General features: G+C 42.7%; 1 protein-coding gene across 3 annotated transcripts; it reads left to right on the top strand.

The window, feature by feature from the left end:
* Positions 1-29035: 29035 nt before the first annotated feature.
* Positions 29036-56475, top strand: MMD (monocyte to macrophage differentiation associated). 3 transcript variants are annotated; one of them, XM_029212424.1, is made up of 7 exons: positions 29036-29308; positions 36745-36826; positions 40906-41066; positions 44744-44818; positions 46453-46554; positions 48742-48811; positions 54556-56475. In XM_029212424.1, the coding sequence occupies exons 1-7, from the start codon at positions 29283-29285 to the stop codon at positions 54754-54756; spliced, it is 717 nt and encodes a 238-aa protein (XP_029068257.1). In that variant the 5' UTR covers positions 29036-29282; the 3' UTR covers positions 54757-56475. The 3 variants fall into 3 exon arrangements, with proteins under 3 accessions (XP_029068257.1, XP_029068259.1, XP_029068258.1); XM_029212425.1 differs by lacking the exon at positions 29036-29308 and adding an exon at positions 29487-29584 and having other exon boundaries at positions 54556-54756; XM_029212426.1 differs by lacking the exon at positions 44744-44818 and having other exon boundaries at positions 29048-29308; positions 54556-54870.
* The last annotated feature ends 15614 nt before the right edge of the window (positions 56476-72089 follow it).

The raw sequence follows: 72089 nt of genomic DNA, 5'->3' as shown, positions 1-72089 counted from the left end.
AATATGCCCTCACACTGTTTTCGGGTATTCATTCTTCCTTTCCAGGATTCCCATTCCACCGTGACTTTCATCTCTTTCACTTCTTCGTAGTGCCCAGTAAAAGACTCTGCATACAGTAGGTAGTTATTCAATGAGCACTGCTCTCAAACAGAAACCTCAGGAAACCTTTAAGTAAGAGTATCCCAGGTACTTCCCTTACAACTCAAAGATTGGAAAATCGGCTAGACATCAGCTGATTTGTAAAGCAGCAAAAGAATGCACTCAGCTAGGCATAAGAGATTTAGGTTTTAGTCCCTACTCTGCACCAGTCTGTTTTGTGACCCAGCAGGAAAGTCTCTCCGGCTGTCTAGGCATTGGTGTCTAAAAGAGAAGCCTACTGTGATTGGCTTCTAGAAGCTCTTACACCACTTATATTGCACAAGAAGAATTTGTAAGGGAGAAAAAAAAATATTTTACTCTACCCATCTTAGGTTCATGGGCCCTGCAAATTGGACTGGCAAAAGACAGATTAACAAGAGTGAAACAGAAGTTCGTTAACATGTGTATCATGCATACACATGAGAGAATTCAGTGATAAATATCTCAAAGGGGGGTTAGAATTTAGGTTTATATAGCATCTTAGCAAAAGAACAATACATTTGTAGAGATGTGACAAGACAAAGGAAGAGGACTTTAAGTTTTTAGGGGCAGCAAATTGTGAGAAGGTAAATACATGGGGAAAACCAGTGGAAAATAAGGGCTAGTTAGCAAAGTTTGTTACCTAGGTTCCTCTGGTGCCATTTTGGGGTTGATAAGAGTCCGGAGTTGTCTCCAATGATTAAGAATCATCCTGCCTTTCCAAGTAGAGAGGGGGAGGGCAGGGAGTTTTTCTCGTGTCTGCTTTTTCTCAATTGCCTTTGGCTGAAAATAATCCTATGTCAGAGTGGCATATCTTAAGGGGTGGCATGCTCTGAACCCCTTCGAACTCAAAATTAAATATGTTCTTTCTGAGGATCCTTTGAAACACTTATTTCCTCTAAGTTACAGAAGGAAAACATAGCCTTTTGCCCTCTTCTACTGCAATCTTGGGGGAAGCTCCTGCCCTAGAAAGAAGAAAAGCATTGAAACGAGATAAAAATCTTCATTTTCCAGTTCTGCTGGCCCAGATCTGAACACTTGAGGCTTTTGCAATAAGGAGGGTCAAGTTTCAAAGATCTCTATCTCTACCATGAGCTCTATTGCTGTTTTGGAAAAAGCCAGCAAATCCTTCAGCTAACAAGTATTCTTCAGCCCAGCAACATATAGCCCACTGGATGCCTGCTTCTGTCTTCCAGCCTCATCCTGCCCTCTCCATTCCCCCTCCCACACCCAGCATATCCCCACAAAAACTTCCTCCCATAAATAATTTAAAAAGCCAAGCTATTAATTGGAGGACTTATAACAGAGGGTGAGAAAGGCACAGGAAAAGGAAAATAATTATCCTGCCCTTCTCATCACACTCCCTTACTTAAGTGCTAGAAGAAATACATGAACTTTTGTACCAGAGAGAAAGGAAGAAAATAACATTAACTGAACACCTACTATGTACCAGGCCTTTTCCTGGTTATCTTAGCCTCACAACAATCCTGTGAAATAGTTATCATCATTCCCTTTAAAAGATATGGGAACAGCCCAAATATCCATGACTGGATGAAAGGATAAACAAAATGTGGTATGTATATACACTGGAATATTATCCAGCCTTAAAAAGGAAGGAAATTCTAGTAAATGCTGCAACTCGGATGAGACATTAAAACATTATGCTTAAGACTCACAGATATAGGGAACAAACGAGTGGATACCAGTGGGGAGAGGGAAGGGGGGAGGGGCATTACAGGTGTAGGGGATTAAGAGGTACAAACAATTATATATAAAATAAGCCACAAAGATATACTGTACCACATGGGGAAGGTAGTCAATATTTTATAATAACTATAAATGGAGTATAACCTTTAAAATTGTGAATCACTGTACTGTATACCTATAATTTATATAATATTGTACATCAACCATCCTGCAATAAAACATTTTTTTAAGACGTGTGCTAAGTGAAATGAGTCAGACACATATTACATGATTCCACTTATGTACCTACAATAGACAAATCCATAGAGACAGAAAGTAGTATAGATGTTACCAAAGGGTGAGGGGAGGGGAGAGAACAGGAGTTACTGTTTGATGGGTACCGACCTTCTGTTCGAGATGATGAAAAACTCTGTAAACAGAGGGTGGTGATGGGTTGTTCAACATTGTGAATGTACTTAACGCTGCCGGGCTGTATGCTTTAAAATCGTTAAAACTGTAAAAATTTGTGTTGTGTGTATTTTAAGACAACTAAGAAAATAGGATATGGAACCTATGAGGTTAATTGTCCCAAATCACACTGCCATTAAAGGGAAACCCAGGGTCTGAACCCACTTAACTGACACGTGATAATTATTATGTGGAGAAAAAAATCCGTAGATAAGAATAATACTAATCTCCAGACAAAGCAGAAACTGCAATTGAGTAAACTTTAGCTTCTCATGTCTACCCCAAGCTAACTTCCTGACCTGAGGTTGGTTGTCAGATGACGGCTGGGTGAGTGGAAAGAATGTTAACTCATCACTCATTGAATATTATCTAACCACATCTTCCTAAGTCTCTTCTGTAGATAGCCTCATCTGCTGTGTTATCCCCTGGTTCAGCTCTGTTTGAACTTTGAGAATAATTGAAGAACTAAAGATAAATATATTAACCTGGCTACTAAAACCTACAAATAGTGGCCTTAATGAGAGTAAAATTAGTAATCCCCTTTAGCCACTGTTGAGAGAATTTTGGGCAGTCACTAGACTGTAATGCTCAGGCCCAGCTTTGTCTCTCATCCCAGGTATTCGGCAAAATATCTGGCCAAAAGCAATATTTGGAAATGTTTAATTAATTGAATTAAATTTTGAAAATTTAACCCCAAAACTCACAGGAGATACTCTATATGACCAGCCTAGATACTGAATAATCCAAAGATTCTAGTGGCAATCAGTGATTCTGTTGTTGCTGGTGGTGGTGGTTGTGGTCTCTCACCCCTTTACTACCACCATGTGACACACAGAGGTTAACTCTGCTTTTTGGTACCATGTCCTGGGTGTGTTAATCACAGGACCACTGAGGAAGGTTTAAGTACTGTATCACTTCTTGGTAAGAATAGCTAAGGACATGCCTGACACGATGTGCCTACAGAAGTGACAAAACATGAAGGGCCAACAGAACCTGTGAAGCACTGTATTCTTCCCCAAATATTTATCCTGAACATAAGGAGGCCTTTAGACCTCGCTTCCAACTTATAGGAAATATACAAGGCAGAGACATAAGTCAAATCACACCACAATTAGATAATGACAGAATGTAAGACATTCCTCAAGACAATTGACCTTCCTACTGCAAAACGTCAATTCCATGGGAGCAGGAGGAGGCCACTGGTCTAGATTAGAGGAAATTAAAGAAATATAAGGCCAAAATACATTATATGAACCTTAACTAGATTCTGACTCAAAAAAAGCTATAAAATGGGCAATTAAGAACATCTGATTATGGGCTAAAAATTAGTTATTAGGGAATTATTTTTCATGTTTTTATTATTATAATGATATGGTATGAAGGAAATTGTCCTTCTTTTTAGGGCATGCATGCTGAGGTATGTGAGGCTGAAGTGTCACAATGTCTAATACTTACTTTCAAAAGGTTTAGCAAAAAAAAGTACACATGCTCACACACATGTGCCTAGGAGTAGGGAAAGCAAATATGGCAAAACCTTAACTGTTGTTAAATTTGGATGTTGGGCATTTGGGTGATCATTGTACTATTTTCTCGACTTTTCTATATATTAGAACATTTTCCAAATTAAAAATTATTTTAAAAAATAAAAATCAAAATTACAACAGCAAAAAATAGCTAATGTTTACTGACTGTGTGCTATGTGCCAGCCAATGGTCTAAGACTTTATATTAGCAGCTTATTTAATTTCCATAACAACTCCATGAGACAGATTCTAATATTCTTCTCACTTTAGTGATGAGGAACATATTCAGTTATATAGTAGAGATCTCTCAAGGAAAGAATATGGGGACGTTTCAAGGCCAGTTCCTGATGGTGAATGATTCCACTCAGAGTAAATGACAAAAATAGACATGATGCAAGTTTGGAATGAAAGCTACCTGAATTCCAGATTATTCAGTGCTCTCCTGACCCAGGAAACTCATGTCTTCCATTTATACCCCCTAAATATTCATTAATGCAGCTACTGATATCACTAAAGCTCCATCTATCAGGAAGCTGTAAAATAAAATGACCTCTATGCTACCAGAATATTGTTCAGTTTTTAACTTAAGGGTCAACTCGTTCCATCTTGATAGCAAGAAGGGGAAGCACTGCATTTATTGCACCTCTGCAACTAACAGTTGTGGGGCTTGGACGTGGAGGACATAATTTTACCTTCCTGGGCCGCTGTCTTGTGAAATGAAGAGTTTGGCCAAAAAAGTATAAGATTCTTTCCAACTTGGCCTTGTTGTAACCAGAACTTAGAATAGTCAGTTTCACAACCAATCTGTTCTATTTTGTTCAATTATGGAATTTTTTAAACAAAGTTTCTCAGAGCTGAGGAAATCCTTCCCTTCTATGGGAAATTTTATGGTTCTATTTTAAAAGTGTCCTCCACAGCTGCTCCCTGGCCCCTTTTATGGTCCATGAGTCTGTTTATCTGGTAACCAAGTGTAGAGACCCCTTGTGACCTGAGGCAAGAGATTCAAGGTTCAAACATGCGGGCATGGTAGGGGGACTTTAAATTGCAAGCCTGGGCTTCCCTGGTGGCGCAGTGGTTGACAGTCCGCCTGCCGATGCAGGGGACACGGGTTCGTGCCCCGGTCCGGGAGGATCCCACATGCCGCGGAGCGGCTGGGCCGGTGAGCCATGGCAGCTGAGCCTGCGCGTCCGGAGCCTGTGCTCCGCAACGGGAGAGGCCACAACAGTGAGAGGCCCGCGTACCGCAAAAAAAAAAAAAAAAAAATTGCAAGCCTGCATCTCGGAACAGGAATCATCTGAAATGCTAAGCTCAGTCCCAAACTTCCTCACCTCAATTTCATGTCCCTAATAGTAGGAAATGCACTACGTACACCTTAAACTACCCACAGGTCAGGAACCATCAGATGAAGAAATAGCACAAGAATTCTGCTCAAATCTGTATAGTCTCCAAAATTGTCCAGCCAAAGAGCCGTTCCATCTTAAGGTCAGTGAGTGTGGCCAAGGCCAACTTCTCTAAGTGGTTAGAGGTGCTATGGATTCTAATCTTCTTACTGAATCATCAAACGGGTTTGATTTCTGCAAGTTGCAGGCAGGTCTGCAGTTACCCCCATATTTCAGCTGGAACTCTTGAAGCAAACTGCCATGCAGATGACTGCTCCCAAACTCCACCCACCTGCCAACCTTCCATCCATCTTTTTTTTTTTTTTTTTTTTTTTCGGTAAGCGGGCCTCTCACTGTTGTGGACTCTCCCGTTGCGGAGCACAGACTCCGGATGCGCAGGCTCAGCGGCCATGGCTCACGGGCCCAGCCACTCCACGGCATGTGGGATCTTCCCAGACCGGGGCATGAACCTGTGTCCCCAGCATCAGCAGGCGGACTCTCAACCACTGCGCCACCAGGGAAGCCCCTTCCATCCATCTTGCTGCCACCAGCCCCGCCCCAGCTCCAGCTCCCTCCTGGAGTGCTTCCTCAGCATTTTCTTACTTAGGGAAAGGTTTTTACCAAAAGTAACTTTGCATTGTGATTGATTTTTCACCTTTATTTCACACAAACACTAAAATATATATATATATCTATGAAATGGAGGCATTTCAAACTTCTTTTGGAAGGGATTTAAGGTTGCCTCTACTGTTTGTTGCCATTGTTAGTTTTAAAGATATGTATATTGTCAACTTCAAGATGTAGCCCTAAACCCAGAGCCCGCAGAGTCAGGGGGAGTCCCTTTACCACTCCCCCAGCAGCTGTGGGAACTAGAGATTTCTGGTTGCCAGACTTGGGTGGGAACGTGGAAAGGCCTTGCCCCACTTTGACTCTGCCATCCTTGCTCAGAGGCTGACCTCCCTCCTTCTGCCCCGGACACAGCACCAGTATTTCTAAATCAGGACCTAACACAGCAAAGTGTAAACTCTACATTCCATTCCTTCTGTAAGAGAGTCCTGTTAAAGTTCTCTTCTTGAAAAGGGGGTGGGGATGGGGGGAGCTACCACTGGCTGCCTGCTTTCAGGGCAAATCCTTCCATCTCCCCATAGAAGGAGACTTTGAAAGGAGGAGACTGGTTAGGGTGATGCATCATGCCCCAAAGGTGGTCCATGTACATTCTGCTACCAAACAATTTCATTTTAAAATAAGGCTGGGGAATAATGCATGTTACTGACTCTCAGAGATTCACACTGACGTGTTAAAGGTTCTGAGAAAAAAAAAAAAGCTGTTTGTTTGCTTTTATAATTTATTTTTTAAATTATTTATTTATTTATTTATGGCTGCATTGGGCCTTTGTTACTGCACGCGGGCTCTCTCTAGTTGCAGCGAGCAGGGGCTACTCTTCATTGTGGTGCATGGGCTTCTCATTACAGGGGCTTCTCTTGTTGCAGAGCACGGGCGCTAGGCATGCGGGTTCAGTAGTTGTGGTGCGTGGGCTCAGTAACTGTGGCTCGCGGGTTCTAGAGGCAGTCTCAGTAGTTGTGGCACACGGGCTTAGTTGCTCTGCAGCATGTGGGATCTTCCCGGATCAGGGCTCGAACCCATGTCCCCTGCATTGGCAGGCAGATTCTTAACAATTGTGCCACCAGGGATGTCCAGAAAGCTGTTTAAGTTTAGTGCAAGATTTCCAAAAGCTATTTGACCATACTGTCTTTTTTTTCTCTTTTATTCAACACTTGTAAACATCTCTTCTGAAGAACACAAACTGGGAAATGCAGGTTTAATGGAAAATCGTGACCTTTGGTGTTAATAAATCTAGACTGGAATCACCATTGTATCGTTTACTTGCTGTGGGGCCCTGGGAAATTTACTTAATCTCTCTGAGTCTCCATCCTGCCATCTTTAAAAGTAAGCTAATAATTCCAACCTCATGAGGGTACTGTGAGAATGAAATAAGTGAAGGTATTGCTTGACACCTGATGGGAGTCCAATGAATGGTAATTGCCATTTATAAAAATGACACCTTGTGGAATGGCGGTTGTGAGGCCCTTTCCAGATTCCCCCTTCCAGAATAAAGGAAGGAATTATTTCCCCAGATGCTGAGAATGCTGCCCGGGAGGGCTCAACTCTCAGCCCTCTTCAGGAATTGTCTTGGCTGGAGACAGCATGTCAATGACATACCCCATCCTTCCAGCAGCTGTGGAGGGGCCGGGGTTACAAAGGTCTGACCCTCTCACCCAATATGGGGACCTGTCTGAAGGGTCATCTCAGCTTCAGAGCTTCCTGTGGGGTCGGCTAAGGCTGTCCTCCTCCCCCAATCCCACTTCCCTCTGCTCCCCTCCCCACTTCTTTCCCCCCTTCCCTCCCTTCTACAGGTGTCAATCCAAGAGCACTCCCTAAAAACCTCCAGCACATCAATTTCCACTTCAGAGTCAGCTTCCTGAGGACCCAGCCAGCACCACTGTGATTCTAATAGTCCACCTTCCATCAGGACTTTGATGGCAGGAAGGAAAGGCATAGGGCTCAAACAGCCTCAGCAAGACCCAGATTTATGCATCTAATGAAGTACGAGTTCCTTAAAGAAATGCATCTTATGCCAGGCAAATGTCCTCCCCAACCATGTCTCTGACAGGTTCTCTCAGTAGTAGGCTATGGTATCACCTGAGCAGCTTGAAAACCATGGGGCCTGTCAGGCCCATCCCAGACTGTCTTAGGAGGCACTTTGGGATGACACTGAGAGTCAATATTTGTAACAAACCCTCCAAATGATGCTGGTGTGGGCTACTCTTGGACCACGGTTAGAGAATCAGTGCTGCAAACTTTTTCGTTTTTTGGTGTGGCAGGTCAGATAGCCTGTGCCATAACTGCTCAACTCTGCATTCGTTGTAGCATGAGCGCAGCCACAGACAAAATGTGAGATGAAACAGATGGCTGGAGTCCAATAAAACTTCATTTACAGAGACAGACCGCAGGCCACATGAGTCCGTAGGCCATGCTTTGGCAACCCCCACCCTAGACTCTTATTTTTCAAGGCATGATCCTAGGATCATCAACTTCACCTTGGACCCTGCTATAAAAGGCTGGTTCTCAGGCCCAGGCCCGGAAGTACTGAATCAGAATCTGTAATTTAACAAGCTGATCAGGTGATTTCTACTATGTTTGAGTTTGAGAAGCAATGCTATATAGTGTCCATTGGAGCAAGGTCATAGATTTATATCGCCATGACCTAGTTAAGCTTCTCTCTGTTCCATGATTACGGAGGAAAGATTGGAACCTTCCCAACCTGTGCTAGGTATCTCGCAAAAGTGTGCCACGTAGAGCAGGTCGGCTCAAGTGCCCCTTTCCTGGGCAAACCAAGTAAATTCTGACTTTCTAACTGGAGGCCAGTGGTTAACTAATGCGAAAGACACACATTTGTAAAAAGATATAATCAAGCTGATATGGGAGCCAGGTGGGAGTCAAAGAAACCTTTTAATCCTTGTGGGGAAGTAGAGTGGAAGAGACCATCTGGACTGCCAGGCACAAGAGCTCATCTTCCTGACTCATTCAATCCTGTTTTTCTGGCAGAGAATGTTCGCAATATTGCATTAGTCAAGTGATTCTGCAACATCATTTAAATGACATAAAATGTCTGCTTGTGCCTGAGCATGATTCTGAGGGAAGACTTGTGCCAGCCCATCTGTTTCTCTGGAGAATAGATCCAGAATTAATTATATTAGAAAAAAACAGGCTCATTTTGACAGGATGACCCTGGTAAGTGTGTATTAAAGGCCTATATGCTAGAACTGTCCTCACAAGGGGCATCACCTGCATAAGGGCAGACACATCTTGTCCCGCCCTCCACCCATGCCCTGACAAAAGCCCAGAGATGCTTTCTTGGTTGGACTTAAGCACTCCATCTTCTAAAGCAGTGATTGGCAAACTTTTTCTGTAAAGGGCCAGAGAGTAAATATTTTAGGCTTTGTCAGCTATAAGGTCTCTGTTATAACCACTCAGCTCTGCACTGTAGTACAAAAGCAGCCATAGACAGTGTGTAAAGGAATGAGGGGGACTTGTTTAATAAAACTTCATTTACAAAAGCAGGCAGTGAGCTGGATTTGACCTATGGATTTTAGTCTGCTGGCTCCTGCTCTAGTGTGGTTTAAACCACTGCTTCTCAAATTGTAATGTGCATAGAAATCAGCAGAGTGTCTTGTTAAAATGCAGATTCTTATTCAGTAGGTGAGGCCTGAGATTCTACATTTTTTTTATCCATTTATTTAATTTTTGGCTGTATTGGGTCTTCGCTGCTGCATGTGGGTTTTCTCTAGGTGCTGAGAGTGGGGGCTACTCTTTTGTTGTGGCGCGCAGGCTTCTCATTGCGGTGGCTGCTCTTGTTGTGGAGCACAGGCTCTAGGCACGTGGGCTTCAGTAGTTGTGGCTCGCGGGCTCTAGAGCGCAGGCTCAGTAGTTGTGGCGCATAGGCTTAGTTGCTCCGCGGCATGTGGGATCTTCCCGAACCAGGGCTCGAACCCGTGTCCCCTGCATTGGCAGGCGGATTCTTAACCACTGCGCCACCAGGGAAGCCCGAGATTCTACATTTTTAACCAGCTCCCATATGGTGATGATGGTGGTGGTCTAGAATCATGTTTTGAGCAGCAAGGATTGAGTTTAGACCAGAAGCTCTCAACCTTGGATGCACCCTGGAATCACCTGGAGAGCTTTAAAAATACCATTACCCAAGAGGAATGACAACAATGCCTGGTTCCTACCCTTACCCTCTGAAGTTCTTATTTCACTGGTCTGGTTGTGACCTGAATATCAGCTTTGGGGTTTTTTTGTTTTTTTTTTTAGCTTTGTTTAAAGCTCTGCAGGTAATTCTGATATGCAGCTGAAATTAAAAATCATTGTCAGGATAGAATCTGGAAGTTGGGGCGTTCATGTCAACTGTTTGGTAGAGGAAGGGATATTTCCCCAACAAACACTTCCTGAGCAATTAGCATGTCCGAGGGAAGGTCATCTATTGAGAGTGGGAAATGCAGGTGGAGTGAAGGACTTGAAGAAAATGGTGAAAATTCAGAACAGGTACTCAGAACACTAGGAGAAGATGCAGAGCAGCGGACAAAGGGATTTCCCAGTGCTGTAAAGGGCCCGTTACAATTAGAGACATTTTTAACTGAACAAAAGGAAGAATTTGCTGACAGTAAAACTGTCCAAAGTTGTCATGGGCTCCCATCGGAAATGGTGAACCTCTGTCACTGGATGATTTCAACCACTGGTGAAATCAGCACTTTTCATGCACAAAACCTAGGTATCAAGAACAGCCTAGCAGGGTGTTACTAGTAATTTTGGCTATTAGGAGTTAAACTGCCAACCTTTGCAAATGAATGACTTTAAAAATATACTTTAGAACACAGTCAAGCCTGTTTCTGTAACAGCATCCCTCTTAACTATTTGCATTATTGATTCACTTTGAGTGGAAAAAAAAAAGCGTGGCACAAAGTTAATGCCAGGAATTGCACACAACCCACTAACTCTCTTAATCTCATCAGCAGAGGTGTTGTATCTCACAGGTAGCATCATCCATCAAGTGTGGAGTAGTGGAAAAAAAGGACTTTGAACTGCTGAGACAGATGGTACCGTGGTAGAGGGGGATCCAAGAATTGAATTTGGAGTGGAGATGTCGAACCAGCAGCAGTTAAAACTCCTTCCAACTCTGATACTTGGTGATTCTAAGAAAACACCTGTGCTTCTGTTTGTTCTTTTGCTTTGAAAGTAAAAGCTTCCTATTAAGAGGGAGAATGAATCACTACATAAATTATTCAGGGCTTAAAGTCCTTTAGAGAATTGCTCTCTGGTCTTTGAGTCAGGGATCTTCTCTTACAGCCCACGTCTGGGTCAGGCCTGCATTTATTTTTCAGATGCAGAGAAAGGCCACACATAGATAGTTAGGCCATAGGTAACTAGGCCTCCTCGATCTCGTATCTTTATGATTATCAAAAGCATCACCTTGTGCATAACTTGCAAGAAATTATTTTCCTTAAAGCCCAGAATTGTTGTTTGGCCTAGATTAGGTGTTGCTGCAAAGGGATTTCACTGCTAGCAAGATGCAGTGTGACACAGCAGTGTGCCTGCATTCACGTATCAGCTTTGCCACTTTCCGGGCAGTTACCTTAGATAGGTTGCTTTCTGCTCAGTGGCAGCCTCATCATCAGGAAAATGAGGGTAATGGTACCTATGTCAGAGGGTTAGTATGAGGACATAATACAGGTCGAGCGCTTAGATTAGCAACTGGCAGGTACAAAGGTAAGTATTCAGGCTACATTAGTTATTATATAATTCCTGCCTTGTAGGAGCTGAGAGAAAGATACACTTAAAGGACACACTTCCACAGCACACGCAGCCAACAAAATAAGAGCATAAAACAAAAACAAAATTAGACAGTGGGCATTTTATTACTTTTCTTTTATAGATTCTACTTGTTTTTAAAATTAAGCACCAAATCTTTAGCTTGGCATCAAAGTCCATTATGATCTGATGCCAACATTTCTACACACATGACACATTCTTCCCCATTAAGTAAATAACCTATACTAGAACCTAACTGGGCCATTAACTGTGATCTAATGGGCTCTATACCTTCTTATCTCTAAAAACTTAAACCTGTGTGTAATATACATTTTACTCACCTTTACTGGTCAGTATCTCCCCACCCTTCACTATCTAGGCCAAATGACTTTCTCCATGAAGACTTTCTTTATAACCCCAGCAGACAGAACGTATTTATCCTGCTCTGTGACGTCAACACTTTATGCCACCGTTACCATATTTATCATATACTCCCTTGGTTTAGAGTTATTTTGTGAAGCCCACTAGGTTTTAAATACCTTGAAAGACAGAAATTGCCCCTTATTCATCTTTACGTCCCATCCTCTGACCTGACCCCACCATCACCACCTTCACAATGCAGGCCATGGTGCCTTATACACTGTAGGCATTTGACAAATATAGGCTGCGTCTGTGAATCTCTGGGATATAGGAGAACGTAAGTGTGGAGATGGGGGAGAATTTCGTATGTAGCCCAAGTAAGAAAAGAGAAAGCATATGACTATAACCCAGGGGCTTAACCACTTATTAAAATTTGATACTCAACATCTGAGAACAAATTCTTGCACACATGTAGTATTAGGCATCTTTTAGGTGCTAGCCACACTCACACCCCCTTCTAAAAGGACTGTCCCCCCTACTCAGAGATCCTGCTGAAGTGGTGGATGAGTCAACTTTGTTGTTCTACCATAGTTCTCCCTCCAGCCTGAGATGATTGGATCAGGGCAGCCAATTCACAGAAAGCCTGGTTACCCATAGCCTCGCAAGACAAGATGAGCTTAGCCAATGGCTCTCCCACTGAGAATGTCAAATTGGGACTTGGAGTATTCAACCAAGAGCTATAAACACCAGAGCTTCTGTAATAATAACAACAACACAGCTGTATTTATTGAGCATGTACTATGTGTCATGACTGTGTTGAGTATTTAAGGACATTATCTTAATTACTCCTCACAATATTCTGTGAGATTGAGGCTGTTATTAGCTCCATTTTATAGATGAGGAAACTGGAACACAGAGAAGTTAAGTGATGAATCAGGAGTCAAACTCAAGCAATCTGTCTCTAGAGTCTACGCCCTTAACCTCTGGGCGGAAATGTTTGTTTCCCCAGGACAGGGCAGGGCAGGGTGAAATGTCTGAAGACTGAGAGATGAGACGACCTTTTGAAGGTCACGGACAAGCCAAGGAGTAAGTGGAGGAAGCCAGTCTTTGTAGGAAAACAAAACAACAACAAAAGGAGGGTTGAAGAGAGAAAAGTAAATGAAAGATTACACAGTGGCAGAAAGACCTCATTTCCCGTCAGCTGTAAAATTCCCAGGGGCTTGGCAGTATTGTGTTTCCTGCCATAGAATTTTGTAACCCAACTGCTTATGATAAACTGACTTTTGTATGAGTTAAATTGAGTGGGGCTTCTTTGCAATGAAAAGAACCCGTGTGCACTTGTTCAAAGCCTGTGTTTCCATATTGCATGTTCAGCCTGTGGACTCAGAGGCCCCACTCATTGCATGGTCCCCAACTCAGACCTGCTCCAACTCTGCAGACCCTCTGGCTCAGGGAAAAATTCCTTACTCAGAGTCACAGGACCTTGCATTTCTAGCTCAGCCATCTTATTAACTGTGTGACCTTGAACTGGTCCTCAATGTGTCTAAACCTTAACCGCTTCATTTATAAAGTGGGTGTCGGGGAGGGGATGGCCAATAACAAAACATTTGTCCCGCCTCCTGCCTCCAGCCAAAAGTTGTGGTTGCAGTTTAACTAAGTTAACAGAGTAGGTGAAGAGGCTGTGCAAAATATGGAGCACTCTTTTAAGCATAGCATTCCTTAGGGATTGTTTGTAAACTGCGGCTTTTATCAGTGGTGCTGGGACAGTCAGTAAAGAAAAAGGTAATGTTATCACCATCGCATTCCCTTACTCCTGTCTCTGTTTACAAGGTCACAGGTGTTGCCAGAAAATACTCACATTCCTTTCTTCTCACTCGTGAGTCAACTCTGGAAGCACCAGTCTCTATCAGTAAGACATCTATTTTTCCTCTGCTCTGTGTACTCATGGGTGGAAACGCACTCCTGGGCTGGTTCTCCCTAGTCTTGGTTCTGAGTGTTCCCATTTCTCTGCTTCAGCAGACCTTACCTACTCTGCCAAATTGGGCCTATATGGCCCCCTCCTCACCCCCAAAAAGAGTTGTGATTGCTGTCCAGGGAACCCTTAACTGACTGGGAAGAAAGTTACTTGACAACAAAGAGATGGCAGAGACAGATATTAGCTTGAGAGTCAGGCCAATTGTGTGATTCTCTGATATAATTAAGATCAATTGTATCTTGTGATACAAGACAGAGGGGTTTTAAATCTAGTTTAATTTCTTTGGTGGGTTTGTTAGTAAATGAATCTTCCTTATAAATATTATTTTGTGGGTTTTTCCCAACTTCAGAAATGTTTATCATCTCAGCAAAACTACAAAAGTCACTAAATCATAGTCTTCCTATTTTGTAACTCATGCAGACATAACCCAAATTTCCTATAAATAAATGATGAGATCGTTTATGCTTGCTTTATTAAGTTAGGGAGTAGGGAGGATCCTGAGACATAAGAGCCCTGAGGTAGGCTGGCAGATAAAACACAGGACCCTCAAGTTAAATTTGAATTTCAGATAAATAATGAATAAACAACTGCGGATGGAAAATGTCTCCTGCCATATCAGTAGACAAAGGATGTGGCAGCCATTAAGCCATCAGTCATTGCAGCCACCCACCTGAGAGGTACACTGTGCATCCTGAGAGGATTCAGGACAGAGGAAGACAGGATACTGGCCCTAGATCGTTAAGGTGAATACCAAAGAAATGATTTCTTGCATCTTCCCATACATAGAAAAGCGCTAAATTCATTAATCTGAGGTATCTGTTTTTTCTTTAATTAGCAGTAATCTTTTGTTTTAACTATTTTTTCTTTGTTTGTGTTTTTTTTTGGTTTTCTGGGGGTTCTTTTTGCGGTACGCGGGCCTCTCACCGTTGTGGCCTCTCCCGTTGCGGAGCACAGGCTCCGGACGCGCAGGCTCAGCGGCCATGGCTCACGGGCCCAGCCGCTCCGCGGCATGTGGGATCCTCCCGGTCCGGGGCACGAACCCGTGTGCCCTGCATCGGCAGGCGGACTCTCAACCACTGCGCCACCAGGGAAACCCCCCTTTGTTTGTGTTTTTGGTTTTGGTTTTGTTTGCTTGTTTGTTTTGCAAAAACTCCTATATATCCTGGCTCCTCCCTTACCTTTTTTCTTTTTTTTTTCCCCTTACCTTTTCAGAAAAGTCCCTAAGAAATACCTGAGAGGCTGTCTCCCGGGCTTAAGGCCTCAATATGTGCACCAAATAAAATATAATTCTCGGGCTTCCCTGGTGGCCAATGCAGGGGACACGGGTTCGAGCCCTGGTCCGGGAAGATCCCACATGCCACAGAGCAACTAAGCCCGTGAGCCACAACTACTGAGCCTGTGCTCTAGAGCCCGTGCTCTAGAGCCCGCGGGACACAGCTACTGAGCCCGCGAGACACAGCTACTGAGCCCGCGAGCCACAACTACTGAAGCCCGTGCGCCTAGAGCCCGTGCTCTGCAACAAGAAAAGCCCCCGCAATGAGAAGCCTGCACACCTCAACGAAGAGTAGCCCCTTCTCATCACAACTAGAAAAGCCCGCACGCGGCAACAAAGACCCAATGCAGCCAAAAATAAAATAAATTAAATAAATTAATTTTTTAAAAAACATAATTCTCAACTTTTAGGCTGTGCATTTTTTTTTCAGCCGACACAACCAATTCTCCATGGGATGAACTTATACTAAGAAATTATTTGTTGTTAACTGAAACTCTAATTTAACTGGGCGTCCTATATTTTTACTTGCTAAATGTGGCAACACTATCCCATTCTGACTCTTATTAACAGATAACATTTAAATTCTGCATTCCTCAGAATCCTCTATAAAATGAGAAGTCTGAACAAGATGAACCCTAAAGTTTCCTACAGCTCCATAATTACATAATTCTGTGACTCAAATACTAGTGAACAACAAATGTGATATTGGGTGAGTGATTTAATCTATGAAAGGATCAGTGTTCCCATCTTCAAAGTAAGGATGATAAAGCCAACATCACAGAATTGTTAGATGAGTGGACCTTTGTCAAAGAGAGACAAAGCCAGACATTAACGTGGTGAAAACATTTTATTCAATAAGTACTGACAGTAAGGGAAAGAGCTGAACTCCACTCTGATCTGTGCAGAGCTGACCGGGCATTTAAAGGGAGGATGAGTTAGGAGGTTGAGGGGGCAATTGGGGGCTCAAATAGAGGAAGTGAAAAATTACAAACGGTTAGTGTAAATTGACTAGCCAGCTGTGTCAGCTAGTTGGCAATTACTGAAACAAGGAATCTATCCTCCCACCAAGACTGGGAGACTGAGGCTCTGGATTCCATTTCAAAGGAATAACTTTTAGGGGAATTCCCTGGTGTTCCAGTGGTTAGGACTCTGTGCTCTCACTGAGGAGGGCCCAGGTTCCCTGGTTCCTGACCAGTTTCCCTGGTCAGGAAACTCAGATCCTACAAGCCTCTTGGCACAGCCAAAAAAAGTAATAGCTTTTAGGTCCTTGAGAAAAACACTCCTGAGTTGTAGGAGATACATATACATCTCAAAGTGACAGAGGAAGAATTTACAGTTGTAAGGGTATTTTTTAGTAAATGCTCTAAGAAAGGGAGATCAGGGGCCTATTGTCAAGGATTGGCTAGAACTGGGAGTAAGTTATTTTGACAGCCCTGAGCTTTTCTAGCAGGAGCTCAAAAGGGGGCTGGGTCATCCCAGGAACATGGCCTTAGGCGCTGGAAGCCACAGACCATTGGTCTCTAATACAGGGGTTTGAATGGAGTCCTCTCGTGCCCAGATCTCTTTGCACTTCTCAGCTTCAAAAGTGCCTGGCACAGGAACTTGTGCTTAACAAATAACACTCCTGTTATCACATTAGATGTGAGGCCTCCCTCCTGGGGCCCTGTCTGAACCGAAGTCCCCTGCCTTGGTCAGGGAATACCTTCCTGCTCACATTCACGCTGTCAATAAGAAAACTGAGTTTGGTACAAGCAAGACAGGCTTTTATTCAATGGCCAGAGAATGTAGAAGAGGGGCTCATGTTCCCGAAGGGAGGAAAGTGGGGAACTTTCAAGGGGTAAGAGGCAGGTGCATCATCAGAAACTGGGGAGAAGGACAGAGACTTCCAGAAACAGATGGCACATGTAGTCCCTCAGGCTCCCTTGCACCTGGCACAAATTGTGCCTAGCAGAGTACAGATTTCCCCTTTGGGTGGAGATCTTAGTATGGTAATGAAGCTAAGGTAACTTTCAAACACCTCCAGGTTTCACCTGCACAGGTACATTCCTGTGGTCAAATCAGAGCCAGTTTGAGGTAGTTGACCACTGTAAATCTCTCAAAGCATATATCTCTCAAAGTACAGCTGCGAAGCATCTCTGCCAAACACCAGGAACGTTTGAAACAAACACAGAGATAAATCGAGGCAATGAAAGTGGTGACTTTTAGCCTATTTTGCCCACTATCTTGGATCTAGCTGGTTAAGTCTGGTTTTGTGGGGGGGTCTTTGTGGCATCCTGTTGATAAAACACAACTAGGGCTTCCCTGGTGGCGCAGTGGTTGAGAGTCCGCCTGCCGATGCAGGGGACGCGGGTTCGTGCCCTGGTCCAGGAGGATCCCACATGCCGCGGAGCGGCTGGGCTCGTGAGCCATGGCCACTGAGTCTGCGCGTCCGGAGCTTGGGCTCCACAACGGGAGAGGCCACAACAGTGAGAGGTCCATGTACTGCAAAAAAAAAAAAAAAAAAAAAAACCACAACTAGCCTGTATGGTTAAAAACAGTTTTGGGGCCTGGGGCTTGGCCTGCATAGCAAGGGTGACAATTCCTTTATTCATTCAAAATACTGTAAGATCTTTCATAATCAAACTGTATCCAACCAGAATTTTTTACAGTGTGAAGAAAGAGCTTGGTGCAAAGTTTTAGTGTAAAAAGGGGAATAGAAAATTTGCTTAACTTGCTTAAAATATCATTGTCTTAAGAAATTGTTGGCAAGCAATGGACATGCTGCAGTTTAAAATGAATCTTATTTTCCATTAAGACATCTCTTAACACTTGCCATCAATGTTTTTGTTGACATGGAACTGGTGATTTACAGGCACAAAATACAGATACTTAAATTATTCTAGAATTTGTACTGTACGTTAGTTCTCAGCTTGCCCTCCCTTAGTCCAAATACAAAGATTTCTCAGTTTCTGAATAGGTCAGGGTACTACATTGATTTAATCATATCTATATTGCTGGCAATCTGAGCTGGGTCTGGGGAAGAGCATATGTCCTATTTTTGTTTCCCTTTACTCATTAGATTTCTATTTTTAAATGGTACTGAATTGTGAGTTTCACTTAATGCTCACAGAAGCAGTCATGGATGGAATTGTGTTCCTCCCTGAGTTTTCACAGATTCAGGCTTTGTATAAATAGCCCTTTTATCCTTCTCAGATGAGCTCCTTTCTCTCCACTCCAATGGCATTACCCTAGTTCTGACCTTCATCACTTCTTGGCTGGATTATTCTAATCATGTTTCACCTGGTCACTCTACTTCCAGTTTCAGTCACAGTATCTGTTAGAATAACTTGCATGTGAGAGAAGCACTGACTAAGAGTGGTATAAATGAGATAGAACTTCTCTGGTGCTCAAAAGTCTGGCTGGCGTGGCAGCTCTGGACCATGGGGGCCTGACTCCTATCTTGCTGCTCTGCTCTGCTCTACCACATACTTCCCATGTTGCAGTTCAGTCTGTGGAGGAAAGGACATGGATGAGGGGGCATTACCTTTAAAGGCATAACCCAGGAATTGCACTTCAGTTCACATATCCCATTGCCCAGAACTTAGTCATATGGCCCACACTTAGCTATAAGGCAAGCTAGAAAATGCAGTCTTTATTTTGGACAGCCATGTGCCCAGCTAAAATACTGGGCCTCTATTAGGACAGATAAAAAGGAGAAGGATATATAATACTGATGTCCAATATGGTAGCCACTAGCCACAGGTGGCTATTTACATTTAAATTTATTAAAATTAAGTAACAGCATAAATTCAGTTTTTCAGATGCACTAGCCATGTTTCAAGTGCTCAGTAGTGTAAGTGGCTACATACCATGATACTGGCCAGCACAGATATAGAACATTTCTATCATCATTGAAAGTTCCACTGGACAGAGCTGATATAGACAACTAACAATCTTGTCCACACCCCTCCAATTCTTCATATAAATTTCAGCATATATAACTGATCACCTCATTTGTGTGTTTAAAGTTTTTCAACAGGTCTCTACTGCTTTCAGTATAAACTCCAAATCTCCTTAGTTTACCACATCAGTCCTTTGTTTAATCTGAACCCTTCTTATGACTCCATCTTCATCTACTACAATTCTTCACAAATGCCTTTTACTTATAGCATGTGGAATTGCAGGTCTTGAATCACATCATGCTTTTGCATATGCTGTGCTCTGTTACCCCAAAACTGAGTTCACCTCTTGGTGGGTGTCAAGCCAAAAGACCCCCTACCTTAACTGCTTACAAAATCTCCCCTTGAGATACTTCACTCCTCAATCTCGAGTGCTACAGGGCCAAAGGTCAGTCTTCTGTAATTGCTTCCTGCTGAGAATGGGTGACGTAGTCTCCCTAGTTAGAGGAGTGAAACTCTCTTGCTGCTAGAGCTAGATAAGTTTTGGAGTCCACTGAAGCAGAGTCTGAACCTCGCTTAAAGAGCATTATTCTAGCAGTTGTAGGAGAGGCACAGCAAGAGGGACAATAAACAGCAACTTTGCAATCATTATTAGCAGAGATATGAGCCAAGAGCCCCCTAAATCAAACCATTTTTCTAATATTTTCCCTAAACTAGGAAGGGGATCATTCAGAGAGGAGATCTGATTTTTCATATGCATCATAAGTTGAATCACATTAGAAGACTGATCAGGTATAAAAAACAGTATTTCGTATATATTGTAGCATAAGTTCCTCCTAAAGAGACTGTTAAAATATCAAGGGCCATGCATTTTTGTAGGACCACTTTTTTTTTTTTTTTTTTTAATCATAGAAACATTTGAGTTCAGCAGATTGACAACCTGATTACTATCATTTTAAGGCTTGCTGGGTAAAATTCATTAAGGCCTCTACGTGAGTGATAGTATCCTCTATTTTTTATTTCTAAATGCATTCCCCTCCTCAACAGCCAAAGCAGATGCACAATGCATGTTTATAGGCCACAAAACAGGCCACTCTGGTCAGCATAAGGTTTGAGTTAAATTATGTATTCATCAGAATGACTTCCTCAATTGGAAAATTTCTTTTATCATTTCCCCTTTTGATTGCAAATCTTTTGATAGATCAAAATATCTGTCCCTACATGACAGGGTGGTTGCTGCCTGCCATGGGTCCATCATGTCCATCCATGATGGACTTCTTCTTGTTCATATATTTGCCTAGTTACCCACATTTTGGGAAAACTAATCAGATATAGTGAACAAGCTCAGAGTTACGTTAATGGGGAAACATTTTATAGGCTATACATGTTATTATACTGAATTGTCACACTAACATTGTACACGTGCTTTTAGCAGTAGACTTAAAGCAAGCCATGATACATGCCATGAGTAGTTGTGACAATTTCACTACAGAATTTCCTTCCCACCCTAAACATTGGGGGAACTTTCAATGTTGATAAGGAGACAAATGTTTTGTAAACAACTCAATTAAATTAGTAGGATGGGTCTTACAGGCCTGGTCCAGATTTTCGGGTCAGCTGCCTACCACTGCTGTTGTCTTTTTCCCTTTCTGGTGTGGGTGTCCTCTGGGGTCAGCAGTCCTTTGCGTAGACCAGTCCAATTCAGAGTCCCTTCTGACAAAAGTCATTTTAATAATTCAATTAAAATTTACAATAATATAACATAGCGGCAAGGAGCTATCTGGGAAGTGAGTCTTAGGCAGTAAACACAGACCTCAGTTAACAAACTAGAATTTAATATCCACAGAAACATAATTTTTTCTTTCTAAAATTACCCTCATTTCTACCAAATATAGCCAGATTCAGACTAATTTGCTTGCAAAATAAGTCTGGCTAATGCACCACATAGGTTCTTTTAAATTGACGGTGCTGAAACTTTTCATAATGTAATTAATCCTTTCTGTTAACAGTTTTATGAAGCCATCAGGGTTTTCATTAAGATTCTTTAATTTCTTACCCAGTTCAGCAGTATGATCTGAAATTTATCAGAAACCTGTAATTGTCAAAAACTCCTTCCTGTGAATCTTCTTGAAGATAAAGCAATGTTTTTTGCAAAAGCATTGGAGTAAAGCAAAAGCTGCCTATGAATGACGGAAGACTCTAAATGCATAATGAAACACCTGATCACAAGGCAGTTGACAAAGAAACTTGGTTATAGTAACTAGAATTATGACTGATAATATTTTATCAGGACATACCAGATTTTTAGGAATTTATATGATTTTTAGAATACCTGTATTAATAAAATTTACCCATACACACATACAGATTTTTAGAAATTTATATGATTTTTAGAATACCTATTAATAAAATTAATAAAATTTACCCATACAGCATAACCTAAGAAGGCTTAACACCAGTCATTTTACAATACTTCCCACATAATTTAACATACCAAATAATCCTAGTTAATTTAGTCTCTCTGTGAGATGCCTCAGGGTTCCTCCAAAGCATCCCAAAGTTAGCTGGTCAAAAGAACTTCAATTAGTATTTGATATTTGGGAAGATTGTAAAAAATATCAAAAAGTTTCAAAACACCTGGTCAAATAGGATCAGAGGTCACTGTGAAATACCCATTCACTTAACCAAAGTGATAATAAAAGATCTCATAGGCAAATACAGAAAGTTCCAATCAGATCTCTCAAAAGGCAAAGAAACTTATAATCTATTATCAAAAGCAGCTCAACACTCTAAGAAAACTGTTTTCCCAGCAGAGAGAGAAAACCAAACTCCAGTCTTGCATCAGCCTACTCTTAATAATGAAGTTCATTTACTTAACTAAATTCAATCTAATCTTAGCCAATCCTAACCATTTACAAAACTCTTTTCTCGGTGTTCCTTTTCCACAAACCTTCTATAACTTTTTGTATCCATATATTTTGCCCCTTATTTTCTTTTCCATTCAGAAACAACTAGTTCTAGAACAAAATACCTTTTTGTTACTTTAGCAAATGAATTTCTATTCCTCATACCTTCTTTTACTCAAAACATGCTTCCTATTTTCCTCACATACTGAAATATTTCCCCTATGATTTTAGTAACTTTAATTACATATAATTTTAACCCTTAAAAACCTTAATCTCTAACAAAAACCAAGAAGCAAGTAATTGTGAACTGTTTGTCACACCAGCATTTCCCAATTGGCAAACTTATGAACATATTCTATAACCTCTAGAAACATACATTTTCTCATAGCAGGATATCTTTCTTTAATGCGGTATAAGACATGCATTTAATAAACCCAAACATCTTTAGTTTCTCTCTCATAAGAAGACAAAAGTAGGTAAGCTTAGACCTATTTAGCAATTAATGTTCCAGTATTTATTTTCATTTGAAATGACCTAGTCAATGAATTCATTTAACTTAATTTAGTTTCAAGCTACCAAAATCTGGAAAGAGTATTTTTAAAGTAGAAATTCATAAAACATAATTGTTCCTAACAAGCTCACCTTAAAAAAAAAAGAAAATTCTTATCTCACACCTAATTTACTTAAAAGTTTAATTGTATAAGGTTATTTTCCTTGCTGACAAATTTGCAACAGATATAATACAATCTTATTTAACTTCTAGAAAACCTAGGTACAATAAAAGTATTATACTTAATGTTGATGACTCTAAAGACATGTCTATATTAATTAAACCAACAAGTTTAAGCTAGCCTCAAAACCAGATATCAGTTTAATATTAAATATTTTCCAGATCACATGAACCCAGAATTCATTCTAGTCAGTTTCTTTTTATGTCTCTGAGAATTTATATAAGCACTTAATTTGCTTTAAGACAACTAAATAGAGCTCATTCACAAATTTTGGGCTTCTCTGGTGGTCTAGTGGTTAAGACTCCATGCTTCCACTGCAGGGGGCATGGGTTTGATCCCTGGAAGGGGAACTAGGATCCCACATGCCGTGCAGTGAGGCCAAAAAATAAAAAAAAAATTAATTTTGATAATACCATCCAGAGGTAAAGACAGTTCATATCTGTAATGAACAAAGACATACTTACATCCACACAGACAGAGAGATCTCATAGTTTTCCTGCTTGAGTTTAAAAAGTCCTCTTTTTTTTTTCTTCTTTCAGTCTCAGGAATTAAGAATGGTCTAGATAAAAGCTCCTGAGAGCCTGGGTAGAACATTTACATCTCAAAGGCACAGGGAGAGAAATTCAGGTTACTTTTAGAAAGCCAGTTGTTATTAACTGCATAGCAAAACCAGTTTTAGAATGTCAGAGGAGCCCCATTTTGGCCATTTCCAGGGTGAGATTTCCTAGTATCTTTCTTTCTTGATGACACTTTGATGATGTATTCCCTCTTGGAGAGGGGAACACCCTCAGGTTGTCAACACCGAAAGTGTGGCTCTGGTATCAAACAAAAATTAAACTGGCTCTTCCCTTACTTCTAAGGTAATCCAGGGCTCCTCAGGGGAGATTGGGATGGTGTTTTGAAGATCCAGCTGGGGAGCCCCCAGGCCCCATCAGTCCTTTTCTTTGGCTACTGGGAGCTGAAAGGAAGGGTGGTGAGCTCAGGCCTTCCCTCTCTGGGGAGAGTCAGAGCATTCCCTCTATCTTGCAGTAAGTGCATTGACTGGGTCCCAGTTTTGCTGGAGGCCTGCATGTCTCACGTTGGGGGCAGGGGCCATTCATCCATACTGGGGTGGTCCACCTTTTGTCTTCATTTTCTTCTTTCACCATGTTCCAGTTACTGAAAACTCTAAAGGCCACTTCAACTAGTTGGGAGGTGGGGGTGTTAGGTCCCACTGCAATATTTTGAACTTTGCAGCAAATATCTGGAACACTCTAAGATATGAACTAGGTGTTTATTACTACTGCACTTCTTGGATCCTCAGAGTCCAGGGTGGGGTGTTGCCTAAGTCATTCTCTAATCTTCTCCAGAAAGGTGGAGGGGTTTTTATCCTTTCCTTTTATAAAACAGTTCAAGTTGAAAGATGGTGTTATAGTTTAATGAACCACTCTCCGGCCATTTCTCCTAGTTGCCTAGTTGATATTGTGGCCAGACAGTATTACAAAAGAAAATAAGTTGTTTTTTGTCATTGGGGTATAGCTACGGAGTTTCTGATGACTCAGAATGCACACTAATTGGCTGTCTGAGGGAACAAATATCTGTTTCCCCATATCCTCAGATCTTGGTTGAGGATTTGTCTTCAACTACCAAGAGGCCTATAATAAGGGCTGATGGAGACACAGATTCAGCCATTCTTAGCCCACTGAAAATTTTCTTCTCTAGAGAGTTAGTAATAATTTCTTCTAATCAATAGTTTAAAAGTATATATGCAGGTTGTTCAGGTATACCAAACTGGCAGCCCTCTAGAAATAATTCAAGTTACCAGGACCCCCTAGCAAGGGCCAGTACCAGGAGAGACACAGATTGTCTCACTGGAGGCTTTCACAATCAGGCATCCTTCTCCCGCCTTGAGATGGGGACAGAGCCCTGAATCCAATTTGTGGGATAAATGTCACTCACCTCTCCAAAGGGACTCCTTAAATCAAGATGTCCAGAGTGGCCATTGAGCCTGTTCAGTGAGTTGAGGTGCACAGACTAACAAGTCAGGTGCCAAGAGGGATTCTCCTATGCCCTTCCCCACAGGTCCCCCAGCAACATAGATAAATTCACCTGGGTGAGCTGCCACAGCCCACTGCATAGCCTATTGGGAGCTGGAGGAATCCAAAGGGGTTAGGCGAGATATCCCATCTGGGCCAAAATTTGTTACTGGAAAACTGGGTTCACCTCTTGGTGGGTGTCAAGCCAAAAGACACAACCAAGCCAAAGAGCAGGAGAAGGAAGGATTTATTACTTGCAGCAAGTAAGGAAAACACCAGGGATCTCTCCCAAAGCAATGTCTCCCCAAACAGCAAAATTGGGGAAGTTTTAAGCTAAGGGTACATGCATATACATTCATATTCATGGCTTAAGCAGAGGGGAATCCAGAATAGAATTGGAGCTTAGGTCAACAGAGTCCAAGCTTTAGTTGACTGAAGGCACGAGGGTCAAAAAAGGTCAATATGCCCCAGATTATGGAATGTTTTTTTCTCACTCATCTTCATCATGTAAACCAAAACAGCCTATCTGCCAAGGCCTCTTTTTTTCTCCCTGGATCTCTCTTCCCATTGGTTTCCCCAATTGTTTTCATCATGAAAGTCTAGGAACTGGGCATGAAAGAGACAGGTACTCCTCGAAGGTCAGGTGTCTTAATCTACTTGAGCCACTATTGAAAAACAAAAAAAGGCTGGGTGGCTTATCAACCACAGAAATTTATTTTTCACAGTTCTGGAGGCTGGAAGTCCAGGTTCAGAGTGCCAGCATGATCAGGTTCTGATGAAGGCCCTCTTCTGGGTTGCAGACTGACTTCTTGTGTCCTCACATGGTGAAAGAGGCCAGCGAGCTCTCTCATGCCTCTTTTATGAGGGCATTAAACTCATTCATGAGGGTGGTGGTTGACCTAATCACCTCTCAACATCCCCCCCACCAATACCATCGCATTGAGCATTAGTATTTCAACATATGCATTTTGGGATGAGGGCATAGACAATCAGGGAATGTAGGCAAAACACTAAGGACTAAGACTAAGATAGCGTTCCTCTCTTCAGAAAAGGGGAAAGGATGGGAGCATTTACATTTTAATAATTGCTTTACTTTGTCATATTCGTAAAGAGACACATTGAAAGCCAGTCACAGAGCAAGACTTGCAATCAGAGGTTCAGGCAACCTTCCTGGGCATCTGGAGTCACAGTCTGGGGCAGAGCTGCTACTTTCTGATTGGATGACGGCAGCCGAAGGACTAGGTTCCAGGTGCTTCCTAGTATGGTCAGCGTCCAGTCCAGGAACTCTGTGTCCCTCAACAAGCAGGGCAGGTGTTCTCCCAAGAGATTCCTCTGCAGCTGATATCTGCTCCTTCACAAATCCTTTCTTCTAGGCAGAGGCTACGCAAATAATTTTCTGCAGTTCTGCAGAAAGAAGAACTTGTGTATTTTTGGGCTAAACAAAAATGTCACATCCTACTAATGTGAAAAACTTTCCATTTTCTTCCACTCCAAAATGCTAATCTCTAAGTCGAATCTAGTACCTTTTTTCTGCAAACATACTCAGGATTTCTCCTAAAAAAGATTCAAATGGACACCTCACCAAAAAAAAAAAAAAAAAAAAAAAAAATGTGGCAGGTGTTTATGTAAATAATCTTAAGCTGCTTCATAGGTTTTTTTTGTTTGTTTGTTTTGTTTTTTTTTTTGCAGTACGCAGGCCTCTCACTGTTGTGGCCTCTCCCGTTGCGGAGCACAGGCTCCGGACGCACAGGTTCAGCGACCATGGCTCATGGGCCCAGCCAGCTCCGCAGCATGTGGGATCTTCCCGGACCGGGGCACGAACCCGTGTCCTCTGCATTGGCAGGCGGACTCTCAACCACTGCACCACCAGGGAAGCCCTGCTTCATAGTTTTTATTTTTATCTTTTGAGAATTGCTTTCACTTCTGGGGGAGAGTCACCAAAAATGAGGTTGATTTAAATTTGTGATCATATTGTTTAAACAAGCCACTTTCAGTTAATACTCCTGCATATTACATTCCTTCAATATTTCTATGGAAGACACCACTGTAGGTCAAGGTATTTTATTCTGATTTGATCTAATTTTTCTCTCATTCATTTTTTTCCACTTGGGTAAATGCCATTCACACTGATGTTTCTAAACCTAGGTGGCCATTCACAAATTTTCCCCATACTGACCACATCCCCTCTTTGTCCAAGCTGTTGTACTGTATGAAAGGCTGTGTGTCGTCATGCCCATCATCTCTTTCAAAATCCATATCCAGACTTCCTTCTCTCCTGCATCCCATTACCTAATTAGCCTCACCACAATTTGCTAGCTCCTTGCAGTCTTCTGCATGTTCCTAAGTCATTGCTAGGATGTGACCTGACATCTGCTGGTTCATTGTTTTCTTAATCCTTCCTATGTTATTTCATATCATTATTTTTTACCTATTTTTATTAGTTATTTCCTTTGTGACCTTTCCCTCTCCCACCAATTCACTGAGCCCAGGGGCTGGACAGAGCAGTTCAGTAAACCTTCAATCCATGCTCATTTTTCTGACTTTTAGAAAAAAAAATTTAAAGAAATATACTACTTTAAAACTTAGGAAAATAAATAAAAACTTAGCGAGAGGTAGTCTGGCCCACTGAAGGCATCTGAGTCTTTAATGTTAGACAAAGCTAGGTACAAATCCTAGTTTTGCTTTTGGCAAGTTTCTAAACCTCTTAGCCTCTTTATCTGTGAAGTGAGTAAGATAATGTTTATTTCCTGGAGTTCTTGGGGAAATTAATGAAATAACCTTGGAAAGCACCCTTCTAGAGTTCACCAACTTGGCAGGTGTTAAAGGAAAGGAAACTAGAATTATGGGGGAAAGAATTCCCAGCTTTCCAAAGCTCTCACTGCATGAAAAGTAAACACTCCTAACAGGCTGGCCTAATATCCCCTTGAGAGTCTGAAGTTTAGGGTGTGGGGGACGGTGTGGACAGGCTACCTGGAGGGGGCCACATCTACATTCTAGGAGTCATAAGGGAAAGGATCAAGAAATCAGCCATAGGGCTTCCCTGGTGGCACAGTGGTTAAGAATCTACCTGCCAATGCAAGGGACACGGGTTCGAGCCCTGGCCCGGGAAGATCCCACATGCCGCAGACCAACTAAGCCCGTGCGCCACAACTACTGAGCCTGCACTCTAGAGCCCGTGAGCCACAACTACTGAGCCCACGTGCCACAACTACTGAAGCCTGCGCGCCTAGAGCCTGCGCTTTGCAACGAGAAGCCACGACAATGAGAAGCCCACGCACCACAACGAATAGCAGCCCCCGCTCACTGCAACTAGAGGAAGCCTGCGCACAGCAACGAAGACCCAACAGAGCAAAAAATTAATTAATTATTTAAAAAAAGAAATCAGCCATTTGGGACTTCCCTGGCCATCTAGTGGTTAGGACTCCATGCTTACACTGCAGGGGGCACAGGTTCGATCCCTGGTCAGGGAACTAGGATCCCACATGCCACGTGATGTGACACCGCCATAAAAAATTAAAAAAACAAAAATAAAAACAAACATTATCATTTACGACTTTGAAGATGATTAAAAGTTGTACATAGCTTAGTTCATCCCAAGAACCCTAACCCCCCCCCAAAAAAATCAGCGATTCATTCACTATCCTTTGAACCTCTCTTACAGCAAGCCCTCTGGGTTTAGGTTTTTCCCACAGGACCCTGATTCAAATCTACTTTAAATAAAGTAGATTTGGATTAAATAAATAAATAAAAGTATAACACAAGCATCCCTACGGAGGACTCCCTCCTTTGAGTTTCTCATAGAATCTGGGTTAGACAATGCATGTCATATGACAGACAAGGAAAGGTTTTTAAAAAATCTTCCCCAGAACCTCGCACAACAGCCTAGGTGTAGCTGCCCTTGAAAATGACGAAGGAATAAATGAACGGAGGGATGCAGAAATGATGAGGAAGGAATGAATGACACAGAGCCAGGACTAGAACGCAAACAGAGGTCCTTGTTTGCTGCTATTTTCTTTACAATTTCTTTCAAGATCCGTACCTCACCTCCTCTTTTACAATTTTTCTTCCTCTGTCCTCTGGCTCTTCTATTTTCTCTCTCCAACTCCACCCCTTCTACAAGTGAGCCGCCCTTCTAGCTCTCCGCCCCTCCCCGCGCTCCGCCCCTCCGCCGCAAGGCCCCTCCCCTCCGCCCGGGCGCTGCGGGATGAATTGCAGAGTTGCCGCTGCTCCGCTCTGGGCGCTGATTGGCCGCCCGGCGCGGTGACGCGCCGACGGCCGCGGGAGCACGCAGGCGGGCGGGGCGGACGGGGGCGGAGCCGGGCTCCGCTGCGGGGCGGGGCGCGGGCGACAGTGGGTGGAGGAGCCGGGAGGCTGGAGGCGGGAGGCGCCGGGGCCGTTTAAGCGGCTTCCCTCCCGCCCCCAGCCGCCTGGTCTGGCTCCGGCCCTGTCCCGACCCCCGGCCTGGCCCACTCCGACCCTGCCTGGCCGAGTGGTCCGCCGGGCACGCGGCGGCCTCCGGAGCAGCCCAAGCCCATGAGGGCCGCGCGCCCGGCCGCCGGCGCTGACGATACCGAGCTCCTGGCCCACGAGGAGGAGCAGAGGATCAATGCGGTTCCAGAATCGATTCCAGCGGTGAGAGGGATGGCGCCCCCGCCCCGCCGCCCGTGCCGGGACCGGGTCCCGGATCCCGCCTCCTCCCGCGTGGGTCCCGGCTCCTCACTTGGGTCCATCCCCTGTGGATCCCGCGCCTCGGCCGGGGACCGGCTCCCGGGGGATTCCCCTCCCTGCTGTCCCTGGGTGATCCCCTTCCTCCAAAGACCAGGATCTCGTGCCTGTCCCGGGTCCCCCTCGCGATCTGCGGACCTCGGATTCCCAGACCTCGGACCACGAGCCTGCCCTTCTCCCGCGGTATCCCATTGCTCACCCGGCTTCACCCCATCCAGGCGGGGCTCTTGCTTGATCTGAGGACCCGAACCCCAGCCGCAGGCGCTGCCCCCGAGTCTTCCGACCCCAGCTTTGCCCTCCATCCCTTACGGGGAGCTTGGAGGGCTCCCGGTGCGGGCGGAACCGGGGCCCATTCGTTGCTGCGCCCTGCAGCGAGAGTTGTGGTAAAGCGGGGGTGCTGGCCGTTTTAGGTGCTTTGTCTTTGAACGGCCGTAGCAACGGGGAAACTGAGGCAGGCTCTGCTGGTTTAGTCTTGCCTGGCCAAGTCCGGGCCCTGAGGGTACCCAGGCTTAGAGTCCCTGGGCGTGCTATTTGGGGGCGCCGCGAAGGGGCAAGTTAGCGTCCGGGTGGTGAGACCTGCTGTTGAGACGCCGGTGTTAGGAAACGAGGAGGAGGAACCGAGGAGGCACCACCGGAAGGCTGGCCGGCTGCCCTTTCGCTGGAGAGCCGATGGTAACGCCGGCCTGGGGAGGTACCGTGGCCTTAATCCCGACCCCGGGTGTCTGCCATCTAGCAATGGATGGAGGCTGGCCATAGTTCCGAGAGGAAGCTCTGGGCTTTTTTTTCTAATCGCCTTCGTTTAAGTGGGTGAAAGTTCACCTCTCCTGTGCTGTGGTAACTCTCCATCCCTTTGTCTGAATCAGGCAGCCGTCCCCATTCCCAGACCTTCACCCTGAGCAGGCTAGCTTAGTGTGCAGTGACAGGGGGAATTTGAAAAAAGACAAAGAATGCATGAAGTCTTCCAAGGAGGTTATTGTTGAGTTTTTAGGCACTGCTTTTTATTTCAAGATTTTAAAGTGCACTTTTTTTTTCTTTCCAACTTCCTAACCCCTTGACGCCCCCTCTCCCATTCTGATCTTATTCCTCCTCCAGTCCCACAGGGTAAGGAGTGAAATATGCACAGGGATTGTTGTGGTGGATTGTGCCATCAGAAGGGTGATCAGTTTGAAGACTTGGATTAACTTCTGAATATTGCTCAGGGTGTTGAATGCCTGGCAGTATTCCCCTAGTGGGATATCATATCAGTACTTCTAAAGGCAAAACGAAACCATGGTGTTCTGGCTTGAGAACATGAAGTCAGCCATGAGGACTGGAGGGGCTTTAAGGGAGGATGTAACACAGGTTCGGTAATGGTTGGCAAAGCTCTGTGCATGTGGTTTGTTTGATTTGGTCTTACTTCTCTGCACATCTCTGCTCTTCCTGTTTTCAGAGACAGTGGCAATATTCTGTGAAATTACTGGTTTTTGTTAGATTAAGTGTTGTATTTCTTTTCTATCCTTTCAATTCTTCTCTAGAAAGAAGAAAAAGAAAAGGAACCTGTTTTATTGTTTGTCGCACAAACATTAAAAGTGTTAAGAGAAATGAAAAACAAACAAACCTTATTTAGGACACTACCATTTCAGCTGATGGAACTTTTTTTTTAAAATAAATTTATTTATTTATTTATTTTTGGCTGCATAGGGTCTTCGTTGATGCGCGTGGGCTTTCTCTAGTTGCAGCGAGCGGGGGCTACTCTTCATTGTGGTGCACGGGCTTCTCGTTGTGGTGGCTTCTTTTGTTGGAGAGCATGGGCTCTAGGCATGCGGGCTTCAGTAGTTGTGGCACGTGAGCTCAGTAGTTGTGGCTCACGGGCTCTAGAGCACAGGCTCAGTAGTTGTGGCACATGGGCTTTGTTGCTCTGTGGCATGTGGGATCTTCCTGGACCAGGGCTAGAACCCGTGTCCCCTGCATTGGCAAGTGGATTCTTAACCACTGTGCCACCAGGGAAGCCCTGAACTTTTCTTTTTGCTGGACGCTAATCTATCCAGTCCTTATTATCACAGTTGTAAGGTGATTTTACGCTCTACTTCATTTAAAAATGAAAAACTACAGGTGTTTTCTTTTAGTGCAACATAGACATTGTAATTTTCTCAGCGGCTGCACAATATCAATGGATATTTAACAGTTATTTTCTTGATGACATCTAGAACTACCCCGATTTTCTTTGAACAATGAATGATCCCATAATTTCTTGTTTTTGTGTATTATAGGCTAAAATGGAAAGATATTTCTAAGAGTCCATTTGAACTTAGAAATAAAGCCTGCAAATAAAAAGTAATATAACAAAAAAAATCATGGTTTTTGTGGTCCATACATTGACATGTTGAGAGTACTGTTCTGCATCTCTTAAAAACTGTGCTTATTATACATCTTTTGAGCATTCAGGAGAGATACAAGTAGGTAAATGACAGAGGAACTAGAAAGAGGAATACACTATCTTTGAACCCATGTGTTCCTTCTGGTAGATTTACCAGGACTCCATTGACGAGCATTTGACTGCAGTAAAAACATTTTATTAGGCCATAGTTTGTGGCTATGTCTAAATTATAAGAAAACCTGAACACCTTGCTGGTTTGTTCATAATGGAAACTTGGCGGTCACTGTGGCTTTGGATCAACTTCCAGAGTTCTGACATATCTGTGGAGGAGGGCTGTAGGGATGCCTAGCCCAGTGTAATAAGTGGAGGGCTTTATGCAGGCATGGCTTCTCAAAAAGCTTAGGATGTGAAAAACGCCAGTGGGACACCTTTTATCTTTTGTGCTTTAACCCTTCCACACTTGATTCCACCACCCCTCCACACAGAGTCATTCTCTCTCTTTCACAGCATCTCTGACTGATTAGAATACCTGCTAACATTTATTAAGTACCTCCTGGTGCCAGGCAGTAGCTGGGTATTTGTAGATTACTCATCTCATCCTCAACTGTAACCCTAGGAGGCAAGTTTTATACTCATTTAATAGAAGAACAAATAGGGTTAGAGAATAAAAGAGAGCTTGCCATCATCACACAGCAAGGAAGGGGCACACTGAAGGGTTCAATATCATGTCCCTCTCCACCACCCATGCAGCCATTCACCTCTGTCTCCCCGCCCACATCACAACATCTGTATGACAGCACAGAGGCCTAGGACCCAGAGCTTCTAATGTATCTTATTGGTATCTTACTGGTGCATGCTCGTTTCTCCAGCCTGGCAACCAAAAATCCAAGGAAAAGGATGCTCCTTTCCTTAACCCCAGCCTCATGACCACTGGTTAGCTTCAAATTGAATATGTGGCAAACCATATAATTCTAAAGCATTAGAAGTCTTCCAGGACTGCCTATTGCCTTTTTTTGTTTGTTTGTTTTTTGGCGTGTTCTCAGAGCATTGAATCATAGGCATGGGGTAGTCTCCTTATATGTGCCATTTCCCTTATTTAAGTTAAATGTATCCCACCACTATCACTACCTCGGGCAGCAGAACTTTTCCTAAACATCATGCTTATTCATATAGGGAAGCTAATTAGTAAGGTTGTGCACAGGGGTCAGCTTATGTTGCCCCATCAAGTGATGTTGAAGGAGCCCTTGGAATGTCCATGGTATTGGCCTTTGAGAATTTTATTTTCATGAGATTGAGGATTCTCTTTGCCCTAAGACTGCCTGTTTTTCTTTGTTGCATACAGAATCCCCAGTGAAACTAATTGACGAGTGGATCTTTCTCGGGTAGGATAAAATACTTCAGCAGCAGGCAGAATGTCTGTCTTTCTATTCATTCATTCAGCACTTATTTATTAAGCTCCAGCAATAAGCTGGGCCTTGTGTTTGGAACTGGAAATGAAATGGTGGACAAGATGGCCTTCATGGAATTCACATTACAGTGGGAGAAAATGAAATAAAAAATAAACAAGTTCAAAAAGTCCAATTCTTACTAATTGTGATAAGGGCTCTGGTGGAGTGAGGAGGGCTGAAGTGATACTTCAGGTAGGATGGTCAGGGAAACCTCTCTAAGGAGGTTACATTTGAGATGAGTTTGACCGGTGAGAGGAGAGCTGGGCATTCTGGAGAAGAATGTTCTAGTTAGAAGTAAACAGCAAACACAGACACCCTGAGGCAGATAAGACCTGGGTGGTTTGAGGAGCAGAAAGGATGCGGTTGGTTGGAGGCAGAGAGTGAGAGGAAGGTAGCACCAGGCTGGAGAAGTGGGTGAGGGCTTGTGGCCTGCCGAGGATGCAGTGTTATCCCAAGCACTTTGGGAAGCCAGACGGATTTTAAGCTCTGGTTAGTGTTTGATGTGATCTGGTGCTGATAGACTTGTGGCTGCTGAGTAAAGAAGAGAGTCCATGTGTGGGCAGGCAGGGAGACCAGAGACTTTGTATGTTTACAGACCAGAGGTGTCAATGTCTTGATTTAAGGTAGGGTCTTTGGAACTGTAGAGAGCGGAACTGATTCGGAATATATTTTGAAGGTAACATTGATGGTGCTTGCATGTGGAGTATGGGGAACACAGAGGAATCAAGGACAACTTCTGAGATTTGATCTTAGGCCTCTGAGATCTGCTGGTAGGTTGCAGATTTACCTTCGGAAGGCCACTGCTTTGGGCTAAATTTAAAGTGTGCTAAGGAGTGTCCCCAGGTCCCTCTCTCCATAGTTTTGAAATTCTATCACCGGGAGAGCATGAGGACACTGGGCCAGGGGAAGTGGAGAGAGTGTTGAAAGAGAAAGTGAGGGGATGAATGAACAAACCCTTGTCAACTAAAAACTTGAATCACCTTCCCTCAAACCCTCTGAAGCTGGCTGGATGCTGTCTTCTAGCACTGGATAACCACTAGGGTGGCTTTGCTTTAAGTAGAGGTGTCTTCCATAAGTGGGTGCTATTTCCCATAACTCTTGATAACCTTCCTCATTCTTTTTGGGGGGAAGAGAATAGGCTCAGTGTGTGGGAGTTTATTTGCATTTTACATCTGCTTTTCCATTTAGGTCTTGGGCGACTAATTTCTTCATAGTGATTTCTGCAGGAGGCCTTGTTGGAGGCTTGATTGTACCCTGGCAGATCAGAGAGAAATGGAAAAATGCATTGTAAATTTCCCGGCAGAACCATGTGCTGTCCCATGGGGCCCCAGGCAGTGATCTGTGCCTGGAATACTTGCTCTTCCCTTTCTGTATTGCAGGAATCTTGGCCCTGCCCTTAAGGAGAAACTACCTTAAGTCACATGGGTGGAATATTTTTCTCTGCAACTTCTGAGTTTATTTTTAACCTGAGTGATTCCAGGTGGGCAGGAACTAAGCTGTCACAAACATGGCCACCGAGTTTCTCTGCTTTTAGGAGAAAATTTGAAAGTCTATCCCTGTCACTGTGTAATAGCCTGACTATGTTTAGATTGGGCTGCCAGAGATATAAATTGCTATTTTAGTTTGCAGCCTGGTGGTGGGTAGTCAAACCCTACCTACTGTACCCTGCACAGAGTGCTCACAGTTTAATCTACCTTCAACCATCCCGGAGCCTTGCTCTTTACTCTTTACAATTCCTAATAGGACATGCTACTTATAGCCCTGTCGTTATGTCTCAGGCTAATGATTTGGTAGATCCTTGAATGCTAGGGAAACTTTTAAAGCATCCTTCCCAAGAGTGTAATTATTTTCCTTTTTACTAATAACTGCCGTATAACAACACTCTCGTTCCTTAGGAAATTTAGTAAAATTATTTAAAGGATTGTCAGGGGAGAAAAGATTTATTTATCTATGTGTGAGAATAGCTTGGAATAATTCTGAAGCTGTTAACTGCACATTTCTCTTAAACAGTTTCCAAGCCATCTGGTGAATTCCATTCCATATGTGTATATTTTGCACGCTAGTTAGATAGCTACCCATTGGTGATCCAAGTAAGGTATCTTCAAGGTCCCAAATCCATTTCCTAGTGGATCTGCCACTTGAACTCTCTATGTTGGGTTAGCAGGGACTGCCACTTTATTTATTTGCTCTAGGGATAACAGGCCCTTCTTAATTCAGGGAGAAAGTATTGGCTAGTCTTTTCTTAAAGTGAGCACTGTTTGGAATCGCTTGACCATGTGTTTTAGTCAGTTTTTGGCAACCTGGCTGTGCCATTTGGTTTAGCCTGGTACCATTTTTTCATCATGTTAATTAATAAGGTGTGACTAGTGACTAGTGACTAGTGACGGAATCTCCTCCCCCTACCCCCTTAACCTAGCTCAAGCAAAAAGCTACTTTATTGTGCAAAGCCTGTTGACATCTTGCATGCCCCAAGCGCAGGAATGCTGCTTGAATGCTGAGACCTGAATGCCATCATGGCTGTCTTACCTGCATTATTTCTCTGCATCTGCTTCTTTCAGGCAGCTGCCTTTTTATCTTCCTGAGTTTACATCTCCCTCCTTCTAAAGAACACACAGACTAAACCAGAATCCCTCATGAAACATGGCACGGGTATGAACTGGGGCCGGGGGGATCCTCACCCACACACTGAAATAGAAGAAGGCTGTTTATCTCTTCATGTCCGATGGTGTTTGTGCTTTTCACTGCTTTGCTGGTTGCCACAAAATTAGCCCAAAGGGGATATGGAATATGGGTGTGTGTCTATATGTGTAACAGATTTTGATATTTAGATACATACACATGTGTTTATGAATTTTATAGCCAGTGTATCTGGTGCTAGTCACATATTTAGATTTTGAAGGAAACTTTTAATTCAGGAAGAATGCAGGTGAAAACGTACCTCTTGTTTCAGGTGCCAGGAGGCAGCCAGGTGTCATTTATTTAAGCTGTCTGGTGCCAGAACAAGTAATGCAATAGACGGAAACTAGTTCAACAGGCCTGCCAATCATGGGATGGAGGCTTTAAAGATCTACATGTATAAGCTTTATACATTTTGAGAGAAGAAATAGAAACCTTTCAAATACACTGAATTTGCATTAAATGGTGGTTTCTGGTATTTGTTAACTTTAGAAAAATGACCTTGGTTTTTTTTTTTTCTGTTAAGATTTAAGATTTGGTTGTACCATTTTTTTTATTTTTAATTTTTTTTACTGTGGGGGTACCAGTTGTGGATATGGTTTTTGTTTGTTTTTGGTAGGTAGAAAAATTTTCTTCTAAATGAACTGAAAGAATACTTAATCCAGTAAACTAGGGCATTCGCTTTAGGATTATGGCTGTTGGCTCAGTTTACACCTGTTTAGTGGCTTTGGTTTTGATCCCGTAACTAGGTATTTCCAGCAGTCACCTCTTCAGTTAGAACAGACCAAACAACCACTGACAAGCTTCACCATTGTTCTTTACACGCTCTGAGCTTTTCTCATGTGATGTCTTTGTCTCTACAGGTTCATGAACCACCGGGCCCCAGCCAATGGCCGCTACAAACCAACTTGTTATGAACATGCTGCTAACTGTTACACACATGCAGTGAGTATGAGTTTTCTGCCTTTTCCATCCTTCCCAAAGGGCTTTGGTGGGAGGAAGGGGCAATCATCTCTGTTAACCTCAGCCCCGTTAGTCAGGTGTACCCATCTCTGTGACCTTACCTGCCAAAGTGTCAGTGCTAGGTCATGTCACCAGAAACTGTGAGCATGTCAGACACCTTGAGTGCTCTGACTACAGTCAGCTCTGTCTATCCTGGACTTGCTTTCTCAGACAAGATCGTCTTTGAAAGAATAATAATAGTAAGTACCTTAGTTATAAAAAAAAAGACAAAGAAAACTATGAAGACTGTCGCCCCTGGAATGAAATGAATCACCTTTTCAAGACAGTCAGCTGTGTTTATTGGCAAGAAGAATTCACCATTTGTTGCAAAAGGTGGTTTTTTTCCCTGAGTGATCCCCTAAAACAGGTAGCCACATCCTCTCCATCTCCACTGTGGTCATTGCTTCTCAGATGTTAGTCCATATTGTAGAAGAAAAGTTCGATTTAATCCCTAAATTCTTAATTTTTTTGATAGTAGAAGAAAAAGCTGATTTAATCCCTAAATTCCTAATTTTTTTCTTCCTTATAAAAACAAAACATATTCATTATAAGAAACATAGGAAATACTGAAGAATATATGAGAAAAACAGAACTACCTAGAAATAAATTGCTAACACTTGGATGCACTTCTTTTTGTCTGTGGTGTTTGTAAATATGTGTGTATTTTCATAGTTTTCCTATTAATTTCATTTTATTGGCATTTTCTTGTGTCATATAAATTTCCTTTTATCTATGATTTCATTATTCCCTTTGAAAGTTGTATTTAGTGAGACTTTTGACGGGAAAGTGGTGGCTGGTATATAGTCTAAAGACAAGAAATAGAGAAGGAGACCAATTTATTCCTTTAGTGAAGTGTTAGAACAGGCTAATTTAATTATTTTAGACAGTGTTAGTACAATGTGTAGGTTATATACATATGTTATTAGAATAAAACTTGCTTGAATTCAAGTTGTGCCTTTTCATTTCTTGAACCCTTCTTCAAAGAATAGTCAGTATTTCTATAAAGAGGTCATGATACCAAATAAACCTGAAATAAGCTAGTTTTTGGTGGATTTCTTTGTAATCTAATAGAACAATGCTGTTTAGTCATTACTTAGCAGAAATCAAACTTTGTAAAGTATCAGTTTTATGTATTGTAATAGTGGAATTCAAATACTACTTGGTAATACTGAAACGTTATTCTCATCACTGTCCTTTTTCTTTAGGTGCTCAAAAGATTTTTATTTAAATAATTAATATGCTGAAATCTTACTAAATGTTTTTTCTTTAGAAGAAAGTTTGTACCTGACATGCCTGCCCTGGATTCCATAAAAGGGCTTCAAAAATGAAATTTGGAGTAACCTCACTAGTGGACAGTCTCCCTGGACCCATGGTTTGGATTCTCAGGGCAGGAAGGATTTAGTGAAATTCTCGAGCCTTGAGCTGACCCCTATCTTTGCATTAGTGAACGCTTTGTGAAGTGAGCTTCACAACACCAGGGGGTCAAAATGTTTAGAGTCCAAACTTGGTTTTAAAGAATGCACAGCCTAATTTGATTGTCAGCTATACTTGCCCGGATATCCATCTTTTATTCTTTTTTTTTTAATTGAAGTATAAATATAATATTTACAATATTACGTCAGTTTTAGGTGTACAGCAGAGTGATTCAGTTTTATATATATATATATACACACACACACACACACATATTTTTCAGGTTGTTTTCCATTATAGGTTATTACAAAATATTGAGTATAGTTCCCTGTGCTATACAGTGAGTCCTTGCTGCTTATCTATTTTATATATAGTAGTGTGTGTTTGTTAATCCCATACTGCTAATTTATCCCCCACTCCCTTTCCCCTTTGGGAACCATAAGTTTCTATATCTGTGTCTGTTTCTGTTTTGTATATAGAGTCATTTATATTATTTTTTAGATTTCACGTAGAAGTGATATCATGTATTTGTCTTTCTCTGACTTACTTCACTTAGTATGATAATCTCTAGGTCTATCCATGTTGCTGCAAATTGTCAATATTTCATGCTTTTTTAGGCTGAGTAATAGTCCATTGTGTGTGTGTGTGTGTGTGTGTGTGTGTGTGTGTATAATATATATATCCATTCATCTGTTGATGGGCGTTTGGTTTGTTTCCATCTTTTATTCTTAACTAAATGTCTGATGAATTTAACAGAGATTAAAGTTACTTTGAAGTTAATTGTCCACAGGCCCCTAAGAAAATGTAAGGGTGTGTGTATTTAAATCTAGGTCAGCATTAGGATATAAAGAATATAAAAGTTTGAATAATAGTTTATATGTCCTGTTCCTTCACTTATTGTTCCAATGTACATCCACCATTTTATGGATATGCCTTTACCAACTGCAAAACACTGATAAAAGTTATGAAAATAGTGCTCTGATAGTTTTTATAATACTGACCAATAAAAGCAACCAATGAGGGACTTCCCTGGTGGTCCATTGGTTAAGACTCCACACTCCCAATGCAGGGGGCGCAGGCTCAATCCCTGGTCGGAGAACTAAGATCCCATATACCACAACTAAAGTCTTCGCGCTGCAGTGAAGACCCAGCGCAGCCAAAATAAATAAATAAATAATAAATTTAAAATAAAAATAAATAAATAAAGCAACCAATGAAATGCTTATTACTTAGCATAATGTTGAGCATTTAAATATAATGGTTTGGCTGTTGAGATGCACAGCTCACCTTTAAGAAGAATATTTGCTTGAGATAGACCTGAATAATCCCTTAGTTTATCTCTTCTGGATTGTCACAAGGAACACTTGTAGAAACCAAAGTTAAGGGAAAACTGACAAAACATCCACATTAATTTTTTAGAACAGAAAATGTCATCTTATTAAACTTACTAAACTGTATCCCTGATTTTTGGATTTCAGAAAGCAGTAAAATTTCTAAAACTGACAAAACAAGAAACTTCCATCTAATGTCATCATTTCATTAAAGAGAAGATACTTTAACATGAAAAAAGTAGAAAGGACAAAATCTCAAAATTAAATTGTTTTATGAAGAACTTTGTTGTCCTTAATTTTCTTTCTGTTCTGGGCCATTGAATACTTCAGCATTTGAAATTCAGTGCTGATCTCATCTGGGAGATTTAATATTCTGTTTCAAGAGGGAAATAGAAGGTGTTGGAGATAAAAAACATAAGATTGCTAAAGTTTGCGTTCTTTGCCAGGTATGTTTATTCCGCTATCTAATAAAGTAGTTTATTTCTTCTGATGATTTCTGTTATTATTGAATGTTTACTAGTCACAGTGATATGTCTAGACATTGAAATTTGTGTCAATATGTAGTGTAAAATGTGGTGCGGAAAGCAAAGTTCTCTCTAAGATTCTAGTCTCTTAAAATTATTTGAATAAGTAGGAGTGTATTACTCTTGCCTACATGAAAGGTGCTATTAAAAATGAAATAACCCTTTCACTCTGCGGTAGCTCGGAAATTGGTGGAATGTAGACATCCAAACTAGAAATCAGGACATATGATTTGAACAAATGATTTATTTGAGTGTGGTATGTACATAATAGTTACTGACTTGATTCATTTAGATACCCTTTGCTGAAATACTGGGATTTCAGTAGCACATGGGGGAAACAGGAAAGAATATTTAAAGATCAAGACCTCCCTGGGAAATCTGGGTGCATGCTTGCCATTTGAATATTTTAAGTGCCTACCCTAAATCACATTAGAGAATAGGATGAAACATGTTCTTAACTAACGAAATTAGGATAGAGGACATTTCTTTTGCAACAATTGAGTAATGTTTCATTCTTACTGCTTGACTGTGTACCCATTGGTGGACACAGGTCCTGGGCCCTAAACAGCAGTACTTGTTTTCAGTGCCGTAAACGGACAACTTCATCTGGCTCTCGTTATGATTATCCAGGAAAGGCAAATGTTTGTTTTAAAATGATCTTCCTAAAATTGCCCCTGGTAAACCTATGTATGTTTAATAAAGTTCTCAATTCAGTGTTTTGCTGAATATTTACTTTTCTTTCCCTTTCTCTCAGTTCCTCATTGTTCCAGCCATTGTGGGCAGTGCCCTCCTCCACCGGCTGTCTGATGACTGCTGGGAAAAGATAACAGCATGGATTTATGGAATGGGCCTCTGTGCCCTCTTCATTGTTTCCACAGTATTTCACATCGTATCATGGAAAAAGAGCCACTTAAGGTACAGTGGATGGTACGCTGTTTCAACAGGTCACTCACAATGGTTGGCTCGGGTTAGCCTCTCACGCTGGCATGCTTTGGTCAGGTGAGGCAAAGAGTGGACATTTTCCTGCCTGGTAGAGTCTAATGCTGTCCCAACACTCAGGAAATTTCCTATGGATTGGACAGAATTTGAGCACCCCTATCTGTGTCTTAAGAAAGCAGGTCTTTGCTCGGAAACCGAACAAAACCACATTGCTTCCCCAGGACTTACAATGTACAGTCCTGACACCTGTTTTCCAGTGTGTCAGCACACTAAGGATGAGCATGGCAGCTGCAGGGTGATGACCAGTACTCTGGACATGCAGTCACCAGTTGGGCTTTGAGTCCAAGCCCTGCCACTTAGTCTCGTGTAGCCTCAGCTTCTTCATCACTAAAATGAGAATGGTAATGCCCGACTGGCGGGCTGTTGTGATAGGTGAATGAGATGATGCCTGTGAGAGTGATTTGAAAATTATAAATCACTACAGCTGTACTACAGGTATATTACAGCTCGGGTTTACTGTTTTGCAAAGTTCAGCTTTCAGAATTAGGTCCCGTGCATCTACTCAAACGAAATTCACATATGTTGCTACAGTTAGCTGTCAAGCACTTTCCAAACGATATTGTGATCCCTAGCCTCCCAATGAGGACATAAGAGCATTCATCCTTTGAGTGAAGGGTTAATTTGGGTGATACAAAGGTAGCAGCACACCATCTAGTTGCTTATGAAATGGATTCTGCACAACCCAAAAGGACAAAGTTTCTTCTCAAAAAGGAGGACTCAGAACAGACTTAGAGTGATTTAATGTAATATTAGAAGATAACTTTTGGGGGCTTCCCTGGTGGCGCAGTGGTTAAGAATCCTGCCTGCCAATGCAGGGGATACAGGTTCGAGCCCTGGTCCAGGAAGATCCCACATGCCGCAGAGCAACTAAGCCCGTGCACACAACTACTGAGCCTGTGCTCTAGAGCCCATGAGTCACAACTACTGAAGCCCACGCGCCTAGAGCCCGTGCTGCGCAACAAAAGAAGCCACCGCGCTGAGAAGCCCACGCACCACAACGAAGAGTAGCCCCCACTCGCCGCAACTAGAGAAAAGCCTGTGCACAGCAACGAAGACCCAACACAGACAATAAATAAATAAATAAAATTAAAAAACAAGGTAACTTTTGGTTTTATAGATAGAATGTTCAAAAAAATCTCGTTATTCAAACAATCTAATATTAAAAAGATATGCTTTATTTAAGAGCAGGATTTGGGATTCATATGATTACTAGTTTCCTCATATGTAAAATCAGACTTTTAGAGCTGGAAGGATCCTTAGGGAACATCTGATCCAAACCCCATAATTTTCTCCTGGGGAAACTGAGACTCAGTGATTCCAGCAGAATCTGATCATCATCCCAGGATCTCTGACTCCCAGTCCTGAGGTTTATTTCCACTGCACCCTTTACAATATTGCTTCTAGTTGGCAGTCTGCTACCTTTGCCTATAAGCTGACAGTTCCCAGGGCTTAACATAAAACCACAGCATTGAATCACAAGGGAGCTCTGGTACACTCAAAAGCAAGCCTCAGAAGTACTTGTCCTGGCTCTTCAGGGTGCACTGTTGCAGAGCCCAGAGGCAGGAGCACTTCATTATCTTCTTGGCACGATCCAGTGCTTGTGGTTCCCTTGGCTGACTTGGCTTTGCTGTCTAGATATCTGAATCAGAGTTGTAGGTGCCTGCTTCGTTATTCAGGGCCCCCCTGCCGGGGCCTGAGAAGGTGTAATTGAAATCAGTCTCTCTTGAACCTTGAAATAGCACTCCTAGAATCATAAGCCACATGTGGATTTTTGCTCTGCATTAATTCGTTAAAATATCCCAAGTATAGCCTTAATTTAAGTAAAAGAGGGAAGGGAACAAGCATTTATTGAGTACCTACTAGGTGCTGTGCTAAATGCATGGCTACATCGTCTCATTTAATGTTCACACGCACTCTGTGATAGAGATGATATTACTTCTGCTTCACCCTTGAGGAGAGTGAGGGTCAGAGATGGGTGGTGGGTCTTGAATAAAACTGCACGCTTGACTTTACCTGCTGCAACAGTGCATAACAGTCTAGAAAGCAGAATTAGAAAGACCCCAGACCTGGCATGGAATCAGTCATCCAAGGAGTTATTCTTCTCTTCCCTGCATCTTCTACCACATCTTCTAGCCCTTTTAAATCGGGATCTTCTGGACCCGAGTTTGCGACTGTATTTTATAAGCTCCCCAGGCGATTCTGCAAGGCAGTCAAGTTTGAGAAACATTAATCTAGTGTTTGCTTTTTTACACCTAAATTATTTTCACTTCTTCACTAACATGTGACTAGCACTAACAGTGACTGAAACATCCTCAGCCTGCTTTGGTCGACACAGAGTGTGTGATGAGGCAAAATCTAATACTTGTGCGCCACCAAACCACAGCTACTACCCCTTGGACTGAAAATGGATTCAAGACAATGCAATGCATTTGTACTTTTAAATTACCTCAGGAACTTCCCTAGCAGTCCAGTGGTTAACACTCTGTGCTTCCACTGCAGGGGGCGCAGGTTTGATCCCTGGTCGGGGAGCTAAGATCCCGCACGCTGTACGGTGTGGCCAAAAATTTATAAATAAATAAATAACCTCAGTAAAGGGCGGATTCTGTCTAATCTGTTTTGTGAATAGACCTCAATGAGCCAAATCTTTGTACATTTCCTGACTCTTCAGTTTTAGAAGGAAAAACTTGGTTAGAAGCCCAGGTCGCGGGGCTTCCCCGTTGGCACAGTGGATAAGAATCCACCTGCCAATGCAGGGGACATGGGTTCGATCCCTGGTCCGGGAAGATCCCACATGCCACGGAGCAACTAAGCCCATGTGCCACAACTACTGAGCCTGGGCTCTAGAGCCCGTGAGCCACAACTACTAAGGCTTGTGCACCTAGAGCCCGTGCTCCACAACGAAAAGCCACTGCAGTGAGAAACCTGTGCACCGCAACGAAGAGTAGCCCCCGCTCACTACAACTAGAGAAAGTTTGCGTGCAGCAACAAAAGCCCAATGCAGCCAAAAATAAATAAGTTTGTTAAAACAAAAAAAGAAGAAACAGCCCAGGTGGCTACCCTCTTGACAGCAAATGAGGGTTTGTTTTTTTTCTGGTTTGTGTTATTGCTGTTCCTAAATTAGTTTCTAAATTTGCTTTATTGAAGCTTACTGTCTACACTAAGATTTGGAGTAAAAGCTGCTTCTAAGACATTCTAAAAAGAATGTGGCTTTGGGGAGTATTTACTGAGCCTTCATGATTTTGTGCCCTGCACTATGATAGGGGTTGAGAGGTGGTCTGCCCTCAAGAAATTTCATTTTCCTATTACATAGGATCTAAAAAAAATAGAAAATATCAGAAAAGACAGATTTTGAGTTCCTGATTATTGTGGGGTTCTTACATGGAGAGGATCTATGGTATATGCAATCTTAAAAATAATATAGAGCTTTTACTTGTGGCCCCATATTATTAAAAATAGCTGTACAACTTTGAAGGCCAAGTTATAAATGCCGTGAGAACCAAGAACAAGAGTGGCAGTTGTGGCATAGTGGAGTGATAACCCCTACTTTCAGTTGTAAAATTTTCTGAAAACTCTAACTTGTTCCCCCCCCACAGGACAGTGGAGCATTGCTTTCACATGTGTGATAGAATGGTTATCTATTTCTTCATTGCTGCATCTTACGCCCCATGGTAAGATACAGTCTTTATATTTTTGAAGATAGTGTTTTTATGAGAGAATTCTCGGTCCTCCTTCCCTCCCTTCTTCCTATCCCTGCTTCCCGGTTCCCCCATCCCAACACACATACATGCTTTTTTTTCTTTCCCATTTTGATTTACTTGGGTCAGATTGCAGATTTTAAGGGGAGAGTGTTACTGCCATTCAGAATACATATCTGGCACTGGATTGTTTGAGAGAAGTGCTACTAAGTTGTGTGTAGGCAGCACGCTCACCTTTGAAATATGTTACCTTTGCCTTCCATTTGCTTTCTATATGCTTCTGCTGCTGCTCGGAATACCTGGACACCTAATTGTTTAAGTAGAAATACTGTAAATACGTACAAAGAAAACAAGGTCACTTTTGAAATTTATACTGTTGGTCTTCACAGCACAGTAGCTACTATGTATGGAGTGCATTTCTCATTTCTTTAGCTATATGAATAAGAGAACTAGCCTAATTAGTTAGCTATTTAAAATACCTAGTATTCAGTTCAGTGTCCTTGTTCTTCCTACCTTTTTGATATAGATCAGATAGAGTCTTTTGCTGCTCTGTAACCCATAATTAAAGAAACATTGATTTTCCTCTATCAAGATATGGTCCAGTTTTAACCACTCAGAAATTCATATTATGCCATCAACTATATATCATTAGAAACAGCAGGCCTCTAGATTCTGACTAATGCAGCATCCATCATTCCTAATTATCTGTTGGAGTAAAAAGTAAGTGCTGTTGGAGTAAAAAGCAAGTGCTGTCTCTCCCCAGTAACTGTTACTAAATTATAGGTCTGAATCATACTGGAACGAGAATACTTAAAGGCTTTTGTGAAGTATACCTCAATTTAAAATAAGTAAATAAAAATTTTAGATGTAGACTGAGGAATCAAATATTACAGTAGGCAGTTTGTTCGCATGTAGTCATTGATATGCAGGTGGAACCTTTTCCATTTGGAAATATTAATTTTGTAGTAATAGCCATTCAGAACATTTTATTTTCATGTCTATTCTTAATCTGAATTTAGTACAGATGAATTTGCAGCATTTTAAATTCAGGCCTCACAAGAGTCCATGGTTAAATTCTAACCTACAGAGTATCTTCCATAACATGTATTAGGCTAGACCTTCTCATGTTCTCTCTTGGTGGAGAAATTGATAATGGAGACACTTGGTCTGTGTATTAGGTATCCACTGTGTGTATGTGACCTGGTTCAGGGTTTTGTTGCGTTCTCAGCTTTGTAAACAATCTGCTCCCAAATACGTAGTCAGGAACAATAAGGCAAGTAGCCTTTATAGCAGTCTGCCTAATAAGGAAAGTCGGGCATCACAGATGTGCTGGGACTTATTTCTACATGTCTCCTTTTAGCTGGTTCTATTTTTAAACCACATTGGAACTAATTCTTAGTCTTAAAGCTTGAATGACAATTTTATCCTTGAGTTATTAATTTTATCCCAGTTGCCCAAATACTTCCAACCGCATGTTGACTGCTTTTTCTTTCTGGTCTTGTCCTGGTACCTTCTCTCCCAGTTTTCAAGAGCAGAGGAAAACACAGGTTGTATGAATTCCCTTCATTTTTCACTTCTGTTCTTTGTTATCTTGTTTACATTTTTAGGTTAAATCTCCGCGAACTTGGACCCCTGGCATCTCATATGCGTTGGTTTATCTGGCTCATGGCAGCTGGAGGAACCATTTATGTATTTCTCTACCATGAAAAGTAAGAGAAAATAATTTACATTTGATAGCTTTAAAATTAACTTCCTAAATTTTATCTACATTACAGTATAATTTACTTTATATTTGCAGTTCAAAATAGTAGAAATACATAAATAGAATATATATTGTTTTAACAAATCTTTAGAACCATTTGATATTCATCATTGGTCTACAGATTGCTGCAGACAGAAATGAATGGTGCCTGTGTGATATATGACATAGTTGAAGGACAAGGTGCACTTGTCCCTCATCTAAAATGACAGTTTTGGAGTCAGTCAGACCTCATTTCACATCCTCAGGCAGGCTAGTCTTAGCAAACTAGCCTTATCCTCTATGACTTACAGTTACCACATGAGAAAAATAACTGCTTTTCTAAGTTTCTTTGAAGGTTGAAGATAATAGCTATTAAGCTCCCACAGAGCACCTAGTTAGAAACCCAGAGGATGTTCCAACCTAGGACTCCCTGAGAAAGGGGACATTTGGAAGGGCATCTAAACGCTTAGTATCCTCACCATGGGACACACCTTTTTTAACCCGTTATTCATATTTCCTAGTCTTAAGTGTGAAGCAATATAAAAAGAAAACGTATTGAAATTTAGCAGCTTAGTTCTAGAGGAGACCTTCAAGGTCACCTATTTGTGCTTCATGTTTAAAAAATGATAATGTTGGGCTTCCCTGGTGGCGCAGTGGTTGAGAGTCCACCTGCCGATGCAGGGGACACGGGTTCGTGCCCTGGTCCGGGAAGATCCCATACGCCGCGGAGCGGTTGGACCCGTGAGCCATGGCCGCTGAGCTTGCACTACGCAACAGGAGAGGCCACAATAGTGAGAGGCCCACGTACCGCAAAAAAAAAAAAAAAAAAAAAATGAGAATGTTTAGTACATGCATCAAATTAGTGACTCATCTGGAATTAGGACCCGTGTGTCCTAGTTCCTGTTCCATGGCTCTTTTCATTATTTCACATGCCTGAACTTGAGAAACTCACAACCATGAAATAATTGTCATTGGATACAGTTTATTAAATTATTTATCTATTGTTTTTGGCAGAATGGCCCTCAGAATTAAACATAACTTGTGTTTGTCACAAAGTAATAAATTGTTTTCTCTTTTCAGAAGAAAGTGGTAGTTTTAGCTAACTTCTCTCTGACTTTGAAATTCACTTAAATGCATTTTTGACCATAATTAGCAATTCTGAGTGGTATTATGCGTTATATATATATCCAAGGGAACAGTTTGCTTCTCAGGCTCAAACCCCTAATTTATATCCTTGGATAAATTAGGAAGTAAAGTAAGACAACTATCTTTTCTCCTATTCAAGGCTTTCTAATATAAACCAAACCCACATTCATCCCCAGTTCCCTGATATGATTACTTCATGGTGGACTTTGAGTATAAAACACTAAGAATGAGATGCGAGTCACCCTTGGCCATTTGGTTTGGCAGGTATTACAGAGAACCTAAATGGTGCCACATACTGTTCTAGGCCCTGCAGACCCAAACATAAACAGAACTTGGTCCCTGCCTTCGAGGAACTTAGAGTCTAGTTTGATTAGGCATAAATATAAGTTGAATTTCAGTACAGTGTGTTTTTTAGCATTTTCAGACTTCTGCACCTAAGGTGATGAGCCTTACAAACTGGAGTTTGTACAGATACAAAATTAAGAGACAATCAAAAACACATGCCCTCAAAAAATAAAAAAATACCAAAAAAAAAGTAAAAAAAAAAACAAAAAACAATAACAACAAAAAACACATGCCCTTAGTTCCTTAGGGCTCCCATCTCTTTGCCACTGATAAACTGCTCCAAGCTATTCCCTGTGCAGCTTCATAATTTCAGTGTCTTATAACGATGGATTGGAATGGTGATGAAGGCAAACACTCTGGGATTAGAAACGGAAAATGCATGTGAATTGGATTCAATGATAGCTTTTGGCAGAGAACGTTTTGCATGTAGTATGTGGAATTTGATGCCTTATCAATACTGAAAGAAATGCTATTTCATTGTTACTCAACTACAGTATTTCAGTTAGAGCCCTAATGGTCTCCTACAGGGAAAATACATTTCATTTGAATAGTCAAGAGTTTACATTTGTTTTTCAAAAGAAAAAGGGAAAAACTGGTAAGGAAATAGTCTGAGTGTTGTAGGAATAGATATATTAAATTAAATTAACACATTTCTATTCTGCAGGTATAAGGTGGTTGAGCTCTTTTTCTATCTCACAATGGGGTTTTCTCCAGCCTTGGTGGTGACATCAATGGTAAGAAGTTACTTCATAATTTAAGTTATTTCACCTTATTTTCTTATAAATCACTGTGACTCTTAATATGTCTATAGATACGATCTGAAGCTTTTCTTTCTGAAGTTATGACATGTCCAATAACTAGAGATTCAAAAGAAAAAATATGTAAATTACAAAGTGCCACAACTTGTACTACCTACTGTCTGTAGTTTGGAAAAGCTATACATCTAAGTGTGACTCCTTCCATATGATAATCTGCTGCATTTGTTCTTTGGGATAACCCTTCTGTTCACCCCACCTCCACTCCCACCCTTTTCCCAAAGAATTGTGAGATTATTTGAAGGTGGAAATTTCTACTTGGATTACTTAGTGTCTTAACCCTAAATCCATGGTGAGGGTAAATTTTGAGGTTTCTTACAATGAAGAAAATATAAATTAGTGACTTCTCTTTTTTTAGAGCAGAAATTTTTTTTCTTAATTAATTAATTTATTTCTGGCTATGTTGGTCTTCGTTGCTGCAAGCAGGCTTTCTCTAGTTGCGGCGAGTGGGGGCTACTCTTCATTGCAGTGTGCGGGCTCCTCATTGTGGCGGCTTCTTGTTGCAGAGCACTGGCTCTAGGCGTGCGGGCTTCAGTAGTTGTGGCACGCAGGCTCAGTAGTTGTGGCGCACGGGCTTAGTTGCTCCACAGCATGTGGGATCTTCCCAGACCAGGGCTCGAACCCATGTCCCCTGCATTGGCAGGCGTATTCTTAACCACTGTGCCATCAGGGAACTCCCATGACTTCTTAAAACTTAAGAATTGGAAGGACCTCAAAAGGTCATTTGGCTCAACATTTTATTGGATATTTCTCAAATTCCTTCACTCTTACTTTTCCTTTCACTTGCTTTTAAGTCATATTATTTCTCTTTCTCAGGAAAGTGCTTTTTTTTTTAACTTTGCTTGAAATTTTCTTTTGGGGACTTTGATGGGTGAAAGTGTGGCATTCATTACCTGTAGTAGGCATTTGCACTTATGTGTTTTGTACTCCCATTCAGACTGATTACTGTTGAGACATCAGTTTATCTGTCAATTTAAAACAATAACATAACAACCTCACGATCCCATCTACTGGTCACTTGTGCCTTTAGCTTATGTTTTCCCAATCCTACACTCTGCATTTTGGGGCACCAGCCACTGTGTGTTTAGTTTGAACTCTCTTCTCAGGCTACAAGGGTCAGAATTGTACCTATAATTTCCTCCTGGGCTCATAGGCAAGTTATAAGAATGTAATTTTGCCGTGTATAGTTCTTGCCCTGGTCACAAAAACACCTGTAAAAGGTTTAGGATTTATAGGTTTGCTTATGTTTTTTTAGAGGGTATGTCTTATGACAATGTATCACGATATGTTCTTTGAGATATGAGATTCATAATGGCTTTAATAATTACGTCGTAGCAAAAATACATACACTTTAGCTGGTAAAGGCAACAGGGAATAGTGAGGGGAGGGAGGTGAAAGTCAGAAATGAGAAGATCTTCCTTGAAGGCCATATAGGTAGAGGGCGATTGAAGACACCCAGAGCAAGGTCTGTGTTGATGGGTCACTAATCATTAGAGTGTAACTTCAAGTAAATTCCCTCTGGGTATCATAAGAGCAAGTTTATCCAGTATTTTTACTACCCTAAATCTTTCACTGACATTTTCAAATACAATAGCAAGTGACTAATGTTTATGTTAATCAAACAGGAAAATCCCCACACTTGCCCAGATAGAACTTAGAATCAAGCAGAAAAATACAATTCGTATAAAATAAGAAATTACCGTAAAGTTTTACAATGTCTTTGGGGAAAGTACAGCCTGCTATGGGAGCACATGATAGATTTACCAGAGGAAATGCTATTTAAGCTGATTCAGAAAGACAAATAGGAGCCAAGAGATGGAAGGAATGATGCAGGTGGTACAGAAAAAGGATACAGCATGAAGGAAGCCCCAGAGATGCGGAGAGCACGAGCATCTGAATATGCATGAGGGGGTGTAATTATGCAGGTAGCACAAGTCTCGTGATAAAACTGGTGAGCTAGACAGAGACCAGATCATAAAGAACCACACAGGCCATCTGAAGGAACAAAGGAACGGTACAAGTGATGAAGACTCAAACCTTTGGTGCTCCGGTCAGAATAATGGGTATCGGAATTACCCTTCTACCATAAAGAACTTATAAAAGTGGGAAAAGTATGTGAAACAACTATTTTTTGGCGTTGGACACAGACATATAGGACTATGATCCTTGCGGGGAGAGAAACCAAAAGATGAACTTCACACGCACTGCAGTTTTCTCCCTGGAATGCTTTCCAAACTGCGAAAGAAAATGGAGTCCAAGAGCAGCAGTCTGGGTGGAGGAAACAAATCAGCATTTCACCTCCCGAGCCAGCTGCAGTTTTGGGGCAGGGTACTGGAGAGGAGGGAACTTCACAGAGAAGAGTCTCCAGAAATCTACAAGGGGTTTCCTTGAGTCCTTGCCTGAATACTAAGCTGCATTTGTGCAGAGCAACACTCTGCGTGCCCTGGCTGAGGATAGCTGTTGGAAGGCTGTGAGATCAATGGAGATTCCAGAAGGAGCCTAGTACTGGGAGATACCAGAGTTCCAGCCAGCCAGAGCAGGGAGACCATGCTGAACAACTTAGGTATTCCATTGACCCTAGCAAGACCACACCTCAGGATAAGAGCTACTCTGGCCCTAGAGTGAGGGCAGCTCTGGCACTGCCATAACAAAGCCCAGAAACCTCGAAAGGATAAAATTGATCCTTTGGTAAATAAACTGCCTACTGGAACAAACTCAACATTCCTTCAAGGAAGACAACAAAATCTATACTCTTTAACGACTCGACATCCATTATCCAAACAAATACTACTAGACAAGCAAGAAGGGCCAAATGGAAATTCTACATCTGAAAACTATATGTTAAGAAAAAAATTTACTTGGAGGGGTTTAACAACAGATGGGATACTGCAGAAGAAAAGATCAATGAACTTGAAAATGAATAGTCAGGCCTCAGACTGGGAGAAAATATTTGCTTTCTCTGTAAGTATCTGACAAAGGATGTGTATCAAATATTGTAGCACTCTAAGTCAATAATAAAAAGCCAATCCTATAAAAATGGGTAAAACACTTGAACAGACACTTTACAAAGAGAAAGAGATACAAGTGTCCAGTAAGCCCTTGAAAAACTGCTCAATGTAACTAGTCATCAGAGAAATCAGGCAAATGAAAATTAAAACCTCAACATGCCACCACTACACACCCTATAGAAAAGTTAAAGTTAAATTAAAAAGACTGATGCCACCAAAACCCAGCAAGGATGTGAAATAACTAGAACCCTAATTCATTGTTGGGGAGAGTGTAACATGGTATAACCACTTTGGAAATTTGTTTAGCAGTTTATTATAAAATTAAGCATAAATTTATGACAACAAAAGTGAAAACATGTATCTACAAAAGGACTTGTAAAACAATAAAATGTTAATTTTATTCATGATAGCCCCAAAATGGAAAGGACAAACAAATTATGTTAAATAATTCAATGGAATGCTAAGTAATAGAAAGGAATGAATAACTGATATACAGTAGCACATGCATGAATCTCAGAAACATTATATTGAGCAAAAAGGAAGCCAGACACAAAAATGTACATACAGTTTAATTCCATTTATGTGAGGTTCTAGAACAGAGAGGCTTAGTCTGTGGTAATAGCAATAAGAACAGTGGTTGCCTTAGTGGAAGGGCAAACCTTATTGTTCACTTAATATCTATGCATTACACTATGTAAATTAATCATCAATTTTTAAAACACCCCCTACCCCCAAAAAAGGAATATAAGTTCAGGAAATAAAACACTTTAGTTCTTGGTGCAAATCCTGATTCTGACACTTAAAAGTTACGTGACCTTGGTAGATTATTTAACCTCTATGTATTCTAGTTTTCTCGTCTGTAAAGTTTGGGTAAAAATAGTACCTAAGTTAGGGCTGTGAAGATTAAATGAGTGCTTCAAACAAGTCCTGGTACGTAGAAACATAGTAATGACATTGACAATGAAGAAAACATACCTGGTTTTGTTTGTTTTAGGATTAACTATGTTCTGGTTCTTTGAAAGTTGATAAGCAGATGTGGTATCTTGAGGAACTACCTATTAACAGAATGTATGTCAAAACCAACCTGTGTGCTTGGTTTGGTCTCTTGTTTATTGTTTTAGTGGAAGAAGCAGGAGTGGTGTCTTTCGGGGCAGCAACCAGCTGTGTGACTTTGTTCAGGCTACTTATTTCTCTGGCCTTAGCCTCTTCATCTCTAAATTAAGGAGGTTGTGTTGGATGAATGAGTCTCCACTGGGGAGTCAGATGCCCCTGTGAGAATCCCATGAAAACCTCAATCCTCTCTAGGAAAATGCCTCTAATAACACATACACAGAGAATTTTGTATAATTAATGGATACTAATTGCTTTATAACCTCTAGGAACTAATAAATGTAGCTGGTGTTTTGTTTTGCTATGTTTTACTTTTTAAATAAAACTAAATCTGACTGATGTGCCATCTTACCAAGGTTAAGGAGAAGTCCAGTATCAGTCAGTCTGGATCGGCTCCTTCCTCATCTTTTGATCTTTCGAAAACCATGGTGCTTATGTGAACTTTGAAAATAGGGCTAATCCTCACCCCTGGCCCTGGATCCTCACGCTTGGTTTTTAGCTCGTGTCTGTTGCTGCCACTGCTCTGGCCGAGGCCAATGGGGCCATTCAAGTAGGTGGCTCCACTGGAGCTTCCCCATGTTCCTTGTTGGACTTGGCCACCAGGACCTGCTCCAAGGCTAACAGGGTTACAGCCATCAGTGCCCAGGCCTCTGGGACACCCACACACCTGTCCCCTTCCAAGGCCTTGCCACGATTTGGCTTAGGCTTCCACTCACCTTGCAGAACCTGAGGCCTTTCTATTCCTGGTCCCCAGAAATCCTGACTTGTTTCTCTGTCAGCTTCTTAAGCCCTGCCTCTGTTCTCTTCCCCTCTCATTCATACAGCCCAGTCTAATCTTGTAGATGGGTCGAGGTCTTTGAAAACCAAGAGTAGCCTATAAATATTCCTTTTAGTGCTAAAGCACACCTGACTGTTAATTTCCTCCTAAGCTAAGAAACTCCCAGGCACAAAGACAAAAAGGCCTGGCAACATCTAGAAGGTTAGGAAATATATTGTGCTACATGGTCTCAGATCTCAGAGGTCACTCCTAGCTATGATTTTCTCGTGTCAGCCATAAGGAAGCCATAAGCTCACAGAAGCAGGTGAAGAGCCTGGGAAAAGCGGTTAGTGTAGAACAGTGTTTGAGGAGGACAAAGGGAGTGAAAACCAGGCTGAGATGTGGATTATAAATGGAGTGGCATGGGTGTAGGGAAGAAAGCTCCTAAAGAGGAAGATGAAAGCCAAGGATTGTACTTTATTAAAATGAGCTGTTGTTCATTTTAGATGCGATTGCAGTCTGCTTAAACATAGTATAAACGAGCAGAAGGTGCTTCTTTTTCCCATGGGACCTGTAACCTGACTGCTTGGTCAAATCAAGACGGCCGATTCAGAGGGTAACCCAGGTCAATTTAAGTGTAATTCGTGTTTACAGATGAGGATTCTATCTGTTCAGAGCTACTTCATTGTCTAGAAAATCAGGAGACTTAGGGGAAATTGCAGTGATCTCTTCAGCTTGTCATATCAGAATAACATCAACACCTTTTAATTTTTTTCCTCTGTTGACAGAGTAACACCGATGGACTTCAGGAACTTGCCTGTGGGGGCTTACTTTATTGCCTGGGCGTTGTGTTCTTCAAGAGCGATGGCATCATTCCATTTGCCCATGCCATCTGGCACCTGTTCGTGGCCACGGCAGCTGCAGTGCATTACTATGCCATTTGGAAATATCTTTACCGAAGTCCTACAGACTTTATGCGACATTTATGACCAATCTTTACTAGGTCTCCAAACCAGTATTATTTCAATTATGGCACTTAGGAGCGGGGTAAGAGCTGAAAACTGCACAGAGGGAAAAAAAAAAAAAAAAAGAAGAAGACAGCTGTACTGACTTTATAACTTTTGAATATAATTACTGTGAAAGTATAAAAGCTGTGTTCTGGAATTTTCCCCCTCACAGCAGATAAATAAGGTAGTGAATTAATTATTCATTCCATTCCGCTATCACGAAGTACTCTGGATAGACTTGGCCAACTGATGTTTACAAACCAGAATTTTGTATTTTAATTTTACAGATTTTACTACATAATTTTTCTAAATTACTAGGTCAGGCTGTAAAAGTCAGTGCAATAGCAAAACTTCCTTTTTAAGAGAAAATGGTTTCTATCACTTTCCCATTAGCTGTGTGAAGAATCGTGGACAGAATTTACACTACTTTTTACCATGTTTCATCTTGGCATAACATGGTTCTTTTTTAAATAGAAACTTCAGTTTTTTGTAAATTTTTAAAAAATACTTCATTGAAGCGCATTTCTGCAGTTCCTCATTCATGTGAATTTTTGCAGCAAGCTGTCAACATTCCACAAATGAACAAACATTATACCTCTTCTGATAGTTTTACTAAGCATGGAGAAATTGCCAATTTTTAAAAACTACAAGTTTTCCAAAACTCTTCTGCCAGCCTCTGACTCTGAATTCCATGTTGCTTTGGGCTGTATACTTGACCTAGTTTGGTTTCCCAGCAATGGAAAAGTATTTTGATATCATTAACTTTTTCAAAAGGTTCAACTTTTTCTCTATGCCTTTGCCATGTCTTCTTCAGGGTCTTTTTCAACAGCGGATGAGTATCTAGTCTGTACTAAGGGAGTGTTGTTGGGTTGGCCATCCACTGAAAACTCCTGAAGAGTGTTATGGATTACAGCGAATAGTGGTCATGCCTGTTTGGTGCCCAATGGTTAAGTCATTGTCACTTAGCTTTATATTATCAGTTTGATAGTCATTTTAAATTATGGAACTAGATGCATAAATTCACACTTCTACCTTTCCGTTGCATCTTCTGATACACTTTCCTCTTTTTCATGGAAAAGTATTTAAAGCACTGACTGACAGATAAACTCATGTGTCTGTCGTCCATGGGTTATATCCTGGCTCAGTGGAGTGGTATTTAATATATTGTTTTTGGTTTTCCTTCAGTGTCTTATATTAACATATTAGTTGCTTTGTTGGTTAATCTCCTGTTGGTGTTTTAATAAATGAGATAACCTTGCCTTTAGATCAGGTGCTGTTATTGCCGGTTTTCTAGTGATGGGTTTGATCATTGAATTGTTGGTTTGACAATACATTGAATTCAATTCATTGAAATTTTGTACTGATGTAGCTTTTAAATGAGGGTGTATATTGTGTGTGTATGTTTAGAACTCTTTGACTTTGTTAAATTGTGTGGGAATGAAGAACAGAAGAATGGCCTCTTGCTGGTGAATTCTTAAATAGGCAAGGTATCCAGTGATAACACTGACCAGACCACCCCTTCTGCATGATTCTGAACATCTGGATGCCTCTCGTTTTATTGTGTATATTTTATTTTAAATGTATTAACTTTTGTGGATCCATTTAAAGTCTGCTCAAAAGTACCACTGTCAAAACCACTGAAATGTATGTTAAAAAATTGTGCTGTAGACTAAAATAAAATTGTTACTTGGATTTGTTCCACTGTCTCTAAATTAGATGACTGTGAAAATGATAATGCATTTTTGAAAGCCTGAGCTCATCTAACATATGTAATACGTATAGTAGCCTTTTTTTTTTTTTTTGAAAAGTCAGGATGGGAAGAAAAACAAATGTACCCTGACATCTAGAATTTTCTAGCCCACTTTTTAATAACTGAATTGCCAGAACCAGTGCAAACATTAAAATCAAACCACATTTTTCAGTTTAAAATATACTAGTCTGGGCCTAAAGATTATAAATTTTATAAATGATGTATCTTCATCCCAGAGAAGACTTTTGGTTTAGTTTATATAATATGCCGTAGGACTGAGGTTACACGCTTTTTTGTTACCAAGCAGACACACATATTGCAAACGTAACAACTCTGTATTTGTTAGATTTCATTCTCCCTCCTCTACAGTGTGGGAAACAGAGTCAGAGCTGCTCTGACTGCTTCATGCTTAGGTAGCTGAGACAGGAACCCAGGTCTCTCCAGCTCTGAAGCCTCCTATTCACTTTACACCACAGCAAAAACAAGTGAATCGAAAAATTTGAACTGAAAATTCATCAGGCATGCACATGGAAAAGAAAACAAATAGTCACGCAGTTTAGAGCCTAAAAAAACCCTCAGGGAAACCTCCATCGAGTCTAATTTTGAAGATTGAGTGTCTTGAAGCGTTATTATTCCCAAGAATTCTGTCCTCTAGTCCACCAGGGTAACCTCATCTCTCTCTAGAGCATCAGCCCTCACTTCTGTGCTATCACCTTCCTTATCAGTATCTCCAGCCTAAAACTTTTCTGAAGGCCAGACCTCTCTAATCAACTTCCCAGATGCCCCCCTTCCCCACCTCCGGAACATTTTACTCACCCTGTCCCAAACTGAGTGCATTATCTTTCTTTATTCCCCCACCAAACCCATTTATCTGAAGCGTCCTATCCTGGTTAATGGCATGGCCATAGCCATCTATATCCTTGATTTCTCTCACCCCCCACATCCAACCAGTCAGCCAGAACTGTCACCTCCACTTTAGGCCCAGCTCCCTGATCTGGTTTCTCACCCCCTTCCCACTGCAGGGCCCTAAAAAGCCCTAGTTAGCTGTCTTCAGACTACTGTAGCCACCTCATTTGTACCCCTGCCCTGGTCACACCTATCAGACAGGCTCATCCTCCACACTTACCAGCATTATCTTCCTGAAAGAATCTGAGCATGTCCCTTCCCTGCTTCAAAACTGCCGTTGACTATGAGTCTATATGACTCAAGCCAGGCTCTTTCTCGTGGCCTCTTCACATGCTAACTTCTCCTGAACCTCTTCCCTGCTGAACCCCACAGACCAGTCCCACGACAACACCTTGCCCTCATGGTGCTTTTGTAACCGTGCTTTCGTACCTGCTGTTCCTCGGCCTGGAATGCCTTTACCCCAGCCCTTTCCCTGCCCTGAAACATTTGCTGGGTCCAAACCTCCACCGATGCCAGCCAGGCCCAGGCCTCTTTGACGCTGCAGCACTGACGCTCCTTCGTGGCCCCCGTCATGTTGCACTGGGATGCATTTGCTTGTCTGCTCCCTCTGTGGCTGGGGATTGCCCTCTCTCATGGCAGGAGCTGAGTCTCGTCCACCTCTGTCCCCAGCAGAGCTCTGGGCTCACAGTAGGAGTGGAAAGAGGGCTTGGGAGTGAAAGAAGAAAGGGAGAGGTGGGCTGGAGGATGGTGTCACGGAAGAGAGAGACTGAAAATAAAGTGTTTTTAGGGTGGACTTGATTTTCACCCTGTTGATCTGGTCCATGCAAGTCAAGGTGGCTCTCACTGACTGGCTGAAGCCTGACTTTCAGTTCCTTGGCCTCACCGGCTTCCCTGACCAAGGGCCAGCTAGAACATTTGTAGCAACCACAGCAGAGTTGATGAGAAATTGGCGTGGAAACATTAGACAGTGTGTCCTAAATAAGGAAAAATCCAAGCTTGTTTACTGAAGAGTCCAGAGGACCAACTATCCATCATTTAAAAGTCTGAAAAACGATTTTGCATACCCTGCATCCCTCTGGTCCTCTTCTCTGAACATAATAATAAACTGAAATAGCACTCAGTTCTGCAACCCTTGAACCTCGGTGCAGACTGCACTCAGAAAGCAACAACTTTAACATAATTCTACATATTATTTTGTATATTTTTAATCTCAGAAAACTAAAAATTACATAGAGTTCACTCATCCTAATGCATGTTCATGTATTTCCTGCCATTCTTCTTTCCCCCCATTTATGGGATTTGGTTTTTGTTTTATACAGTTGCAAGTATGCCGCATTTGCAATTAGTACACTGCTTTTTCCCACTTATTACATTATAAACACTTTAAAAAATTATTATATAGTTTTTTTAATTTTTTTTATTTTTGGCTGCATTGGGTCTTCATTGCTGCACACAGGCTTTCTCTAGTTGCGGCGAGTGGGGGCTACTGTTCGTTGCGGTGCACAGGCTTCTCATTGGGGTAGCTTCTTTTGTTGCGGAGCACGGGCTCTAGGCTCACGGGCTTCAGTAGTTGTGGCATGCAGGCTCAGAGTTGTGGCGCACAGGGTTAGTTGCTCCACAGCCTGTGGAATCTTCCTGGGTCAGGGATCGAACCCGTGTCCCCTGCATTGGCAGGTGGATTCTTAACCACTGCACCACCAGGGAAGTCCCTATTATATAGTTTTCATAGCCAGAATTTTGAATGGTTCCATCATCTTTCCAGACCAGACATGCAGCCAGTTTTGCTTAGTCATTCACCTAATTTGGGGTTTTTAGATTCAGATGTTTCATTATTGTAAACAGTGCTGCATGAACAACTTTGCATAAAGCTTTGTCCATGTTTGTGACTGGGTCTTTAAGGTAATAATAAGAAACAATTTTTAAGTTAATAATAAGAAACAATTGAGTGCTTCCTATGTTTGGGGGACTGGTACTGTGCTAGTTACATGGATTATCGCACTCTTTACAGAAAACCTTAGGTGTAGATAATTTTATTATCTCCATTTTACAGATTAGGAGACAAGCACAGATGAATGAATTTCCTTGTCCAAGGTAAGTGTTAGTGCCTGATTAAACCCAGGAAGCCTGGAGTCTTAGTGTTTTCATTCCCAGGAGTGTAACCCCCGGGTCAAAGTTTTACTAATGGGTTTACCCAAAGGAAGACCCTTTAAACATAAAACTCATTCCAAACCTCCAGATTTTTACTTGGCATCTTCAGGTTATGTCTGCTCTTCTCATGTGCCAATTAAATGGAGAGTGGAAGGAAGAAAATCTCCAAATGAAACTGACCTCGAGGAAGCCGATTCACCTCCCTCCTTGGGAAGCAAAATAAAGTGGCCCGAGAGGACACAAGGAATGTCTTTAGTTTAACAAGGTTAGAATGACTGCATTCATGTCTTTCTGCCGCTTTTGCTAGTTGGAACAGACAGTGCCAACCTGTTCGTACAGGTTGCTGTCCAAGAGTGTGGGCCCAGTTAACTAGAGGCCTTTGGGTTGACTAAGTGGAGGAAGCACCCTCTCTGGGCACAGAAGTAGAACTACCCAGCCTTCCTTGCCCATCCTTTGTCCACATAGTGCTCAGCGTCTGTTTCAAGAAATACTGAATATCGAAAGAACATTTGTTACAGAGGGCACAAAATCATTAGAAAGCCAGGGGTGACCACATGCCTCCGTTTAGCTTTGGCCACACTTCCATATATTTTTAAGAGCTAAAAACTGAGCAAGACTCTTTAAGGGTGCCACTAAGTGTTCCTTCAGGTTGCTTCTGCATGTAAATCTCTGCAGGGGGGCTACAATCATTTTAAAAGCTCAGCCATATGGGAAGGAAGCTAACATTTGTCTTCCTCCTGCCACTAACAGTTCTGTGCATCTTCCTACATCCCAGTGATGGGTGATTTTTTTCAAGAAACAGCACCACTGTGCAGTGTAGCCATTTGCAAAGGGAGTTTATTCCCTTCAGGGGCCTGTTCAACACCACAGCACATTCTCATTCTCCTACACAGCTCACTGTCCCTCAGACTAAGTCAAAACACTGGCTAGGCTTCAGGGGGGCTTGGGAAACATGCTTTCAGCCTTACCTTATCTCCTGGGAGAGGTCACAGGTCCCCTTGCTGTTCTGAGCCAGGCCAAACTTAGTACACCCAAACAAATGTGTCAGCCACCAAAAGGGTCAGGAAACTTTATCCATCAAAAAGATTTGGTTCTCTTAAAATCACGAGTGTTTTCTGATCTCATCTGCGAGCTGTGTGTTGAGTCGGCGTGGAATCAGCCAGCCTGGGACAGATTGGCTGGTGAACTTAGGCAAGTCCCTCGTGACCTTGGAGCCTCCGTTCCTACCTGCAGAAGGGGTCCAGCACGTCCCTCGTGGTGCAGCCCTAGGATGAAATGATACCCCCAAAGTGTCTAGTTCATGCATTCTGGCATGTGACTGGCACTAGACAAATGTTAGCTTCCTTCCCATATGGCTGAGCTTTTAAAATGATTGTAGCCCCCCTGCAGAGATTTACATGCAGAAGCAACCTGAAGGAACACTTAGTGGCACCCTTAAAAAGTCTTGCTCAGTTTTTAGCTCTTAAAAATATATGGAAGTGTGGCCAAAGCTAAACGGAGGCATGTGGTCACCCCTGGCTTTCTAATGATTTTGTGCCCTCTGTAACAAATGTTCTTTCGATATTCAATATTTCTTGAAACAGACGCTGAGCGCTATGTGGACAAAGGATGGGCAAGGAAGGCTGGGTAGTTCTACTTCTGTGCTCAGAGAGGATGCTTCCTCCACTTAGTCAACCCAAAGGCCTCTAGTTAACTGGGCCCACACTCTTGGACAGCAATTTGGTCCCTGTCTGTTGTTACCTGAGTGTGCCACTTGGTAGGCTCACCTACCAGGTGCACCTTTGTTGGCTTGTTAAAGAATTACTTCTAACTACAGTGCTACAATGTCTCCTCCATCTTGTTTCTTTCCCAGTGAAGTTGCACGTTCATTCATCAAATGTTTAATGGGTGTCAAGTCTATGCTAGGGACTGATCCATCACTGGGGATGCTATAAAAAGACAAAACCCCTGCCTGTCACTCAGGCCAGATGATCCCCTGGCTCCACTCCCTCATCTGGTTCCGAGGCCTTGGTGAGGTTTTGCTGACCTGTTTTTGGCACTTTCCAGATGAATGTAGCCAGTGAACACGACAGTGTGAACAGGCAAGTAGAAAGTGATGCTGGTTTAACTAGCTTTTCAACAGGGGTGCCTTGCTTGCTTCAATAGGTTTGCATCTGCTGGGCCAGGTTCGAATTCCCTGTCTGAAAATCAGTTCTTGCTTTGGAAGAGCACTGAAAGCAGCTTATGCTTTAGAGGAACCCTGTGTGAACTCTGCCCTCCGATGTGTGATCCCTGAGAGGGAGCGAGCCACCCTGCACCCCAGAAGCTCATAAGTTCAAGTGTGTCAGGGTGCCTTTGAAGCAGGCTTTCCCCAGCCTCCCAGGCAATGGGTGAGGAATGAGAAACATCTGACCAGGGAGATGTTTCTCTTGGTGTTGACAGAGCCTGGGCTGCCTGTAGCCCCCCATTGTTCACGCCAGTCCTGGGGTGTATCGGACATGTGTCAGTGGCTGGGGAGACAGTACCAAATAAGGTAAGTCTGTGCGTCTGTGCCCTCCAGGCTCCCACATTCTCCTAGGGAGGTCAAGGGAACAAACTAGCAATTATAATGCAACCTAATCACAGTGTTTATATTGGCTGCTATTCCTGGAGGAGTGATTAACTCTACCCAGGGGAGTCCCAAGTCCTCCCTATAGAGGCAATTTCAGCTGAGACTTGAAGGGTGTGTGAAGAATTACTAGGGAGACGAGAAGTGAAGGGGCAGTGGGTAGAGGCAGGGTGGGGGAAGACAACATTCCAGGCATAGGAACAGCAAGTGCAGGGGCGCCTGGCAGCTGAAAGCAGGGCAAGTTTCAGGAACAGCATGGGGTGCACTTGGGAAACGCCACATAGGGTGTCTGGAGGGACGATGATGATAACATAGTAGTAACAGCTTATATGGATTGAGTGCCAGCTAAGGGCCTGTTATACATGATCTCTCTGGAGAGGGGAGAGAGAGAGAGAGAGAGAGGGAGGCTGACTCATCTGTTCTTTTGGAGAGCGAGGAAGATGATCCCATACGCACGTGGATTTTTCTGCCGCAAACTCTGAATCCTAGATGGGTTTCTTTTTTCCCGTATTTCTGGGCTTCCTTTTCCTTTTTTCAACCTCTCCTAAGCACATAACACCATAGAATTCTTATGGGAGGCAAATATTCTGTGGTTCATCTGAGCTAACTCCTGGGTTACTGTATAAAATTTGAAATAACGCATGGTTTAGTACATTATGAGTTGGTTAGATGGGTCTTCCAACACTGGGGACTGTTATCCTTTGCTGTTGACATAGATAATCAAGATTTCAGCCTATTATGGAGACCATCATCCAGGCATCCAATTCATTCAGCGAAGAATGAGCCCCTCCTACGTGCCACATGCTGTTCCAGGTGCTGGGGATACAACAGTGAACAAAACAGACACGAGTTCCTGTCTCGTGGGACTGACATTCTCCTGGGGGGGAAACAGACTATAAATAAGATGTGTAAGTAAAACACTCAGCGTGTTAGATGGTGATAAGTGCTATGGAGCAAAATGAATAGGAAAGAGGCAGGGGGAGTGCGAGGGCAGGGGTGGACTTGCGCTCACAGACGGGCCTGAGAAGGCTTCTCTGGGAAGGGGAGATTGAGTAAAGACCTGCGGGGGCCATGATTCCTGCTGGGAAAGGCATTCCTGGGAAGGCCTGAGGATGGAGTGTGCCAGGCACAGAAGGAGGCCTGTGAGGAGCATTTTGAGCAAGGGAAGAGCAGCTCTGGAGATGAGGTCAGAGAGGCTGATAAAGACCATCTCCTTTGACCAGACTTGAGTCAGCCTCCTGAGTCCTCTTCCTGAATAGTCCCTGACCTTGGGCTCTGTCCTTGGCTCATTTAGTCCAGTTTTAGCAAGAATCCTGCTGGGTCAGTTCAGTAGAAAATCCCCCACCCTTGATAGCTAATGAAATTCCTCATCCCTCAACCATTTATATCTTAGTAATTTTCCATCCTCTGGCCACCCCCTCTCCCCCGCCGGCCCAGGTCTTTGGGCTATAACTCCGCACTTGTCCTTGTATTGAGTTGAGTTTCCTTACTCCAAAACCCCACTGCAGTAGCCCCTGAATGATGTCTGACTTCCCATCTTTAACAAGTGTCATGGATAATTTTTTCTTTAATAGGGGAACGGAATGACAGATACATAGGGCCTTGGAAGCCGCTGTAAGGTCCCTGGGTGCATGTGTGGGGTTGTTATTAGTGATGGGATTCCTTGTGGGATCATCCACATCTCAGGGTTAGAGAGATCCCAACGCTGGGCTCTGCATAATGAATTGAGTTCTGGCTCCTAAATATCAGAAAGGACATGGGCAAATCCCTGAGTTTTGGTTTGTTTATCTTTAAAATGGAGATTTTAGTAATAAGACCAACCTCAGAGGATAGTGAAACACGTGACATTATTCATTTTAAAACAAGCACCAATCTTAGAGATAAAAAGTGGTCCTGTGTATTCCTTCCCAAGCAGCCTTGAACTATCTAATTGTTTGGGAGGGAGATTTGCAGCTAAGTCATGGAGGGAGCTGACATTCCTCCCCTACAAGTACCCCCACCTCCACCCCTCCCTGGCTTATCTTTGCTCCTGAAAAAGAAAGCTGCTTTGTGCAGGGTCTCCACCGCTCTTCTGCCCATTGATTTAACTTGTCCACGTGGAGGCCTCAGTGGTAGAAATCTACTCTGTATCTGGCCCAAGCCTATCTTTATTCTCTACCAGCTTTAGGAACTTGAGCCAGTGAGAGATGAAAGGCTGGCTCTTCAGAGATCTGTTTTGGGGGCTGTGACTTGGGCAGAGGAAAGATGGATAAGTGACTTGACTCAGCCTTGCTGTCCTCAGTTTGAAAGGGAAGATTATGCTGTCACCTCACCGGGCTATGGTGAGATTATTTGCATGAAATGTCCAACACAGGGCCCGACAATCACTAGGTGCCGAATTCCATTCCCAACGGCTCTTCCGCATCACAGGTGCTCTGGAGAATGTGAGATAGCTCTTGGCTAGGATCTTGGCTAGGAACTAGGGTAAGGCAGATGGCTCTGCTCCCCAGCTCCTCTCATCCCATGTGAGGGAAGGGTGGCCCTCCTCCTAGCTAAGGCTCTTCCTCAAGCCCATCAGCTACGGGGCCCATGCTCTACCAACCATGCCCCTCGTTTTTCACCTTCATCAGACTTGCCCTCCCTAGGAACCTGACAACACTGTCCACTCTCCCTTCTGAAATCTGCCCCGTCCTCCCTGGCATGCTCTCTCGTGGCTCCCCCCCGCCCCTGCATTTTTGTACTCTCTTTCTCAGTCTTCTTTCCTGGACTGTCCTGCTCTACTTGACCTAAAATGTTGGCTTCCTGGGGTCCTCCTTGGCCCTCCTGCTTCCTCTCTTCCCCTACTCAGCCTCGGTGATCTCACTGATGCCCATGGTGAGGGTCTCTAGCCTCAAACACTCTTGTGTTCCAAATCCTCAAACCTATTTGCATACTGGCTATTTCCACATAGATGTTCCATACTCACCTCAATCTTTTCAAAGTTAAATAAATCATCTCTCTCCCAAAGCTGATTCTCCTCCTGTGTGTCCTATGTGCCAGCAGTCTGATCATCTATAGTCACCTAAGCCAGTGACGCTGAAAGCTCAGCTTCTCTGTACACCAGTGCTGAATCCAATCTCGGAGACAGAGTTTTGGGTGAAGTAGGAAAGGATAGCTTTATTACTTTGCCAGGCAAAGGGGGGACACAGCAGGCTCCTGCCTCAAAACACTATGTGTCCCAACTTGGAGAGGATAGTGAGAAGTTTTATAGTAATGGTTCAAAGAGGGTGTGATCAGCTCGTGGACATTCTTCTGATGGGTTGGTGGTGAGGTAAGCAGCAGTCAGCAGCATCAACCTTCAGGTTCCAGCTGGCCTGGGGTCTACATGGTTGTGGGCAGCACACCATCGTTAATCGTTAACTTCTCCCACCCGTAAAGGCTTTCCATCTCTGCAAAACAGCTCAAAGACAATTGCTGTGTGTATCTGTTGATGGGGAGCCAGTACCTTGCCTCAAGGCTGCACTATCGCTTCTCTTGACTGTTTGTTTCTCCCTGGTCTCGCATCCCCTCCCTTCCCTAATGAACAACTGCTTGAATCTCCCCATTGGAACAAAGGGAAGGTCATGGAGGCTGAATGAAGGTAATCAAAGAAATGGGGACACAGGAAGGCTTTGTGCCCAGGAGCCCCACAGGGCCCTGCTCGGTGTCACCAGGAATCTGGGAGCCACTCTAGACTTTCCCTCCCTCACATCTGTCCCCCACATTCCGTCAGTTCCCGAGTCTCATACCCTCTGCTCAGATCTCTCTCTCCAACCCTCCCCTCCTCCACCAGCACTGGCTGAGTGGAGGCCCTTATCCATTTTCAGCTGGTTCATGGTGAATGCTCCCAACAGGTCTTTCTGCCACCCACCCCACTCCTTCAATCTCACACGTCTCTATTCTAATCTCCACATTTCTGCCAGAGCATTCTTTCTAAAATGAGAATCTGACTCAATTCCCCAAAGTAGTTCCCCATGTCCTTCAGGATAAACCTAGTGCTGGGTGGGTCTGGCACCTAGTTACCTACTTACTCATCTCTCCTGCCATTCCACAGGTACCCTCCAGCCACTCAGAATGCTTGCTGCTCCTCAACTATGCCACTGCTATATCATGCCTTCATGGCTTTGCACATGCTGTGCCCTCTTCTTAGAATGCCCTCCCTCCCCCCACCTTCACCTTCACCCATCCACATGATAAATTCCTACTTAGGCTTCAAGTCCAAGTGTTACCTCCTCCTGAAAGTCTTTTCTGACTCCACTGGGCTTAGAAAGTGCTCCTCCTTCACAGTCACCAAAGGCATTCCCCTATGATAGTTATTCATCCCACCATATGGTGCTCACCTGTCTCCCACAACAGACCTCAAGGTAAAGAAAGGTTTCTAATCTTTGTACACCTGATCCTTAAGAAGTTCTCAACACATAGGAGCTACTTGGAACATACATTGAATAAGCAAATGAATGAATGATTAAATGAAGACTTGATGGTCAGTGGCACCGAAGGGAGCATTTGTTGAAAAAACATCCATAACACTGAGAAGACAAGAAGCTGGGAGACCAGGCTGTCAGATGAGCCATCAGCACGTGTACTGATGTCTTTGAAAGTGAAAGCAAAGAGAGACAAGTCTTGAGCCAGGCTTAATCCCAGATGACCTTCCTCCCCCCACCCAGTATCTATCTGGGTCACCTCTCTCTTCTGTTTTGCAAAGCTAAGCCTGAGCAAACAAATTTAAGGAGGTTAAAAAAAAAAAAGGGGGGGCTTCCCTGGTGGCGCAGTGGTTGAGAGTCCGCCTGCCGAGGCAGGGGATGCGGGTTCGTGCCCCAGTCCGGGAGGATCCCACGTGCCGCAAAGCGGCTGGGCCTGCGCGTCCGGGGCCTGTGCTCCGCAACGGGAGAGGCCACAACAGTGAGAGGCCCGCGTACCGCAAAAATAAAAAAAAAAATAGTAGTATTGCAATGTTGAATTAAAATGATCCCATTCCTCAAGAAGATCTGCCCTTTGAGATTTTGATCTGCCCCTTAGCATGGATGATCAAGGACAGACCACATCTCTTTCTCGGGACACTGATTCCTGAAGCATCAGTGCAAATTCATAACACCTTATGGGGTGAAAGCTGTGTCCAACCAACCGAATCAACCAGGAGGCATCCAGCTTCCAAAGCTCTGGGTTCCATTCCAGGCAGGTCAATCACTAAGGTCCTTTCAGATTTAATTCCAGGGCAGCAGAGGCTGCCAGTGCCCTGGACTCTAGTAACCCACAAACCCAGGTGAGTTCAAGGAAAGTTCTAATAATAATGTCTCCCAGCTTAAGACGTTCTACTTTGGAAATTTTCCAAGAGCCTTCATGGCTATCACCCCGCTTTCTTTTTCAGTTTTCTTGGGAGGCCATTTGGCGGCAAATAACGTAACTCCTATGCTACAGTTGAAGGAAGTGAACCTCTTAGGAGGGAAATAATAACCCAAGATCACACGGTGAAACGGACATCAAGCCAGGACCTGCACCTGGGCAAAAATACCTTCTGAAAGTCTGCTTCACCAAGTCTTCTATGAAGCATCAGCTGCTCTTTATTTAAGTCTGGGGGAAAATTAAATTTGGGAAAAAAGAATAGAAGCATAATTAAAGGATCTGGCAAGAGAATATAAAACCCGGAGGGAGCAACTCATTCCTCTGTGCCTTTTTTTTTTAGCTGCTTCAGCACACATATGATTTTTTCTTATTTCTTATTCCCAAATGTTCTTTTTTTGTTTTTAATAAGTGAAATCTTAAATCACTGAAGCCCAAACCCTTCAGCACCTGACTTTCTTGGGGCCTGAACTTCCCTTGATTCTCTCTGCTGAGGGCTGCCCAAGCCACTCAGCCCTATCCTTTCAATGTTTTAAATTTTTCATTATGGAAAATTACATATGTATACAAAAGTACACAGCAACTCAACTCTAAACAGAAAGACAAATAGTGCAAAATAAAAAACCTAGGCCTAAGTATGTATTTTCACCTCAGGAAATCATTAGCCCATTTTTCTTCAACTACACTGAGGCAGCATGAACTCAAGGTTTGAAGGAAAATGTCTGCACCCAGCTTTTCCCCTTCTGAACTGCATGGCTTTTGGAAAGTCACTCTGAGGCTTGGTTTCTTCACTTGCAAAATAGGAGTAATAAAGCCAACCCCACAGAATGGCTATGACAATGAAATGAGATAATGTCTGGGAATATGTTTTGTAAGTTACGAAATGCTCTTAAACTGCAAAGAGCTATTATGTATCTTTCACAGGGCCCTTGGAACATCGCCAAGGTGTGTGCAAAAGTGTAGTTAATGTGCTCAGGAACATAGACAGAGGTTTGTGGGACAGGAGCTCTGTCTCTCATGCCCGCCCTCTGTTTGGACTTGGTCCTGAACTGGTCATCTCGTGCCATTTTGCTTTTCACCCATTTGACTACCAGCCTTGCTGCCCACGACTACTTTTCCTTCTCACTTCAAGGATAATTTGTCCATCAGTCTTGTCTTCCCAACTTTACCTAGGTTTCTCTTGTCCGCAATTCTGTTTTTCCACCCAAACTAGACCAACTCAGATTGCCTTTGTTTAGAAAAACCTCTTCTGGGACTTCCCTGGGGGTCCAGTAGTTAAGACTCCGTGCTTCCACTACAGGGGGCATGGGTTTGATCCCTGGTCAGGGAACTAAGATCCCACATGCTGCGTGGCACGGCCAAAAAGAAAAAAGAAAAAATTAGAAAGATCTCTTCCAAGTGGCACCTGTGATCCTCATATTCCAGTAATATTCTGATTGGCAGTACCTCCTTCCAGTAGTCACGACCCAGGCAGCAAGCATCGTGGGCTTAGAAAGGATGGCAGGGAAAGAAGATCCCTTTTGCACACTCAGCCTCTCTCCTGTGTGTTGAGGACGGACCCCAATCTGCTTAGAAGGTGGTTTAGGGACCAATGGTGAACAAGATGAAATCCATGACCTCATGAAGCTCATATTCCAGAAGGGGAGCTGACTATAAATGAGTAAACATACAAATAAATAATAAGCAAAATAAAAAATAAATAATAGTTCAAATTGTGTAAGATAATGCAGAGAGACTGGAGCAAGAGACTGGAGGTAGGGGCACCTAATTAATATAGGATGGCCAAGGTCATGAGTTGTGGCTTTAGTTTTGTAAGTGCCCTCCCCACCCTGCCTCATCATGGACAAGGAAGCTAAGAGCTCCACTAGCTGCTGGCAGCCATCCCATACCCTAAAAGGAGCTAGTTATAGGATAACACCATCACTATAGATAACAGAAAAAGGAAAAATTGTATCCTTGGTGCTGTGGTTAAGCCAATGTATCATTGAACCCTGAAGCCCACCTAACTCTGGACATCCTAGTTAGGTGAGCCAACAGCTTGTCCAGGACATTTTGATTTGGGTTTTCAATGCCCAACAGCCAAAGTCATCATGACTAATGAATGCCTCTTGTGGGTTATAATCCCCATACAAGCAGCTTATCCATCCAGCCATGTGCAGCTCTTCAAAGCCATGAAGGTTCTGACAAACCTGAGTTTCTCCACTTCTTACTTTTCCAGGGATGCCATTACCCAGGTAAGGCACTTCTTCATGTGCCTGACATAGTAATGATACTTGACAAATGTCTGTGGAGATGAATGGAGTGAATAAGCCGGAGCGCTGCTTAAAAAGGGATGACACACAGGAAGCCCTAGTCTCCCAAAGCCAAAGACGTTCCAAAATAAAACGTTGCAGCCCTTTCTAGGTCACAGAAAGCTTTCATATATCTTCTACCCTTTCACCTTGTACTACCCCAGGGGCCATCATTATCGTCAGTTTATGGATAAAGAAGTAAGGAATGAGAAAGGTCAAGTCAAGGAGCATGGCAATCAGGTGATACTCAAAGGTACTCTGACTCCGTTTCCCACTCTTTTCTGGATTCTGAAAATAAGCTGGTTCATGAAGTATATATTCAAGCTCCAGGAACAACCAAAGAGATGTTCATAGCCTTATTGACCTCGGAGAGCAAAGATTCTGGAGATGATGGTGTGGAAAATGTGTTTATCCAGAATCAGCCAGGCATGGAAGGGACCACATGTTTGTGATAGGAACACAAGAGCTCTTTTCTGTGTTACTTCAACCAAAGCTGACTGAATCCCTCCTGACTCATGGGAAAGTAGGATAAAGGCTTATATAGCAGCTGCCTCCCACCACCACCCTAATAATGCCAGCAATAAGTTTACAGCACTTTTTTTCATTGTGCAGTTCATCTCTTTTTTTTTTTTTTTGGCCATACCGTGCAACATGTGGATCGAACCCACGCCCCCCGCGGTGGAAGCATGGGGTCTTAACCACTGGACTGCCAGGGAAGTCCCAATTAATCTTTTTAAAAAATTCATTTCTACAAATGACCCAATTTCGTTCCTTTTTTTTTTTTTCTTTTTTTTCTGTAGAGACGTGGATGGATCTAGAGACCGTCATACAGAGTGAAGTAAGGCAGAAAGAGAAAAACAAATATCGTATATTAACGCATATATGTGGAACCTAGAAAAATGGTACAGATGAACCGGTTTGCAGGGCAACAATAGAGACACAGATGTAGAGAGCAAACGTATGGACACCAAGGGGGGAAAGTGGCGAGGGCGGTGGTGGTGTGATGAATTGGGAGATTGGGATTAAAGTCATTTATTTTTAACAACAACAAAAAATTCATTTCATTTCCCATAAACTTTTAATTTTTTTAATTTTTTAATTTTTTGCGGTATGCGGGCCTCTCACTGTTGTGGCCTCTCCCGTTGCGGAGCACAGGCTCCGGACGCGCAGGCTCAGTGGCCATGGCTCACGGGCCCAGCCGCTCCGCGGCATGTGGGATCTTCCCGGACCGGGGCACGAGCCCGTGTCCCCTGCATTGGCAGGCGGACTCTCAACCACTGCGCCACCAGGGAAGCCCAGGGGTTATGGGTTTTGAGAGGGAGATCGACGGAGTTGAAGTGCTGTTCTCATCACGTCATACCAGGGGTGCCTACTATCCACACAACCTACCACTGCTGATGCTGGCCTGGGTCACCTGGCTGAGGCAGTGCCTGTCAGCTTTCTCCACTGTCAAGTTACCCTTTTTCCTATCTTTCCACACTGTGCTCTTGGGAAGGAAGTCACCACGTACAGCCACACTAAGGAGCAGGGAGTTTGCTCCCCGCCCTTGAGGACAGAATATCTACATCAATTATCTGGAATTCTGCAGGGAAAGTTAGCTATTCTTCCCATTTATTTATTCAATCCTTTATTTCTATCACTATAGAGTCATGGATATAATCCAATACTACTTTATTTTAATTGTTCGGATTGTTCTGGCTTTGGCCATTCGGAACTCTTTCCATTGGCCGAATATACATTCTGATGTCTTTTTACCTAAGAACAATGAAGCAAAGGGAGGACAGATGTTCCCCCCACCCCACCCCCACTCCACCTCTACCACAAGTTTCTGTGTTGTTTTGGTCAAACCTCAACTTGTCTCTCTTTTTTCTTCACCTGTACAGTGAAGTTAACACACTCCTCTCCCCTTTACCTCTACTATGGCTGTGAAGCAAAAGTGAGACAGTAGGTAGGAAAGGACTCTAGAAAATTAAAAACAAACCATGCAAATACATTTTAAATCTCCTTTCCCCTCCTAACTCACTCTGTAAAGCTTCACAGTTCAAGAACTCAATAGATATTTTCTGAGTGAATGAATGAGTGAGCAAATGAAAGAATGCACACACACTTCCTGATCTGTGACAACAGGTGAGCAAATGGAAAAGACACGACACAGCCCAGGTGTGCCAGGCAAACATACCTCCACCTCATCTCATTTCAGAGCAAACTTATCAGTTGGACCTATGATGTGCAGACCCTGGGCTTGGGGAGAGCAGGGATGCACGAGACACAAAACATACCATGAAGGAGTTTACAG

The sequence above is a fragment of the Monodon monoceros genome, unplaced genomic scaffold, assembly GCF_005190385.1.
Source record: "Monodon monoceros isolate NGI ecotype Baffin Bay Population unplaced genomic scaffold, NGI_Narwhal_1 Super_Scaffold_9, whole genome shotgun sequence".
Classification (NCBI taxonomy): Eukaryota; Metazoa; Chordata; class Mammalia; order Artiodactyla; family Monodontidae; genus Monodon; species Monodon monoceros.
The sequence above is the reverse complement of the archived record's forward strand: the minus strand, read 5'-3'. Positions and strand labels throughout refer to the sequence as shown.

Coding starts and splice junctions, on each gene's coding strand:
- MMD (XM_029212424.1), top strand. CDS start 29,283: ATGCGGTTCCAGAATCGATTCCAGCG. Junction 29,309..36,744: donor TTCCAGAATCGATTCCAGCG/GTGAGAGGGATG, acceptor TTGTCTCTACAG/GTTCATGAACCACCGGGCCC. Junction 48,812..54,555: donor CCTTGGTGGTGACATCAATG/GTAAGAAGTTAC, acceptor CTCTGTTGACAG/AGTAACACCGATGGACTTCA.